Raw genomic sequence first — 67,267 nt, 5'->3', positions numbered from 1 at the left:
GGCTGGGCCCATGAGCCATGGCTGCTGAGCCTGCACGTCCGGAGCCTGTGCTCCACAACGGGAGAGGCCACAACAGTGACAGGCCCACACACCACAAAAAAAAAAAAGAATATCTATGAACTGTCAAAGAATTCAGAATAATCCTCCTAAGGAAGTTTAGTTAACTACAAGAAAACACAGACAGCTAAGTGAAATTAGGAAAACAATGCTTGAACAAGACAAGAAGTTTGACAAGGAAGTAGCAATATCAAAGAAACAGGAACACTAGATTTTAAAAATACAATAACTGAACTGAAGAATTCAATAGAAAGTTTCAAAGGTAGATTCGACCATGCAGAAGAAAGAATCAGCAAACTGGAGGACAGGACTTTAGAAATTACCCAGTGAAAGGAACAAAAAGGAAAAGAATAAAAAGAGTGAAGAAAGCCTATGGAAATTATGGGACACAATAAAGTAAACAATGTTCATGTATGGGAATCCCAGAAGAAGAAAAGAGAGAGAGAAAGGGAAAAAAAAAGTATATTTAAAGCAATAGTGGATGAAACCTTCCCAAACCTAGGATGAGAAATGGACATCCATATCCATGAAGTCCAAACAAGCCCAAATAGGTTGAACTCAAATAGGGCTACTCTGAGACACATTGCAATTAAATCATCAAAAGTCAAAAACAAAGAAAGAATTTTAAGACCAGCAAGAGAAAAGAGAGAAGTTACATACAAGGGAACCCTGGGATAATTGGATATTCACATGTAAAAGAATGAAATTGGACCAATATCTTATACCACTCACAAAACTAACTTGAATTGGATTAAAGACTCAAATGTAAGACCTGAAACTATGCAACTGCCAGAAGAAAACATAGGAATAAAGCTCATTACATGGGTTTGGTAATGACTTTTTGGATATGACACTGAAAACACAAACGACAAAATAAAAAATAAACAAATGGAACTACATCAAACTAAAAAGCTTCTGCACAGCAAACAAAAGCAAAAACAAATCAACAAAGTGATTGAAAAGACAACCTATAGAATGCGAAAAACATATTTGTAAACCATATATCTGATAAGGGTTACTATCAAAAATAAATTAAAAATTCATACAAATCAATAGCAAAAAAAAAATTACCCAATTAAAAAAATGAGCAAAGGACCCGAATAGACATTCCTCCAAAGAAGACACACGAAAAGCCAACAGGTACATGAAAAGATGCTCAATACCACTAGTCATTAGGGAAATGCACATTAAAACCACATTGAGATATTACCTCACACCTGTTAGAACAGTCATCCTCAAAAGTGTCAAGAGATAACAAATGTTCGTGTGGATGTGGAGAAAAGGGAAGCCTTGTGCTGTTGGTGGGATTGTAGATTGGTAAAGCCAGTATGGAAAACAGTATGGAGGATCCTCAAAAATTAAGACTAGAACTACATATATCTAGCAACTCCACTTCTGGGAATATATCCAAAGAAAATGAAAACACTAACTCAAAAAGATATCTGCACCCCCATGTTCATAGCAGCATTATTTATAATAGCCAAGACATGGAAACAATCTAAGTGCCCATTGATGGACAAATGGGTAAAGAGGTTGTTTTATATATTTATAGATATATACGTATTATATGTATATACACACACACACACACTGAAATATTATTCATCTGTAAGAAAACAAAGAAATGCTACCATTTGAGACAACAGAAATGGACCTTGAAGGCTTTATGCTAAGTTAAATAAGTCAGAGAAAGAAAGGCAAACACTATATGATCTCACTTATATGTGGAACCTAAAGAAAAAGAAAACAATCAGAAAAAGAGATCAGACCTGTGGTTACAGGAGACAGAGGGTCAGGGGAGGGGAAATTGGAGGAAGACGGTCAAAGGTACAAGCTTCCAATTGTAAGATAAATACATACTATGGACATAATGTACAACATGATGACTATAGCTAACACTGATGTGTGATATATAGAAACATCGTTAAGAATAAATTCTAAGCATTCTCTTCACAGGAAAGTATTATTTGATCTCATTTATATAAATTTGTGTGTTTGTGTGAGAGAGAAGGACAGAATACAAAAATGCAAAAAGAAAAGTTGTAAAGTACGAAGCTGCTTAGGTTTATATCTCAACTATAACAGATAACAATTTGTTTAATTTTAATAGGTACAAAAATAAATATTAAGCATAAAACAAGCAAAACGAAAAACTGAGCCCAGCGTAGATGTCCTTAAAGCATTTGCAAAGGAGGGCTTTATTAGGTCCGCGAACACCTGCAATTACAGGCAAAATTCTATGTGTGTGTGTTGTGTATGTACTTGGGGAGTGGACGCATAGCCTTTATTGAATTATTAAAGGGGATGTTAAGACCCAAAAGTTTAAAAAGCACTGGAAAGCCTGACCACAAAACCATTTTAAACTACTCTGATTATGTTTTTATAGTTTTCCTTCACTCGTTAACACTTCAAAGAACAGCATGTGAATGTGGAAAGAATCTCTGCCATTTAGGTAAGATCTCTGAGTCTCAGTGTAAAATTAGCATATAGTAGAAGGATGAAATTATACACCATAGATGAAAGTACCTAGCAGAGCGCTTTAAGACTAGTACTTATTTACGCAAGACATCTTCCCCTGCTTACTTGTTTTCCGTAGAATGAAAGCATACTGAAAGCTGGTACAATGTCTTCTTTAAAGTTTTCTTTTGTAATGCTTACTATGCTTTTTGATACGGATGAGCCAATATCCACTTAAGGGCATGTAAGCTCACAATAACTTTTGTTGAATATAACTGTTTGAATGTACTTTCACTATATTATTATATAGGGATTTTAAACTAAAATGTACCTGCACACACTATTTAGAGCCTAACTTGGATATTAGAGTAGGTGGATATACACCCCTGGAAAATAATAGCTAATTTCTTCACTAAAATCAAATTGCTGAACGTCTACTTTGCATATACATAGCTGGGCACTGTATTATGAGTTTCAGGTGATAAAAAGTTGTTAGTCAAAGACTCTGCTCCCTAGGGTTATTTTACAACAGCAAATCATGTTCAAACTAAAGGATAGACCAAAATAGAAAGTGCCACAGGCATTTAGACAAGGGAGAAACACATCTGAAATGAGAAGGAAGGTGGGTATGGGGAAGGGTTCATGGAAGAGGCAGTGTATGCTGTGAGCAAGGTTTCAACGTGTAGCAGGGTGAGTGAAAGGAACAAATGAAGACATATAGTCGTGATATCATGAGGCACAAACTAGAAATAAACAGCACTTGTTCTAGGCTGGTCATGAGGTAATTTAAGGGGATTAGTGAGAAACTAGATAAAGAGATATCTCTTTATGTATTACTTATTAATAATACTTTTGAACACAAGTATTTAATTTTTTAAAAAAGAACAGTATAGGGATAGGAGACTAGGAGGTACAAACTATTATTATAAAATGAGCTATAAGGATATACTGCATAGCACAGAAAATATAGCCAATATTTTATAACTATAAATGGAGTATAACCTTTAAGAATTGTGAGTCACTATATTTTACACCTGTAACTTATATAATATTACACATCAACTATACTTCAATTAAAAATGCTATTTTAGTGAATAAAACACTAAGCAGTAAAATTTTTAAAAAAGAACTTAGAAGAGAACTTAAAAATAAAGGCATAAAGAGCAGGTTGAAACAGCGCAGAAATCTGGCAATTAAGAGGCCATTGATAACTTTCAAAATAGCACTTTTTCTACCCATTCTCAGTGGAGGCAAAGCCTTATGAATCCTACTATTTCTTTTTCTGTTTTTCAAAATCTCAGGATAAGTCTATTTCAATTGTAGCTAATGGCAGTAATGCAGCACCAGAAAATGCCTTTTGTAAAGAGAGGGCAACTTTGTGAATCCTAAGTGGGTACTCAAGTCTTAAATTACTGATAACACTGACCACCCACCAGACTACATGTTTTTTTTTTTACGTGATTGGAAAGCAGATTGATTTCAATTCTATCTTGTCATATCTACAAAAAAGTTCCTACAGTTCATTTAGCAACTAATAGAATACATCCTTCTATTTGGTATTACTCCTCCTTAACACGGGGCAATTAATTTTTCCTTTCTCTGGGAAACGTTTTTAACAAAGGAAATAGAGTCATAAATTAGTTTCGGTTAGGAAATCATACAACTATTTCTACCTAGGGCTTTGAATTTAGAAACTTTCCTCAGAAATTGTTTAAATATAACGAAGTCCAAATTCAGAAATACCTTAAATTTAATTATCTTAGTTGCACTAAAATAACAAATTCTATTTTCTATCTTGTTTTCTTTCTTCCCCAGAAGGCTTCTCCAACCCTAATCCATAACTTAATGCATTCATCTCACCTATACAATCACTGGCAGGTATGATGCCGGCTTTGGCGGCTCCAGTCCCCTAATCCTGACCCATTTCTTGCCAAAGAACTCAGTTTCTTCAGAAACCAAGTAACAGACATTTCAATTTCTAACCATCATTAGCATATTTTCATGTACTAATACTCAACATAAAAACACCTTTCAAAATTACAGAAATTTTTACTGTACTTAAGATCAATTGCACTAACCTGTATTTCATAAACCTTGGGCTACTTTCTAAAAAATGAATTATTATTTTAATATGTTTTTCACTTATTATTCAGAATAATTATTCATATAATTAAATATTTTACAATTAGGTAAGAAAGGTGGAAAATAGTTTTGCTATTCTTGTTCTTTGTTCTCTCTTCTAGTTGGTGTGCCTGAGACAAAATTTAGAATATTGAAAATTTAATATTTCAAACCCAAACCACATTTAAAGATAATAATAACAACCAGCCAAAACAATATCGGTCCAGAGGTTTGCATGGTCCGGGGAACAGTTCTCTGAGGGGGCCATTTGGAGTGGGATTTGCCCACCCCCCTCCACTCCTTCTGCCTCATATACTGAAGATAGAGACAAAGAAACCAACTCAACTCTTTCCAAAGTGTATCTATAAATAGAGAATTTGTAATCAGAAAAACAATAATGATATATAATAGAAGTAACATGATTTTTCAGAACCAGTATCTTGTTCTAAAGCAATATTTAAAAAAAGAAGGTAAGAAGGTTAGCTATAAACCCTGGACCTCTTTTTCATTGGTCTCCTATTTTAATTTGTTAAAATAAAACCCATGGCCTTTTGAGTCAAACTGTCTCTTTAATTTCAGATTTAAAGATAACAAATCTCTTTTTAAATGAAATATTGGCACACAGACACCACACAGTCTGGCTTATTGCAACTGTTCTCTGTTGGTGAAGTGGCACATTTGTAATCCCCACCATAGCAATCTTCACCATTTCACAGACTATCATTCAATTGTACATCCCTAGGTGAGCAACAAGAATGGGCACTTGAGCTCAGCAGCAAAGCGTTTGTGGGGAAATCCTAGGTCAGAACCCCCAAAAGGGGAGACTAACTTGAGGATGCCCAAATAACCTGAAGTTTACTTTGCCCACCTCCCCTGGCTTTCTGACTGCCTGTGGGAAAAGCCTCTCTGGAATCTCTTTTGAGGTTATTGGGGGAATCCTAGGACAAACACACTGCTTGCTTTTGCAGGAGGACTTGCCCCATACCCTACCCAGCTAGGTGTCTCACAACCTAGCTGGACTAAAAAAGCTTCAAGAAAAACGGGACAGACTGACATTTGCATTTCTACTTCCACCTATTCTTATGCACGTGGAGCAAAATATGTAGGTATAGCCCTCTTTCTCACACCCCAACAGATTCTGCTGTCCTCGAAACCCATCTGGTAGCTGCAGTGACTACAATGAAGGGAGTTATCGGAAACCATGTTGGTACTGGGTTTAAAGGATTTTTCATGCCATGTATTTTGGGGAAGGACACAGATAATAGTCCAAACATGGTATAAGGCAATGTCCTTTCTGGGTCCTTGAAAAATCAGTCACGGAACAGAGGTGGTGGACAGGAGCTGACAAGAGCTGGCTTGTTAATGAGCACAGCATCCCCGGGGTGGGGGGGTGGGGGAATCAATGAAATGATTGACAAGAGAAGATGGTAAATGAAGGGAGAAGTGGGGACAAGTGCTGCTCAACCCAAGCTGAACTCCAGGAGGTAAGTTTCTCCTCTAATTTGAGATTCTTTCTAAAGGTTCAGTATTGAAGTGGGTGTTTGACGTTGAAATGTGCAGACCCATTCTAATAACTGGAAAGGGAGAAGACTGAGGAAGGCAAAAGGAGAGGGAAGATTTCCGATTACTTCTCTAGGCTGCTGACAAGAACCTGCTGCTCGCAAACCAGAAATTAACCAAGCGAAGGTTGAAGGTAGCAACGTAAAAGTGAAACTCAAATTATTTTCCATTCTGAATCCTCTTCAATATCGAAGCGAGTGTGGCACAGCAATGGTTGATTATCTTAAGATTACAGAGGCTGACCGCCTTCTTTGTTTGCCCAGTAACACCGCTCCTCCAATCATCTCAAGCACTTGGCTGATTAATATTTCAATTCCAGTTGCTGCTCCTTTTCCCATTGCAGAAGGTGGCAGGGATATTCCCCTTCTTCCCTCTGTATTACAAACCCCATTACTAACCAAGCAGAAAGCACCGCGCAGTGTGGCCGAGGCTAATAATAGCCGGGCTGCTTACCTTCTCCGGAGGGATCGAATCAGCGCATGTCCCCGCGCCGGCTGCCCCGGGGCCGCAGTGCCGCCGCGCCGGGTCTGTGCTTGGTCAGTTCGGCCGGCCCCCACCCCACCTGCCAGCTGCAGCAGCTGCTCCCGCCGCTCCCGCCGCCGAGCTCCGGCCGCAGGAAGTCATCCCCCGCGCCGGGCCGGATCGCCACATTCCGCGCCAGCCGCGGGGGGAGAGGGGCCTCTCCCTGCTGCGGGGACCGGCTCCTGGAAACTGCACTCAAAGATCGCTACCCTTCCCGGTTGTAGGGTTATTTTCTAGGAATGCTTTTACAGAAGAAGCGTCGCCGGCTGGTGGACCGAGAGAGAAGAGCCAGAGTGACTTTCTCTGCAGAGCGCCTTACCTCTGAGCGCTCCCCTGTCACTCCCGCGGCATGGACAGCTCCATTCCGCTGTGTGGGTTTTCCACCCTCTTCATCTTCCTTATCTGTATTGTTCATTTCGCTGAATTTGAGAGTGGGATTAGCTTTGAAGATATCATTCAGACACTCCGAAAATATTTTAAATTGGCGACTAGTTTTTCTAAGCCCCTGTAGCAAGCTCCACTTTCCCTCAACACACACACACACACACACACACACACACACAGTTACTCGCACGTACACACCCAGCCAAACCACTCACAATTAGGAAAGCTGGGACCTCTCGCCCTCTTGCCTACGTAATGGAACAGGAAACTCCCAAAGGAGTGGGGAAGTAGGACCGGCTAGCGAAAGCACTCGAGGAAAGAGAGAGGGGTCGCCCCAAGATTTTGTTGCTGTTCAGTAGTGTCCTTAGTGGACAGATGTTCCCCCTCTAACCCCCTGGCCCCGCCCCAAGTGGAATGGCTGGTCTGGTGACCGCTGTAACATTTGGAAACAAAGAAGCTGAAGCCACATTAACAGGTGGCTGCATCTCTTTCTTTCCCGAAGGATTTATCAGAATTGGCTTTAGGAATAATATTAGCATATACGTATATAATAAACCCTTTCCTTCTCTCTTTAAATTGGCACCAGCTATTAACAGGTTTCTCTCTCTCTCTCATTTTCCTCCCTCCCTCCTTCCCTCCCTCCCTCTCCTAAGCTGACCAGATCATCAGTTTGCGGACTTAAGGGGGAAAAAAGGCCAAGGATGTGCTCTCTTTACAGCTGAACCAGGGCTTATTTTCCCGGTGTTCAGCCATTCCCAAGTAGAGAGGCTTTTTGACACTAGGGTTCTCTGTGAGTGAACTTCTCACATTCAGCTTGCTTTTGGAATTGCCCATCACTAGGTCCAGGCCAGTTTTATCCTTGGATTTGTCCAGCAACCTAAACAGTGTAATTGCACAAGGCCAAGGCAGTACTTTTAATCTAGGAAGAGTTCCCAACTCTCTGTTTAGCAGTTCCAAAATTAGGAGGTAGTGTAGCAAACAGTTTCAACAAGGCTCAGTAAGAATTCTTGACCCTAGAATGCGGGCTTTTTAAAAGCTGGAACAACCTAATTCATCTCTCTGAGTTTCACTTTCATAAAATTAGACCTCACCAAAGAGCAGGGGATTCTTAATATGTATCAAAGTGTATGTGGAATCTGGATGGGAATATTACATCTTTAATTTCACTAACCTCTAGCTGCAATTTAGTATTTAGCATGTCCTTTAAATCTAAATGCAGACAACAAACCACAATAATATTAGGAGTACCTGTGACTATATCCCCAGCAGATACCACAGACAATTTCCTAAGGCAGTTTTTATAGTTATCTCAAAGTATCACTAGTCTGATGTTACAATCAAATCATCATTACCTTTTTTGTTTTATCTAATAGACTATATCTATTTTAGAATGGTTTTAGATATACAGAAAAATTAAGGGGATAATACAGAGTTCTTATATATCTCATTCCCAATTTCCTCGATTATTGACACCGTACGCTAGTGTGGTACCTTTTTTACAATTAACGAGCCAATATTAATACAATAATATTAACCAGAGTCTGTACTTTATTCAGATTTCCTTGGCTTTTGCCTAGTGTCCTTAATTCCATTTCAGGCTTCCATCCAGGACACCACATTACATTTAGTTATCAAGCCCCCTTAGGCTCCTCTGGGCTGTGGTAGTTTCTCAGGCTTTTCTTGTTTTTGATAACCTTGACAGTTTCTTTTTTAAATGTATTTATTTAATTTATTTATTTTTGGCTGTGTTGGGTGTTCGTTGCTGCACGTGGGCTTTCTCTAGTTGCGGAAAACGGGGGCTACTCTTGGTTGCAGTGCGCAGGCCTCTCATTTCAGTGGCCTCTCTCGTTGTGGAGCACGGGCTGTAGGCGCGTGGGCCTCCGTAGTTGCAGCACATGGGCTCAGTAGTTGTGGTTCACGGTCTCTAGAGCGCAGGCTCAGTACTTGTGGTGCACGGGTTTAGTTGCTCCCTGGCATGTGGGATCTGCCCAGGCCAGGGCTCGAACCTGTGTCCCCTGCATTGGCAGGCGGACTCTCAACCACTGTGCCACCAGGGAAGCCCCAACCTTGACGGTTTTGAGGAGCAGTGATCAAGTGTTTTGTAGCATACCTCACTAATGTAAACTGTCCAATGCTTTTCTCATGGTAAGACTGGGATTATGGTTTATTGGGAGGACAACCAGATAAAGTGCCTTTTTTATAACATCTTATCAAGGGTACATGCTATCAACGTGATTTGCCTGTTGATGTTGACCTTGATAACCTGGCTGAGGCCGTGTCTCAGATTTCTCCACTGTAAAGTTACTCCTCTACCCCTTCCACACTACACTTGTTGGAAGGAAGTCACTATGTGAAGCACAAACCCAAAGAGTGGAGAGTTATGATCCACCTCCTTGAGGACAGAGTATGTACATAAAGTATTTGGAATTCTTCCACACAGATTTGTCTATTTTCCCCTAAACATTAATTTATTCAATTATTGATATTTATTTATATCAGTATAGACTCATGGATATCTACTTTATCCTTTGGGTTATAATCCAATACTACTTTATTTTGTTGTTTGAATTGTTCCAGCTTTGGCCATTGGGAGCGTTTGCTTTTGGCGCCTGTGCTCCTTTGACATACTCCCTTTGGGGTGTGTGAGTTTGTGTGTGTCTGTGTATCTGTGTTTAGCATGCATGTTTGTGTGTGTGTTTAACACTTCCTGACTTTCTGGTACCACAAGATGCTCCAGGCTCATTTTGTGTATTTCCTGCCCCAGTCCTAGAATCAGTCATTTCTCTGAGGAGCCCTGATTCCTTTTATTGGAGAGTAGTAATAGAAACCAAGATCTGGGCTCTAGATGTGCTGTTGCTAATGGGCTATTATTTGATTAGGCTCTCTTGACTGAGAGAACAAAGAAATATATATGTATACTAACCCATGTATATACACATATCAGTAAATATTTCTATATATAACTATCTATATCTATATTGAGCTGAGTGTATACTGATGTCTGCAACTATAATGCATTAACGCTGAGATTAGTTTAGCCTTCTCCTCTTGTTTATCTGTAAATTCATACTTCAATATTGAGAAATGTGGCTACCACCATCCACCATCTATTTATTTAATTGTTCAATTTCAGTACACATGTATCAGAGTTGTGAACCCATCTCCCCAACATCACTATTTTTAAGTATAGTAGTTAATAGAGTCTCTGTTGTATCTCGTTATTTAATGAGTTTAAATACCCATTCGTTTCTATATCACAAATTTGGTTTTTAAAATATTCTAATGACTGCACTTAAAACATAGTAACTAGTTTCTTTTGAGATTCTATGTATTATATTTTATGAATTTAAAAGTGTTGTTTTAAGACTCTTTAAATGGGCTACTCCATATTGTCAAAGGGATCCACAGTAAAAAGAAGGTTAGGACCCCAACCTCACAAAGATTATTGTCAGTTTATAATGAGATGATGTGAAATTGTCTGGTGCAAATGTTGGGAGCTCATGCTTGATAAGTGTTAGCTTTGTCCACTTGGGCAGGCTTCTTTCTCCTTTAAAGTTCTAAATACCTTGGAAGAGAGAACATGCTAAACCTTATGGTTAATAATTTATAATGTAGTGGAAGGATTTGCTAGGTATCAGGGTTGGAGGTAAAGGTCCATATAAGGTTGACGGAGGATGAGTGATTCCACTGCAGAAGTTTGTACTTGATATAAATTAATATAAGTGCAAGCAATGTATTTTAAGTTCATTCTAGAGGAGTAGTTCAGAATAGCTTCACAGAGGAGAAGACCTGAGCTATCTTGGGAGATGTTTAAACAGATGAGGAGTGGAGCCGGAGTTGGGAAGGCAAAGGCAGTGTAGCCTTAGAATGCAAATGTTCACAGACATGATCTTGTGGCTTATTCACCATCCTTACCAACCTAATAAGGACACCTGCTGGTAGCTGCATCATCATCATCATCACCATCAACATCATCACCATCATGTTAATAAAGAATGGATATATTTGCCAGGTAGTCAAACAAGCTCTTTGCACGTAGCACCTAGATGTTTTCTACGATCCACCTTATGAGTTCAATCATTGTAATTATTCTCATTTTTCACATACAAAAATGAAGACTTAGAGAGATTAAGTAATTTGTTCAAATCTTGGTGTGTGCCCTCTCAACTCCATGCTCTTTACCTCTGTGCTTAACAGGCTAGGATGATTTGCCCATATTAAGGGCTCAAATATTGGTTGACAAGTATAATAATCTCATAAAAGGAAAAGTGAAGTAATCTACTTTGATGTTTATGATGCAGTTTGGTGAATGCACTTAAGTGCCAATAGATGAATAATAAAAGTTAGAAACACACAAAAATAGAGAAGAAAAATTCATATGTGTATGTCTGCTGGGAACAAAAAATCCTCCTGAATGTCTAACTTCTTAGTAAATATCAGGATATCACATACACATCATTAGGCAGCATCAATGGAGGATCCTCTGTACCCTGCAAGAGGGCACTGTTATAGATGCACAGAAAGAAAATTCATATTTCCTGTACATTTTAAATAAGGACATACTATGATCACTCTTTAAGAATGAAGTAATTTGACTTTTCAAATTTTCCTTATCAATTGGTGTATATGAATCATGTTGGTGTATATGAATTATTGGTTGATTGGACACTTTATGTTTTAATTCTTTACAGAAAACAGTAAACAAATCCTTTTAGGCTTAAAATATCACATTCAGCAAATGAGTTATTATACTGAAGAAAGTGATGAATTCAGTAAAGTGTCTGGAATCTAAAATAAGAAGTAATTGAAGGAACTGGGAATAGATGACATGAAGCAAGACCAGGAGAGAAGTAGGTGGTCGCTCTAAACGATTTTAGGAGTTGTCCTATGAAAAAGGGTTTAGACTGTCCCACACTGAAGATTTTAGACCAAGTAGACAGGTTTAGGTTGATAAAAGGATGAATATTTTGACAAGTAGGACCTTTCAACTATAAAATGGACCGACTGCATTTTAAACTCAAGAACTCCCTGTTACTGAAGTGCTTTAACAGAGGTTGAAGTTAAGCAGTTGGAAAAGTAAGAGCCTTTACAGTGAGAAAATTCTATGATTCTATGGTTTTCAACTCATAAATTTGTGTAGTTCATCCATTTTACTCATTGTATACACTTAAGTATATTGTTCCTTGAAATGACCATTCAAAGTTGTTTCCTGTGCCACACACTATGAATGTTAGGGTTGGTCCTGTGTAAATCTTACCCCCATTGAATTAGTATTAACCCTAAACAAGCAGCTTTCTTACATAAGGAAACAAAAAAAGAGGTTCAGAAATGTCCAAACTAAGTTTTTATGAAACTGTGTTATCAAATCTAATTTATCAAAAAACTTCAAACAGGGGCTTCCCTGGTGGCGCAGTGGTTGAGAGTCCACCTGCTGATGCAGGGGACATGGGTTCGTGCCCCAGTCCGGGAAGATCCCACATGCCGTGGAGCGGCTGGGCCCGTGAGCCACGGCCGCTGAGCCTGTGCCTCCAGAGCCTGTGCTCCACAACGGGAGAGGCCACAATGGTGAGAGGCCCGCGTACCGCAAAAAAATAAAAATAAAAGGAAGATGCAGACCTGTATGCTTCAGGATTTTCTCACCAAAGCCCCACACAATTTCTTTACTATTCCAGCCAAGTATGGCCTAGCCCTACCCTCATCCCTGTTTTTCTTGGTTTAGTAATAAAGAAAGAGATGGGAATAAAGAAGAGATATCAGGTAGAAAGATATAAAATAGTGGGGAAAATAATATAAGTGAAGTCAAGTACCACCATCATTTACTAGAAGTGAACTTTCAGCACCAGCATTAATATTTTTTCCTGTTATATCTGCAAATGATAATAACTAATATGTACATAACAATTTTCAATTTAAACAAATCTCATTTTTATAACTAACTACTTCGCAACAAGTAACATGCTAAGGCAACATCAATAGATGAAAAACGGTAGTCCCTGGCCCCAAGGAATGTTGCCCAGGAGAACACAGATATATGTAAACAACACAATCACAATACAGTGTAGCGAGTGCAACAATCAGGCATGCAGAAGTGCAAGGGTAGCAAAAAGAAGCATGTGATCACAACACTAAAAAGAAGACTGCACAAAAGACATAATATGTAAACTGAGGTTTGAAAAATGAAGTGGGTTTCCCAGGTGCCCCATAGGGAGAAAGGAATTCTTGGAGGAGGGAAAAGCATAAATGAAGACAGTGAATTGTTCATATAATCCAGAAGTGAAGTAGGCAATGGCAGGAGAAATGATTAGACACAGGCGTCATGAATACTTGCATGTCTGCATTTTAGCAAGTCCATTCTAAAGGAAACTTTGAGGATCAACTCGGGGGTGGGGGACTGCGGAGGGGACAGAACTAGTCATTGCTGCCAGAAACACGGGAACCACTTTCTACCAACCCACCAAAATAACGACTTCAAAGGCAACATGTTATCACAGAAAAGGTTTGTTTGTTTGTTTGTTTGTTTTTAGTTCATTAGGTCTCACTTAAAATTCTGATTCCACAATGCACTTGCTTTGGGATCTTGAACAACACTCATAACCTCTGCAAGTTTCAGTGTAGTAAGTTTATGTGATTACCTTCATCTGTAATATCCCTGTGTTGCAATCTTAATGGAAACTCAAGTTCAGGTCAAAGACAAGTTTCTCTGTGACCTCTCCTGTGAATTGATTCAAAAGCCGTCTTGCACGTCCTCGTTTGGCTTCTCTTATGGAATCTCATAAAAACTTCTATGACCTCTTTCGGGTTTTTTTTTTGTTGTTGTTGTCTGTTTGTTTGTTTTTTAATTTAAGTATAGTTGATTTACAATGTTGTGTTACTTTCAGGTGTACAGCACAGTGATTCCTTTTTCACATTCTTTTCCCTTATAAGTTATTACAAAATATTGAGTAGAGTTCCCTGTGCCAATAAGGAGATCCTTGTTGTATCTATTCTATGCCTTATTTGAATGACCGTAGCACTCGTTGTCTGTATCATTTTTATGTCTCTGGTTGCTTTGTGACTGAAAATGAAAAATGTCTATTTGTTCATTTCCTTCCTTAAAAATGTGTTCATTTATGTATTTCATATTTATTGACTACATCTTAGACACCGTGTTAACTGCTGGTTCTAGATGTTAGTAAAATATAGACCTTCCTGCTCAAAAGGTCACAGTATTTGTGGGAAAACGAAAAAATGAACAACCTATATCTCAAAGAGCTTTGTACTTCCCAAAGAGAACACACCTAGTAGGTACAATAAATACATGTATCATACATAAATGTATAAATAGTTAATGGGATTAAAAACTAGAGATAACTGCTTTTCGATTCTGAGGAAATGATGATTATATTTCACCAGGAGCTCAATACCACTCTGAGAATGAGGGCTTAACCCCCGTCCTGACTCACTGCATTGCTTTTCTGTATAAAAATACACAAGTCTGTATATGCGCTCTAGAAAAAGGCTTATCTGGCATGAATTTCAGAGAGCAAGAGGAAAACTTCAAGAAGTTCAGAGAAGCATCCAGAAGCTCAGATGATTGGCACTAATACAACTTGCTTGACAGGAAAATTGAGCTGTAAATCTCACAAAATTAGATGATCTTTGAAGAATTTCAAAACCTCCTGCTATTAATTGGAAATCCTAGAAGAACCGCTTCTTTTAAAGCATACTGATAATATGGTTTACAGCTTAATATTCAGAAGGCTATGTTTTGGCTAAGTGAGCTTCAGGAAAGAAGGAAACTTGTGGTTCAGTTCCATCTACTCTGCAACCTCTGGTCAAGACATCTACTTCTTTGCTCAGCCATCTTATCATCTGTAAAATGGAGGCAACTCTAAGAAAACATAGTTACAGAGATGTGGCACAGTTTCATGTGTCATTGTCTTCATTTGTTTCAGAAAACCAGTAACATCTAAGCTACTACTGCAAAGAGTGCAATGTTACTTGGGGTCATCTAGTGCAGCTCTGTCAAAGTAAAGAAAAGGAAAGGGGCCTAGAATAACTATAATTTTCCCAAGAGGACACTTTTATTTTATGGTAACTCTGGGACAAGAACCCTGATCTCTTTGATGCCATTCCATTGTTCTTTCGTTGGGTTCTGAACAACCCAGAGAAAGAAAGAGAAATGAAACTCCTATGTGCTGTGTCACTGGTACAGGACGTGGCAAGATTGGAATTGGAGCACTACATATTAACAGGTATTTGGGGAATTCTTCAAACTAATTAAGATATATACCAGGTCCATAAAAAACAGTATGTTTTCTGAAGATGATTCTGTGGCATGAACAGAACTGGTAACTGAAGGTGTCTGTGTGCTGCAGTTCCAAACAGCATGGATGAATGCTTGTTTTCTGGCACCTTGAAGACTCCATCCCAACATACACATTAAAATAAAATTAACATTTCAACTGGGTCATATTTAATTATGCATGCTCTTGTAAGTCAGCAAAATATTCCATATATCATTTAAGTTGTCACTCACTTTCTTTTTTTTTTTTTTGCAGTACACGGGCCTCTCACTATTGTGGCCTCTCCAGTTGCGGAGCAGAGGCTCTGGACGCGCAGGCTCAGCGGCCATGGCTCACGGGCCCAGACACTCCGTGGCATGTGGGATCTTCCCGGTCCGGGGCACGAATCTGTGTCCCCTGCATCGGCAGGCAGACTCTCAACCACTGCGCCACCAGGGAAGCCCCATATCTGATTTTCGTATTAGGACTCTTCTAATTTTTTATATATATTGGAAAATAACTGATGTCTTTCTAAGGTGTATATCTTTGATTATGTTTTCTATTTTCATAAAGCTTCTTGTATTCTCTACTCAAAACAGGAGTAAATAATGGCTGCATATAACTAATCATAATCAGCCATTTTGTCCAGATTTTTAGATGTGTTGGTATAAAGCTACCATAGTATTCTTTTGTAATTAAAAAAAAAATTCTCTCTGTTTTATAGCTAGTCCCATCTCTATCATATTTGCCAAATATGGCTTATTTTATTGGTGTTTGTAAAGAGCAAGCTTTTGGTTTTCTTTGTCACGTTTACTGCTTTTCTTCTCTATTTTTGACTTTTCTCTTGATTAATTTTGTCCTTCCACTCTTTGGCATTTACCTTGTTCTTTTTCTATGTCTACTGTCCATTTCCTGTAGCTTCAAGAGCCATTTTCCAAAACTCAACGAGCTCTGCCGGCTGTGTCATGGCCACTTCATCATATGCCATTAAAACTTAATCTCATACACTGGGTGAAGACTCGGCAGTCTTATTTTGCTTTCAGAATTGTTCTATAGTCTTGGATCCTTCTTCTTCTCCTAAATTAGCACTATCATCAGGGAAAATTCTAGTGGGCCTAGAATTCTAGGCTTCCTTTCCTGCAGTTTCATAATCAAAGAAAAAAACATTTCCACCCTTTTTTTGATGTTGATCGAAAATTTAGCAACACTTCTTTGCACTGTATTCAAATCCCCAAATATAAGCAAGCCTTCATGCACACAGGCTCACTGAAATGTCATAACTTTAAACTATGTATGACCTTGAACAATGACCTTTCCAGATACTCCACACTCTTTCTAGGTGTTCAGACTTTTTCATTCCTACAACATCTTTTACATATGGTCGATTTGTGTCATAAGTTCTTCCTCACTCCCACTTCTGAGTATATATCCGAAGGAAATATCATCATAATTTGAAGAGATATCTGTACTCCCATGTTTATTGTAGCATTATGCACAAGAGCCAAGGTATGGAAACCACCTAAGTGTCCATAGTAGATTAATGGAGAAAGGAAATATGGTATATATATAGAATAGAATATTATTCAACCTTAAAAAAGAAGAAAATCCTATCATTTAAGTCAACATGGATAAAACTGGAGGCCACTATGCTAAGTGAAATAAGACAAAGACAAATAGTGCATGATGTCACTTATATGTGGACTCTAAAAAAATAATGAAATAAATCAACTCTTCCCTCCCTGGACATTTTCCTCAGCAGAATCTAGCAGCCTCTACTATGAGTCTTATCTCTTTTCTTTTTATTGTTTATACCAGATCACAACCCCAGGGAACCTATGTATTTACTGATGTATATCTACATTACAGTTTACCATTGTTCTTTTCCTTTGTAATTCATTCCTTCCACTTCTGGCCTCAGAACCTCATTTTTACTTTGGAGAAGTCCTTGTGATTCAGGTAGGCTGTGTGTCTCCTTCCTAGGCTGTGTGACTTGGGGCTGGCTAGACACAGTGTTTCACATATACTCTATATGTCTTAAGTACTTATTTCTCTGTTTTCCATCATTTTCCCTCCAAATTTTTGTGTAGTTTTTTTTTTTTTTTTTTTTTTTTTTTTTTTTTTTTTTTTTTTTTTGCTGTACGCGGGCCTCTCACTGCTGTGGCCTCTCCCGTTGCGGAGCACAGGCTCCGGGCACACAGGTTCCGCGGCCATGGCTCGCGGGCCCAGCCGCTCCGCGGCATGTGGGATCTTCCGGGATCGGGGCACGAACCCGTGTCCCCTGCATCGGCAGGCGGACTCTCAACCACTGCGCCACCAGGGAAGCCCTGTAGTTATTTTTTAATTGACATTTGTATTCGTTTCTTTTGTTTGACTAAGGTACTGTTCAACCAATCTTCTGAGTGCTTAATTTCAACTTTTTTAATTCTAGAAGTTTCTTTTGGTTGCATTTCACAGATAATTTTTGCTTAAATTGTACATGTTGCCCTTCTTTTAATACATTAATCATAATTTTAAATAATAGTTTCATTGAGATATAATTTACTTTCCATATTATTTAAAGTGTACAATTTAATGTGTTATGCATCTACCACCACAATCAATTTTAGAACTTTCATCCACCCACCAAAAGAAAAAGAATCTATTATAGGTCACTCACTCCCCCATTTCTCCAAACCCTAGGCAGCCACTAATATACTTTGTCTCTACAGATTTGTCTAGACTGGACATTGCATACAAATGGAATCATACAATTACTTAGCATGTTTTCAAGGTTCATCCATGTTGTAGCATGCATCAGTACTTGATGTCTTTTTATGGCTGAATAATATTCCATGGTGTGGATATTACTATGTTTCATTTATCCATTCACAGTAAATGGCCATTTGGTTATTTCCACTTTGGGGCTCTTATGAATAATGCTGCTGTGGTTGGATTTACGTGCAAGTTATGTATGCAGGTCTAGATTTGTTTTTTTTTTTAACAGACTATTTCGGAGCAGTTTCTGGTTTACAGAAAAGTTAAGCAGAAAGGACAGAGTTCTCGTACCTCCTTAGCTCTCTACCCAGTTTCCCCTATTATTAACATCTTACATTAGCGTAAGATGTTTGTTATAGTTAATGAACCCATATTGATACATTATTACTAACTAATGTCCATGGTTTACATTAGACTTCACTCTTTGTTTTGTACATTATATGATTTTTGATAAATGTGCAATAACCTGTATCCACCATTACAGAACCATACACAGGAAGTCTCTTTGCCTTTAAAATTCCGCGCTTCACCCATCCTTTTCTCCCTCCCCGCAACCTCTGGCAACCATTGATCTTTTGACTGTCTCCACACTTTGGCCTTTTCCTAAATTTCATATAGCTGCAATCATATAATATGCATGTAGCCTTTGCAGATTGGCTTTTTTTTTCACTTAGCAATATGCATTTAAGCTTCTTCCATGTCTTTTCATGGCTTCATAGCATTTTCTCTTTATTGCTCAATGCTATTCCTTTGTACCGATATACCATAGTTTGTTTATCCATTCACCTATTGAAAAACATCTTGGTTGATGTCAAGTTTTGGCAATTATGAAAGAAACTGTTATAAACATCCATGTGCAGGTTTTTATGCGGACATAACTTTTCAGTTCCTATGGGTAAATACCAAAGAGCATGATTACTAGATCACTGTATGGTAAAAGTATGTTTAGTTTTGTAAGAAACTGCCAAGTACCCTGCTAGCAGCAAATGAGAATTTCAGTTGTTCTGCATCATCAACAACTTTGGTATTTCATTATTTGGATTTTAGCTATTTGAATAGGTGTGTAGTGGTATCTCGTTATTCTAATTTAAAATTCCCTGATGACATGGAATGTGTAGCATCTTTTCATATGCTTATTTGCCATGTGTCTATTTTCTTTGTTTAATCATAGTTGTTTTCTTTTGTTTTTTACCCAATGCCTACTCACTCTTGTCCTCCTGTATCTATTTATATTGTCTTTTTTCTTTCTTTCTTTCTTTCTTTTTTGAGCTTTTGATCATTTAGTCTTTTTCCTGGTATGTCCAATTATTTTTTCTATTAAAATTGGGCTTAACTTATTTTAGGAAACTATAAAGATACCTCCACATTCTGGATGTTGTTATTGTTCTCTTGAAAAGATTTCCTTTTGCCCATGGCAGACAGTTACTATAGGGACTGGAAACCTTAGTCCATTCTCAGTTTGAGCTCATTAAAAGCCTTTTTTTTCCGTCTGTGTGAAGGGTGCTCTATTTCTGTCTTGTCCTTCCTCTATGGGTGTTGCCCTTTGGGATTAACCGTGTGAAAGTTTGGATTCTCCCTATTCCCAACTACCCTTGTATTTGTTAGGCTTTAAATGTAATGGTTCCCGCAGCCCTGTGAGACTAAGGATACGCGTAGCTTGTCATTCCATTAGTTGTTGCCTTTAGCTTGAGCTCTTGCCATTTGGCTTCTGTGGTTACAGTCTTTTGAACTCCTTGGCTTTTCAGCTCCTAGGCTGTAACATTTGAATCAGCAAATGCCCCAAGGAGAAAAGCTGCACCAAATGTCAGGCTTGCATCTGTGTTTCCCTTCTCTCCAGAACTTGGCCCACGTCTTGGTGTCTCTCTAACATTTGGATGCTGGTGAACAGATGTTTTCTTACTGTATCCAGGTTTTCTAAAATTTCTTTAGACCTCACCTGATCTTATGTTATTATTGAAGTATCATCTCAATTAGCCCTAGGAAGAAAGTTTACAATTTTATGTTTTTTTAAATTTTCTATATTACCTCAGTTTCTGTAGAGACCTTTTACCTGATAGTTCAGTCTAGTTCCTGTGTTACCAGTAAGATGGAGATAGGTGGAGGCTAAGAATATTGGGGGGAAAATCACTGATGAATGATATGGCTCGTTCTTTTGTTTTTCCTCTCCTTATTTACTCTGGCAGCCTACATTTGCCCTTCTTGATTTGACCCAGTTGCCCAGATAAGCAACCCACTCTGGCAAAGACATGACTTTACTCTCATAAATGTCTGCATGTTAGGATAAGTTAGATGATGAACACCATGCCAAAGTTTTTTCTGTGACCAGTCAGAATGGCCATCATCAAAAAATCTACAAACAGGGCCTCCCTGGTGGCGCAGTGGTTGAGAGTCCGCCTGCCGATGCAGGGGATACGGGTTCGTGCCCCGGTCTGGGAGGATCCCATATGCCGCGGAGCGGCTGGGCCCGTGAGCCATGGCCGCTGGGCCTGCACATCCGGAGCCTGTGCTCCGCAACGGGAGAGGCCACAACAGTGAGAGGCCCGCATACCAAAAAAAAAAAAATCTACAAACAATAAATGCTGGAGAGGGTGTGGAGAAAAGGGAACCCTCTTGCACTGTTGGTGGGAATGTACATTGATACAGCCACTATTGAGTACAGTATGGAGGTTCCCTAAAAAAGTAAAAATAGAACTACCGTACGACCCAGCAATCCCACTACTGGGCATATACCCTAATAAAACCATAATTCGAAAAGAGACATGTACCACCATGTTCATTGTGGCAGTATTTACAATCGCCAGGACATGGAAACAACCTAAGTGTCCATCGACAGATGAATGATAAAGAAGATGTGGCACATATATACAGTAGAATATTACTCAGCCATAAAAAGAAATGAAATTGAGTTATTTGCAGTGAGGTGGATGGACCTAGAGACTGTCATACAGAGTGAAGTAAGTCAGAAAGAGAAAAACAAATACCATATGCTAACACAGATATATGGAATCTGAAAAAAAAATTCTTCTGAAGAACCTAGGGGCAGGACAGGAATAAAGACGCAGACGTAGATAATGGACTTGAGGACACGGGGAGGGGGAAGGGTAAGGTGGGATGAAGTGACAGAGTGGCTTGGACATATATACACTCCCAAATGTAAAACACAAACTAGTGGGAGGCAGCCACGTAGCACAGGGAGATCAGCTCGGTGCTTTGTGACCACCTAGAGGGGTGGGGTAGGGAGGGTGGGAGGGAGACACAAGAGGGAGGAGATATGGGGATATATGTATATGTATAGCTGATTCACTTTGTTATAAAGCAGAAACTAACACAGCATTGTAAAGCAATTCTACTCCAATAAAGATGTTAAAAAAACAAAAAGTTAGAGAGTAAAAAAATTCAAAAGAATTGGCCACACTCCTCCAATAGATTCTCTAACATTTAGCAGAACAGAATTCACACTGAATCTGGTTTATGAGTAAAAGACAAGTCAACTTTAAAGTGGATCAGAGATGACAACATTTCTTTTCCATGTGGCTGCCTTGGAGCCATATTTCTGCTGACCACTCAAAACCTTCCTCTTGAGTATTCTGTGATATATTAGAACCAGGAATAAGGGGTGTTAGTGCTGGAAGGGTCAGACAGTGGTCTGTGATTTAATTCACATATCCTTTCTGCACCAGACTCTTTAAGATCATTGAGTTATCCTAAGAATTTTGAAGCTGTAGAATTCACGACAGTACATTACAATATGCCAATATTACTATTCTCCTGCTCTGACATTCTCCACTGATGGACAGATGAAGGAGAAGGAAGGGCAGTCAGCAGTAACTGAGAGTAAATGAAACTGGAATATTATAATTCAGTATCATTTGAGTGACTGAATTGGCTGGCAGAGTGTTCTCCAGTTAAGGGTGAGGGAAGATTAATTCTGCACATGACACCACTACTGTATTTATACAAGTCTACTGGGACAGTTGTTTGCCTTGATTTGTTTTCTTCATTCATTTCAGTCAGACAACTGTGTTGACTGATTTTCCTTTTTGATGTATGAAATGACTGTTTGACTGAATTTACCATTTACTTTACACTAGTGCACTGGAAAAATGATACATTCGTCAAATTGGATTGGCAGGTATGAAAATGTTTACCCCAGAACTAGACAGAAATATAATATTGCCTTCTACAGAAATGTAAGTCATATGCCCTGGATTTTGGGGAAATGTTCCAACTTTAACTATTTTGCCAAATTTCAAAAATGTAGGGTAACTGATCCCATAGTAAAAATAAGAAGATCTGTGAAGTCCAGATAAAAATAGTTTGGTGTGACTCTGACAATCATATAACACAAAAGAAAAAAGAATTATGAGATAAATTTTAGTGATTTTCATACTTATTAAGAGGTGTTTCTATGTTAAACTTTTGAGTCTTATTCTAGAAGTTCTGTAGGAACAAACACTTCAAATATATTCATAGAAAACCCACTTTATTTATAATTCCATTCTTCCAATATTTATAGTTACTATGACAGGCCATTTCTCCACATCCCATCCCATGATTCTCTGCTCCTATTGAACATTTGGAAATTGGTGGCATGAGCAGGAAAGTGAAGCAGTTTTTGAGAGTACTGAATAATGCTGATTTTATAAAGACTGCTTTCTTCCATTGTTGACAAACTTATTATGGTACCGATGGTTGGATACTACTCTTAGAGATGAAAAAGGTCTTAAGGAATCTTCCATATTCCATTCACCAATCTGTGTTCTTGTTCAAAGCAAAATTAATTCCTTTCAAAATTAACATATTAGCTTAATAATAATTTTTCATCTTAAAATAATCTATCTGGGAGAATGGGAATTTTTGGTGGGAAAAAGTGACAGAAGATGGGACGAAAAGAGAGTTCATAGAAAGACAAAACAGCATTTTTTAAATGGTGGTACGAACTTCTGTTTCCAACTATATCAGTTTACCTTAGGAAAACATACTAGAAAGGCCAGATAAATCATAAGCAACATTGGACTGTGAGCGTTAGAAAGCTACTGAGGTAGCCATGACCTAGAAAAGTAAAATAGAGAAAGAAACTCACTGAAGTGAGAACAATATTCTGCACATGCTTTTCTAGCCCAGTCATTTAGAAACTACTGATGAAGAGCAAAAGGCTGAGAAACCAAATGTGGCTCCTAAGAGGTAGAAAAGCCAGTAGATCTTAGGACAATGTCATAGGACTAAGGAAACCAGAATTGGAATTGAGAAATAACAAGGAAGCTAGAACTTTAAGGACCAAAATCACAGAGAGAGTAAAGATTCAGAGAGCGGAGCTGGATTCAGCAACAGTGTTCCCTTGCAGTGTTCCCTTTCCATGTATAATAGGTAGACAAGGCAAGATGCTAAGAAGTCAAACAAAAGCTAACTGAAGTCAAAGCAAAGACTTAGTTGGTTCATAATGCTGAAGAGACAAAATTGGGGTTCAGAACCTATGAAAGATTTGTGGCCCAATGGTAAACTAATGATATGAATTAGGACATTGAAATCTCTACATGTGTGTGTGTGTGTGTCTGTGTTTGTGTGTGTGTGTGTGTGTGTGTGTTAGGAAGGTTGAGGCAACATCTACATTGAACCTTATAAAGAAGGAAAATGAGTATGAAGTTGGTCCAGTGACTGAGGTGATCTTCCCCTCTGCTCCCTACCTAAGAATAGGAAATTCTCTCCTCAAGAAAATACAGTTGACCCTTGAACAATGTAGGGGTTAGAGACACTGACTCCCTGTGCAGTCAAAAATCCACATATAACTTTATGGTCGGCCCTTCTTATCTGTGGTTCTGAATCTGAGGATTCAACCAACCACACATCATGTAGTACTGTATTACTTATTGAAAAAAAATCCATGTATAAGTGCATCTGTGCAGTTCAAACCCAGGTTGTTCAAAGGGCAACTGTAATGTCATTCAGATTCTATACAACTTGTCATATCCCAAGTCTGGTATTCGCTGAAGAGCCACCAAGACTACCAAGAAAAGGAGAATTAGAATAAAAAACAAAACAGAATCAGAATCATAGATGACCTAAACATTAAAGTTCATACATATTTTGGTAAATATTATCAAGTTCAAGAAAATAGATGACAAGGTGGAGAACTTAACTTGACGACAAGAAACTATAAACTGATTGAAGTTGAACTGATAGAATTAAAAACTATACGAAATTTAAAACTCGGTACTGGATTGGACACAGGTAAAGAGAGGTAAGTGAACTGGAAGATAGAGTAGTAACAATATTAAGACTAAGGCATGGGAAACGAAAAGAATAAAAAGTAGACAAAAGCACATTTGAGACACATGGGCCACAGTAAATATTTTTTATCATATGTGTAAACTGGAGTCCAAGGAAAAAAGGAGAGATTGGGATGAAAACAATATTTCAGAAATATTAACAGCTGAGAGTTCTCTAAAACTAAAAAGAATATATGGAGCCATAAATTCAATAAGCATTAAAAAATGCAACAAGAACAAATCCAAAGAAAACCACACCTGAGATCACCAGAGTACAATTCATGAATAGCAAAGAAAAACATGACATCTTAAAAGCTGCCCCACGAAAAAGAGAGAGATTACTTTCAAAGGAACAATAGGATTAAGACTACAGCTTTCTTCTCAATGAAACTGACTGGATACTAGAAAATAATGGAATAACATTTTTAAGTGCTAAAGAAAAGAACTGCCCGTTGGGAATTCTAGAGGCAGAGAAAATGTTGTTTGGAAGGAAAGATGAAATAAGGAAATTTGCAGACAAACAAAATTTAGAAAATATGTTCTCATCAGAACTGACTGAATTAAATTATACAGGGAGACCCGCAGGCTGAAGGAAGATTATCATAGATGAAAATAAGGACTTTATAAAGAATTATGTATAACAGAAGGAATAAATAAGTGGATAAACCTAAATAAAATCTAACAGCACAAAAAAGTAATAATAAAATATATCAAAAATTAAAATGCATTAAAACAAATGGAAGAGAAAAAGTAGTAAAAGATATTTAAGATCTCAGCATTGCTTGAGAAGCAGTAAAAGAGCTAATAAGTCATGGTACATGTGTAACTGCTACTTATGTAAAAATAACAAGCTAACACAAGGGAAAATGGAATTTGAAGAAATCTAAAAGGAAGAAAGAAGAGCAAAAGGAACATAACAAGGTGGGACAGAGAGTAAACGAGGAGTAAACGGTCTACAAGAAAATACCTTAACTGTAAATACTCAAATTAAAGGACAAGGATTATTAAAACAAAAAACGTAATTCTATGCCACCTACAAGAGACAAGAGTCAGATTGAAAATTAAAGGATTCAAAAATTATGTCCTAACAACAATAAGTAAAATTGAAGAAGATTTTTTAATGTTAACATAAATTTGAAAGCAAAAAGTATCACTGGCGATAAGGCAGGATAATAAAACCCACTGTTACTTTACAAGCAATATATTATAAATCTAAACTTCAATGCAATAGATGAAGGGAAATTCCAAAAAAACTAAGTAGAAATAGAAAAATCTAAATTACCTAGATCAGTAACATAGAACCACAACAACAAATCAGCAGATTAGAGAAGATCTGAATACCAACATTAAAAACTTTGGCCTAAATTTACATAAAACACTGCAACAACAATGATGGAATATATATATTATGCAGAAAATTTTAGGTGCACATGGCACGTTTATATAATTGACTATATTCCGGTTATAAAACAAGACTCCGAATAAGGAAGAAATTTAAAAATATATAACCAATATTTTACCAAATAATTGGATATTAAAAACATACTTCTGATCATTATGTAAGTCAAAGATAAAGTCACAATGGGAATTAGAATTTTATTAATTGAATGATAATGAAAATATGCCATAACCAAACCTGTGGGTTGCAAATAAAGCTGTGGCCACAGAGAAGTTTATGTATTCAAATTATATTTTCCAAATGTAAAAGGGAAAGGAATAAAGCAACTAGAAGATAACCTATCACCCTGAGGTAGGCAGCTCCTGAACTGTACCTGGTGGGGAAGGCAGGGCAGAACTTCAGGAGGCCAGCTGAGAGCACGGTGAACGCCACGTCAGGAGCAGTCTCCAAGAAAGAGCATTTAATGTACAAAGGGATGACTGAAATATATTTAAGAGCTAGCACCCTGACTCCTCTTAAGGATGACTTAACTTTGCTGGGGAAAAAATAAGAAGTGCTCGATGTAGAAGGTGAATAGCTTTATAATTCCCAGGAGAATCTTGGTACCAGGACCACATAATGAAGAACTTGGAGTCCCCGTGGCTAATCCAGCAGAGAGAAAAGGAGAAACAGAGATGCGAGAGAAAATAAAGGGAACTCTTGGTGCAATTTGGTGCTGCTGCAGGCCCAAGTCCAGGTATGTGCTCTCTAGCTCCCCATCTTAAATAAAAGCCACCATGTTCCTCAGTCTTTCAGGTACTTAGAATTTCTCTTTAGAACCTGAAAATGGGGTCAGGTTTCCTGTCTGCATTGCTACAGTCCAAAATAGAGGCAGGATGTTTGAAATAGTTCTCCATCTGGCAGAGGAGGCCTTGAAGCTGTGAGCCACTCACTGCAAACCAGCAGGGCATGAAGGATTCTTGAGCAGATCTGAAGCTACTGGGAGAATTTTCAGGAGTTAACTCCCTTAGTATATACTGTACCTCCAATTCTCCCTCTCTGTCCAGTCTTCCTCCACTCCCATGGGGACCCAAAGGGGCTAAATGAGCACTCTTTGACTTGTACTTGGTGGTCCCAGAACTTGACTTGGGCTTGGAGACTTCCATGAAAAGTCTGCCTTCCACCTACTGGCTTGGGTTTCTTGGTCTCTCTGCTCCAGGCTAATCCCTTCAACCTGCTTTTTCCATTTCTGCCAATAAGCCCCCTCTCCAGACCTTCCTAATTCTCTTCTGGGGTGGGAGGAGACTTACTGAAGGCAATGTTTATTTCTAGAAGGAGAGGTGACCACATGACCTCACAGTGGTCGTCCCCTTGATTACTCAGTTTCTGTCTAGATTAGTCGTGGGTGTCTGTGCACCCCAGCCTCACCCCCAGGAGGCTGTAGATCACTGTCCTTATCTCAGCCCTGAGCCTCTCTCTATCCTCCTTCCCTCTCTCTCCTTACCCTTCTTTACCCACAGACTCGCACGCTTTCTGGACCTCTGAGGACGACAAGCACTTCACAGAACCTCTGCTACAGAACCAAACATACTGAAATGAATCTTTACAAAGCTATTGAAACAACAGAAAAAGAATACATGAGGATTGTTTCTCCTGAAGGTTCAATTACCTAGGGGGCCTTTAGCAAACTTTGATTGATAAATCTCACCTTTCCTTCCTTGGCAATAGTTGATCACACTGTGAGGAAAACAAGTTAGAGAAAGGAAAAATAATATTTGGATTTCAAGGAAATAATAAAGATGCAGGGGCTATCTTTGACTTTTGCAAGCTGAGAAGAGGTTTACATTTTGATTATTTGATGGCAGGAATCCCTTTTAAAACAGGGCCAGTCTGCATGATGCATTTAAAAATCAACCTTTTCAAATAGAGCCATAACCCCCACAAGATTTCCTGATTTCTCTGGGGTCAGATAAACCATCACATTTCACAGTGGTGCCCTGTATATGAAAGTGATAATCATAATCTGGAAGCACGGCAGTGGCTAAAAATATGGGGCTGGAAGGCATTCGTTGAAATGATTTTTTGCTTTTAATTCATTGCATAAAATGCTAATGTCCAAATTCAGGCAGGTAGATCTTACTAACCATCAAGAGCTTCAACCCTGCTAACAGCTAAGTGTGCACTTTTAAACCCTACTTTGACTGCTCCAGAAACTCACTGGGTTTCTTTAATGCCTCTGTTACTATTTCCTTTGTGTCATTTTGCTTTTCTTTAAAAACATAGCTGTGTGACCTTGGGGAAGTTATATTATTTCCTTGAGACTTGGTTGCCTTCTCTGTGAATATCTGGGTATAATTTTAGTATTGCTCAATAGAATTTTTGGTGATAATGAAAATATTCTATATCTGTACTATGCAAAGCAGTATTCAATAGTTACATGGAGCTAATAAACATCTTTGAAATATGGCAAATGCAACTGAGGAACTGAATTTTTAACCTTATTTTAAAATTTGTTTCCATATAAATAATGCCACGTGGCTAGCATCTGTTGACAGTACAGATCTACATAATATTTTAAGAACACTCTCCACTCAAAAACTCTACCATTCATTAAGTCAACCTAAATAATTTTGCCCTCTGACAAACAGAAAATAATTTATGCTTCCCTTGAAATTATCTGTCAAGACCTTTATCAGTTAGGGGACATTATATTCTTAAAATTGACTTTGCTTTATGAAACTTTAATAATGTTGGAGTTCTCTGCCCTTGGTACCACCTTTGTGATGATGGGAAATACTGTGGATGATCAAGGACTATTTCAAGAGATCATGGAGAGAAACCGTCTGGATTCAATTTCATTATGAGGATGTCAAAATGTTAAACTACTTAAAATAAAACCCATACTGTTTTTATGCTAAGTTATATTCTACATGTAGCTGGAAAAATGTTAAAAATATTTTTAAAGAACTACACATCTAGGCTTCCCTCGTGGTGCAGTGGTTGAGAGTCTGCCTGCCGATGCAGGGGACACTTTTTCGTGCCCCGGTCCAGGAAGATCCCACATGCCGTGGAGTGGCTGGGCCCATGAGCCATGGCCCTGGGCCTGCGTGTCCGAGCCTGTGCTCTGCAACGGGAGAGGCCACAACAGTGAGAGGCCTGCATACCACACACACACACAAAAAATTAGAAGTATCTGAAATAAGCCTAAATTCAGAGTTAATCAGATCGGCCTGCTTTCTCAGGGGGACTGGAATTCACTGCTCTTTCCCCTCAACTCCATGATGTCAGTGGCACTTTCCACAGATGAGGTGGCCTTCTCTGCCTACTGCAGAAGCTCAGTTCCCCCAGGCCCACTCCCTGTTTGAATCCCACCCTCGAGGCCAGGTGCCACCCTTCCCAGAACATTCGTGGTCTCATTTCAGTTTTTGACCTGCTCAGATTGAGTCCCTGTAGACTCTTTCTCAGCTTGAAACCTGATCTTCAACCCCTTTCCCTGACCTCGATGGTTACCTTCCTACTTTAGGTCTCAGGTGCTTTAGCTATAAAATGATATAGTTGCCCTTAATTCTAAAGTCTTCTTTCTAAAGCTCTACAATGTGGTGGCTCCTTGAAAATGTTTCTCTTTGCTGGTTTTAATTTTGTAGAGAATTAAAACCACAGCTACTCTAAAAGACAGTATGTTACATTAGATAAGGAAAGTGTGTTTTTGTAGTTAGATTAACAGGGATGGAAGATGACTTAGTATGTTTTAAGATACTCATGATCCATTCTCGTGAGAGTCAGGGGAAGAAGGGGAAGGGAGTTAATAAAATACCAAACCATTGTGACAAATTAAGTTAACAAAGATGTAGCTGATTAGTTACTACTTGAATAAGCCACACATATCCAATTCAAGTTTCCCTTTATTTTTCTAAGGAGGGATCCCAGTGAACTGAGTCCCATGTTCAGGAACTCCACATTCAATGGCTTAGTCTTTAAAAACTGTTATGTTGCTGGAAGAAGAAATATTTCCCATCAAGTCCTAATTGATGTTTAGCTATTACGCACATTTGAAATAAATTTATTACTTTGCCTGATCTCAGTGTAATGCATTCCAAAGGGCCAAAGAGCACACGGAAATTTATGGAGTCTCCATCTTCTACACTGAAGTGTGCAATAAATTACAAAATATTGGGCCGTGAAATTCACAAGCCATAGAAACCACACCATTAGCAATGTATACAGTAGTAAACAACAGGTAATGATAATCATATAAAACAAAATAGACTGTGTGTGTTGGCACTGCTGCCAATAAAGCAATCATTAAATGCATTCATATGCATCTACGCTAGGTAAGCTCTTTGAGGGCAATTGCTATGAATTCTACATACCTGTCAGGATATTATATAGAGCCCAGTTTCTATGGCCTTTATTCAGAGAGGCTGAGAAACGGTTACTGTGGGTAAATTCAGACCTTTTATCAATATAGGATTTGGTCAACATGCATTCTGAACAGCAAAATTTCACACTGCTTTCAATTTTCCTACAGTAATTGCCACCTCAACAAATGCAGGATTAAGTATAATGGATTATAAGAAGTTAGAAAGGAAAGATGGAAGAAAAGAAGGAAGGTAGAAAAAAGGTGGGTATGGAGTACATCAACATTTACGTAAAGAGTGGACCTAAAACTAACCTGAGGTTACCCTAAACTATTAGCGTATGATATAGAAGCGTAAGTGAAAAAATAAAAAAAAAACAGCAAGGAAATCTCAAAGATTCTTTGTTTTTTCACTTTACTGCATATACACGTCCATCTTAAACAATCTATATGCTTATATCCAATAAGAGCATTGTTTTGCAAGGCTATTTGGGTTCTATCAGCATGTAAAGGTCGGACAACTCAACTTTAGCAGAGTTAGCCTTCAGGTGAATAATTGCTTCTTTCAGGTTGTGAGCATTTCAATTTTCCAGAAATGTTCCCCAAAAAATGAAAACTAAAAGAGTCCTAGGACAGCGTCCTTTAGAAGTTTTATAGTATCAAGGTTTTTGGAGGAAGAGTATCCTTGTCGATTATCAACACAATGATTCCAAGCAGGTCAATTTATGCTGAGAATATTATATAACAGAACCCACTTCACCTCCATTATACTGACAATGATCTTCCTTACTTCAACCTTGTGTTTCTTAGTAAAGTTGAAAATACTGAGCCAAGAACAGACAGTGACAATGCCAGAGACTCAGATGTACCTATAAGGTGCCTTCAGACAACATCAGCCACCCAGACTAAAGTCCTGGTTTAAAACATCCCAACATGAATGAATCTCAAAAACCATATGCTGAGCAAGTGAAGCCAGATCAAAAGGGCACCTACTGTATTATTCAACTTACATGAAATTCTAAACTGGGCAAAATTCATCTCTAAAGATAAAAATCAGATCTGTGGTTTCCTTGGGGTGGGAGATGGGGATACTTTTGCAAAAGCCTAGGAGTAAACTTTCTAGGGTTTTAGAATTGTTATCGATCTTAATGGGGGTGGTTGTTATACAAATGTGTACATTAATTAAAAGTCATTGAACCGTTGACTAAAAATGTCTGCATTTTATTGTGTGTAAATGATACCTTAATAAAGTTGATTACAAAATGAACCAAAAACAAAACAAAGAAGAAGAAAAACCTCTCAAGACCTCAAAGGAAATACACTGTTTTCTTTCAGGGTACCAGATTGGAAATGAGGCACTGGTCTGTTCTACCCTCAGATTATCTCGAGGATTATCTAGTCTATTTTAAAGCACTAGAGTCCCCTATCAGAAAAACTCACCCCATGTTTAATTACTTTGATTTCTTCTCTGCCTCTTCTCCCACACGGTGAAGTCATTTACGGAAGAAAAACCAGCTTTTTCCAATTTTGCATCATCACATATTCTTTCCAAAGCTACTATTTATGAAACAAAATTTGGCTACACTTTGTAAAAATCTAGTTTTTTGAGCCTTACAAATCTTAACAGTTAACCTATTGCCTCCTTTGGAATTTGGAAAAAAAATTAGTTTGAAAATGAATAGCTGAGATTTGACATTTTTGTGTTTTGTGATTTTCTCTTCCCCTAAGAGAGAAGTGAGTAGGAATGAGAAACACATACATAAAGAAAAAACAAGTTATCTTGCTGCCTTTGCATGGTTATAATTTATAGGAGGCCCTTTTCAACAATAATCTATTATCAGAATCAATAAAAATAATCTCCATGAAGGCCAGGCCAGGATATTTGTCTCTTTTTCAGCAGATTGCAATACAAACCACATTCATGGATATGCTTCTTCATGATCTTTGTAATACTGTAACAGCTGACCATTTCCTCATGCCTCTTCACCTTAACTTAAACCTGGTTTTCATTAATGACCTCACATTTCCTTCTCTATCACTTGGTTGTCGGCCTCTTTTCCAACTCCAACTCCAACTCGCATTTCACTCTGGAACCAAAGGAAGACTCACACCTTCCTGCTTTTTAGTGGTACCTCAAGGTCATTACCATATTGTGATCACCCTGAAGAACAGCCAGACAATTGTTATTGCAGAGCCATCTGACAGTTTGTAGCTCTAAAAATTAACTAAGGACCGCATTTGTCAAAAATACCCTAGTTTAAGATTTTGGTAATATAGCAACAGTAATTCCGAAGTCACTTATGACGATCAGTGTGGGAAGCACCCTCCTTCGGGAAGATCCTTTGCCATGCAATACACTTACCCTGTCAGGTAATAAGGAAGCACGGCCGTGGAAATTAAACTTTTGTGGAAAGAAATACTTGGCTTGAAGTTCATACATTTTTCTTGACTTAGATTCCCCATTAATTACATTATCCACAGAGAGGTAATTATCAGAATTATGTAAGCAATTAAGGAGATGCTACTCCACATTCTTTCAGCTTGTTGACCTTTCTCACTTTATTTCATGTGGCTATCTGAAACATCAGTGATTTACATGTCTTTTTTTTAACAGATTTCTGTGTGTGTGTGTGTGTGTCCCCATGATGAAAACATCATTAAAATAAAATATCATGAATAGACTCTTAAGAAGCAGAGTCTACTTAAGGTCCTGGAAAATGTGAAAGCACTAATATTCATGGACAACTCTACACTCTGAACGCTACTCTAAATTTTATTGATCTCTATTTTGTCTAGGAGTTTTTCAAATTTTCTACCATGATCATTTGTTAGTTTTATAATTACATAATAAAGGCATTACATCATACAATCTTTTGTTATCCATTGCAGTTTTAAAACTATTAATTTCCTTGTCCTCAGCAGATATGTCATAGATTATTAGTACACAAGCAAAGACTTTCAACGTAACAGTACTCTATAGTGAGAAGAACTATACTGAGCTATCTCTATCCTAAGACAATGCACTAGGAAAGCACTAGGAATTCTTAAGCACTAGGAATACAGAGACAATCAAGGGGCAAGTTCCTTGCCTTCGAGTATACATAATCATTATAGCAAATGCTTAAATAGCACTTAGTATATAACTCACCACAGCAGTCTTATTATACTCCTTTTAAATAGGTGAGCAGAGGAAGCCACAGGGAAGTCATAGGGTAAAGCCAGAATTTGAACCTAGGTAGACTAGTACACTGTCCACGGCTTTAACTACTATGATAATATATATATATATATATATATGCCATATATATATATATATATATATATATATATATATATATATATAACTCCAAGTATTCCAAAGTTACAGAACACTTATCTACCATAACTCAAAAAGGAGCACACAAACTTGAATAGAAAATAAACATGTAAAAGGTCATAAATAAACCACAATATAACCTGCTCCACATAATATACTGACTGCAGTGTCCTGAGCCTCTCCCATCCTTAGGTAGCCAGAAATTACAACAAAATAATACTTTTCACTTTTGGAAGCCACACTATCTCTCATACCAACCAACCAATTACTTCCTTAGAGAGAATAGGAAATTAACCTGAATATCATAAAATATATCTATCTATATATATATAAATACTGATGTAGAATCTTTGTTTAAAGACAATAACTTCGATAACAGAGGGAACTTTACCACTGCAGGCTTCAGATAACCTCTATATTTCTCAAAGTTCATGCTAAATCATAAAATGCCATATTGTGTCTGAAGCTATTTTATCCATAGTCCATTTTCTTAAATGGACTAGCAAAGCAGTAAATACTGAGGAACATTTTGGCTCCCAAATCCTAAAGCCATTCTGATTATGCCTGGGTCATCATGGGGACATCATCGGAACTACCAGAGGACTGGCAGAAATACCAGTGTCCTGGCCAGCTTATAAATTAGAAATTATACAGAATCCAAGTTTATTTTTTTGTTAAGTAATTCCTATGAGGTTTTTGGGATGTCAATGTAAAGTCCTTTCATGTGTAATGTTTATCCATAAAATAGGGAACAATGCCAATCCCCGTCATAAATACTTTCACAATCTGACACAGAAAATCCACTGTAGGGCATAGGACCTGCAAATAGGATATGAATCACACACATCCATCCACTCATTCAGACAATCCACAAATATTCATTTTTAAGTCTACTATATGCCAATAATGTACCGGGCTCTAAGATGCTAAACCATGCTAAATGCTGAAACAGACATACTCAGTTCTGGCCCTCCTGGAACTTATGACCTACAGAAGTGCCTTCATTGTAAATGGTCAGGACTCAGCCGATGCTATTATCATCAGCAGGTGACCAAATGATAGAGCTTGCTTTCTAAACAAGCTCCACACTCTTTGCTTTCAACATTTTTGCTTTCCTTCAAGCCACATAATCCAGTGGTCAGTTTCTCCCAGTTAGTGAGGTTTGGGGAAAATGTACCCAGTGAACAATTCCTTGTGGCCTCACTCTTTCCTCACACTCTCCTCTGTGCTCTTGAGCTAAAGAGACCTGGATTCAAGTCACTTGCTCTAACCTTATTATTTTAAAATAGGGCTGCTCCTGCTTTGAGGATTTCCACGGGATCAACACAGTAGCAAAGCAGCACTGAATCAGAAGCAGGTACATTTCAAAATGACAGCTCTAAAAATATCCACTCTCCTTTTGTTCTCCTCCTATCCCTTTGCTCTGAACACCTCTGCTCTGAGGCTTTGCCTTTACCCTTCTCTGATTACTGCTCCAAAAGGGTTTCCAAGAACCGGGAGTATTTATGGTTTCACTTGCTCCCAAGTCCTTGGTGGAAAAGGATGCTTGCTTTCTGATTCTTACTAATTCCACACTCACATTGTTAACACAAAAATCATCACTTAAAAAAAATTTCCTCAGCTTCATATTTCATCTGGGCCAACACTGAAAGAATATTTTCAAAGAAACAATATCCTCTCTCCTTTGCTCTTCTGAGTTTCACGTTTTTACCTCCAGTCTCATTTTCAACCCTTATTATGGGATGCATCACCAAAATAGAAGAAAGTTCTTTCTGCTTTCCCTGTACCAGCCAATCATTCTACTTTGTTCTGTGTCTAACGAACAGAATGCAAAATCAACACAAAGCCTGATTATGCGACCTCTTCCAAGGGAAAGGTCTGAGAGTTGTCTGTTTACTAATGAAGCTCAGTGTGTATTAAGGGTTGACTGAAGCAATCATCAGGAATTTTCATCCCTTAAATTAGTGTTTTCCACCAGAGGCACATCGTTCATTTCAGATAATATAACTTTTAAGTTCAGGATACAACTGGACAAAAGAAAAGAAAAAAAAGTAACCAACACAACATTTGCAGTAATAACACAGTAACAGCTATCATCCTTCCCTGAGGAATTCAGCCTACTTTATGGACACAATTTAGTACAAACTCATAAGAAAGCTAACAAAGCCCAAAACCACTTCACAAGAGTGTAGAGAGGTAAAGGTCAAAACTTATTACTGCCAGGCCCAGCAGACAATGGCACCTACCGGAAAGAGCACAGGACGGGAAAACCTGGAAGCCTGTGTTCCAGTTTCGGTTATTCCTGTAAGCATTGGTATGATCTGAGTGAACTCAGCCTGCCCTGCTTTTTCCGTTTAGAAAAACCTACATCATCCTCTCATTAGAATGAAATGCCGCATCTGAAAAGTTGCAGATCTCTTTAGGAAAGAAACAAAACTCATGTTTCTAACCAAAATGGAATAATTCAGTCAATGGAGACATAATAAAAATCTGCCATAAAGCAACTGTTAACTTGAAATCTATCTTTTGTGGTGTATTTATATGGGTAAGGAGTGTAAGGATATCATAAGTAGAGTTACCAATTCTTCCAGAAATCAAGGTCATTGAGTTCAGATTTCAACTTTGACCTTGACCCAGGCTTACAGAGATGTAACATGTGCCAATACCTCATATCCACCATACATGGGAGAAACAAGGTATGCAGACAGATCTTCTTCTAAGTATCCCATATGTAGTGGTTTTAATACAGGGTCTCAGATTCGTTGCCATTCTTCACATCCAGATGTGGGCATTTCCCCTTGAATTTGGGCAGGCTTTCCGTGGCCTCAAACAATAGAGCAGGGGTCAGTAAATTATGGCTGGTGGGCCAAATCTAGGCCTCTACCGGCTTTTATAAATGAAGCTTGATTGGAACACAGCTATGTTCCTTAGTATATGTATTGTTTGTGTCTGTTTTCACATCACAGCAGCGGAGCTAAGTAGTTTCAAAAGAGACTGTATGGCGTGTAAAGCCTAAAATATTGACCGTCTGACACTTTATGGAAAAAGGTCTCCAACGCCTGCAATAGTATAAAGTGATGCTATGTAACATCTAAGACTAGGTCATAAAAGGTCATGCAGCTTTTGCATGATTCTCCTGGAATGCTTCAACCCTGAACACTCATTCTTGGGATACTCTATCTTGAATCCTAACTACCACGTTATGAGAAGTCCAAGCCACATGGGCAGACATCTATAGGCACTCCAGGCAACAGTCCTTGTTGGGCCCAGTCTTCAAGTCATCCCATCTCAAGGGCCAGACATGTAAATTAAAATTATCTAGATGATTGCAGCCCCAGCCATTTGAATCCTCATGAGCTGAGGTTTCAGACATCAGTCACAGAGTAGAGACAAGCCATCTCCTCTGTGTACTGTTTGAATTGCTGACCCACAGAATCTGGGCACATATTACAATTTTTGTTTATTTCACCACTAAGTTTGGACTTCTTTATTATGTAGCAATAGATAACTACAGCACTGTGTCTGTACACAGGAGATCTACATTTCACAGAGCACATACTTTTATTTATTTATTTATTTTTTTGCTTTAAAACAAATTTAATCAGTTATACATATACATATGTTCCCATATCCCCTCCCTTTTGCGTCTCCCTCCCTCCCTCCCTATCCCACCCCTCCAGGCGGTCACAAAGCACCGAGCTGATCTCCCTGGAGCACATACTTTTAGATGTGAATGTTGACTGCTCAATTTCTAAGAAGAACGTATACACAAATATAGGTACAAAATATTTATGTATATGTAAATATTAGACCTATATAAACTAATCTATATTATCCATAAAATGAGGGGCCCTTGATAATGGCTAACATTTCTTTTCAGTATTTATTGTATTCCAAGAACTGATAAATTCTTGCATTGTATGAATTTTCTCTTTTAACCCTCATAGCAACTCGCTGAGAGAAGTAATGTTATCTCTATATTATAGATGAGAAAACTGAGGCAGAAACAGATAACATGCTCAAGAGTACTCAACAAGTAAATTTTAGAGTCAAGATTTGAACCCAAGTTCTCAAGGTTTAGATCCCTTACTCTTAGTCACCAAGCTATATACTGAGTAAGGAGATGAAAGCTGAAGCCATTACCTCATGCTCAAGAAGTTAGACAGAAACTTAGTAGGCATGGTTGAAAGAAAACAGGACTTGGAGTCGTAAGTCCAGAGCCTGAGTTATGAAATGAATTCTCCTCTCATCTAGATATGTTTGTTTTTAGAAAATGAAAAAGATCACTGCATATTTTGATGGTTAATTTCTGTACTTAATGATTACAAAAGAATGGAATTTTACCAGGGAGCTATTTTGCAATGACCTAACTTATTGATTCAAAATCAAACCTTTATTATAAATTCTTGATTCAAAAGCAAATCTTTATTAAGTCTCCGTTGCATCAGAAGTCTTTCCCATTCTTCATTTCTTTTAAAACCCTTTCCTGTCTACTCTTGGCCAAAGCTTGAAGCCTAATTTAACATTTGGAAATAAAATAATGAAATAGTCATAACACAGCAATTCCAATGCCTACTGAAATGGAAGCTCTAAATAATTTTTCAGATAATTTAGGAAATTAAAAATATTTACATCATAGATGCAAAGAGAGAAGTTACTTGTGTAATAAAATAAATGGTGAGACAAAAAGTTTCTGGTCAAGTAGATTTGTTTAAATATGAACACTAATTTGAGCTCTATCCCGGTGCTAAAACCCAGTGACAGGTTGCATACAGTTTATAAAGGGATAGTTCAGTGCATTGGGTCAAATTCATGCCATAAAATGTGGTATTATTAGTAGTACTAGAAGACAGAGTGTGACTGTCTTCTTTGGGACATAGATAAAGACCCCAAGTTAGACAATATCAAGGACAAGTTATGTAGAAGAAGATATTATCTCAGTCCTTGGAACATGTCATCCAGGATTGAACAAGAGGTAGATTTATTATGAAGTACATGAAGCCAGAGACAGTAAGCAATGAGTGGTAGTTGGTTAAAATAGACAGGTTTTAGAAGTAGAGGCAAGGATGTAGAAAACAAACTTAGGGTTACCAGGGTATTGTGGTGGGGAGGCTAAATTGGGAGATTGGGGCTGAAATATACACATTGCTATACATAAAATAGATAACTAATAAGAACCTGTTCTTCTTATTAGCACAGGGAACTCCACTCAATACTCTGTAATGGGCTATTTGGAAATCACTCTAAAAAAATAAAAGTGGATATATGTATATGTATAACGGATTCACTTTGCTGTACACGTGAAATTAACACAACACTGTAAATCAACTATATTCCAATAAAATATTTTTTAAAAAATAGGTTTTAAGAACCATAGTCAGGGAGCAGTGTGGATTGGAAAGACCTGGCAAGAAATATTTCTGCATCCTCAGACAATGCTCCCCAAGCTGGCTATTGCAAGGGTGAGCATTTAAGAGATCTTTGACCTAAGGAGGACAGGAGATTAACAATCAACCCCAATGTGCATGAATTATTCTCCTCTGTGTTATCAGAAATCAGATGGCATCCTAGAGCAAGGGTCAGCAGATCTTTTCTGTAAAGGGTCAGATAGTAAATATTTTGGATTTTGTGTACCATACCTCTCCGTTGCAACTGCCTATCTGCTGCTGTAGCACAGAAACAGCCATGCACCATATGTTAATGAATGGGTGTGGCTGTGTTCAAGCAAAATGTTATGTACAAAACCAGGAGTCAAGCGAGATCTGATCAGTGGGCCAGAGTTTGCGGACCCCAGTTCTGGGTCAGTGTTCACAGCTGAATGAGTCATGAGGCCTTAAGTTCCAGTTCTCATTGTACTACTTTCTACCTGGGTGAACTTGGGTTCATCCTTTTATTTATATGGGCCACTATATTAGTCAAGCTTCTCCAGAAAAACAGAACCAACAGCATGTGTATACAATGTGCCCATATATATTGATAGATCTAGATCTAGATATCAATATTGATACCTAGATCTATATCCATATCTATATAAAGATAGAGAAAGAGAGAGAGAGATTTTAAACAATTGGTTCACACAATAATAGAGGCTTGGTCAATTCAAAATCTGCAGGTTAGGCTGTCTAGAGACTCTAGGAAGAGTTGCAGTTCAATTTCTGTAAGTCTTCTGGCAGAATTCCTTTTTGCGACAGGGAGGTCAGTCTTTGTTTTATTAAGAGCTTCAACTGATTGGATGAGGCGCACCCATACTATGGAGGATAATCTGCTGTACTCAAAGTCCAACACCAATTTAAATATGAATTTCATCCAAAAACACCATGACAGAGACTACCCTGGTGGCACAGTGCTTAAGAATCTGCCTGCAAATGCAGGGGACACAGGTTTGAGCCCTGGTCTGGGAAGATCGCATGTGCCATGGAGCAAATAAGCCCGTGCACCACAGCTACTGAGCCCGTGCGCCTAGAGCCCATGCTCTGCAACAAGAGAAGCCACCGCAATGAGAAGCCTGCACACCACAACAAAGAGTAGCCCTCGCTTGCTGCAAGTAGAAAAAGCCCACGTCTGACAACGAAGACCCAACGCAGCCAAAAATATCAATAAATAAATAAATAAATAAATAAATAAATAAATAAAAATTGTAAAAAACACGAAAACACCATCACAGAAATATCCAGAATAATATCTGACCAAATAACCGGGCATGGTGGCCCAGACAAATTGACATAGAAAATTAACCACCTAAGACATAGTTTTGTGATCTTTTACTGAGAAATTTGACTTATCTGAACTATTTTGATAACTAGAAGATACCTTCTAGAGGTAACACCCTCAGGTTTTTACATGGTAGGCAGCAGAGGGAAAGAGCCCATTTGTCCAGTCAGATGACACCCAAAGGATAAAATTCTGTCTTCTCTTTCCAACCCACAAGGATGAATGCCAAAAATACATCACTTATATCTGCTTTAGCTAACATAGGATAGGCCTGGAACAGACCTATGCTCCCAGTAAGCCTCATGAAATGCTATTTCATTAAGGGGAGACTTTACTTGCTAAGATTAGAAGCAAAAGAGAGTGGTGGATGAAACACTGCCCAAGGATATAAGTTCATGCAAGGAAGCAGGAGAGAGAATGGGTATCCGAAGATGTGCACTCTAAGCCAACACTAATTCCACAGCATCAGGTTATAATTCAGGGAGCACAACTGCTGGGGTGTTTTTCCCCCTCTTTTTTTCCCCCAAAGAGGGACAAATCAAGCATACTGACAATGGAAGAGCATTAGTTACCACAGATAAATTCCTTTTTAGAGGTGATCTCGCAAATAATTTGGCTCAGTGTAGACTATGATTTGGTTCCAAAAACCATAAGCTAGAGCATTTCATTCCAGGTCCCTCCTCAAATATCCATGATAGGTAGAAATTTGGCATCAGTAGTTCTTGAAATCTCCCCAGGTGATTATAATATGCAACCAGGGCTGAGAATCTGGAGATGTAGAGAGAATTTAAATTCAACTTTAGTTAAACAGTAAAACAAGCTCTGACTCTACTGGCTGGAGCTAGAAAAGGGATATGCATTTACTGGGATGAGAAGATAAAGAAAACCAGGGAGTAAACCAAATGCTTTACACCTGTGCTTAGCTAATTGTTACTCAGATAATTCAGACAATCTTACAGCACCTGAACCCTGAAATTCCTTAGTTCTGTTTAAAAAAAAGTAAATCTTCAAGTAACTGAACTCTGAGAATCATGTAAATCATAAAGAAAAAGAAGAAATCTTATTTTTTGAATTAGTTGATTTCATATATACTGTTTCACATTCATGATGTTAACTAGTTAGCTTTCTTTCCATTTTATGTTTGAGGAAAGTAAGGCTTTAAAAATCTCAGTAATTTTCTCAAGGTCACTTGTTGAGGGTGTGGTAGGGAGCATAATGGCTCCTAAAAATGCCCTCACCCTAATCCCTAGAACCTATTAATATGTTACCTTACATGGTGAAGAGAACTTTGCAGATATGACTGAAGTTATAGACCTTGAGATAGAAAGATTATCCTGGATTACCTCATGGGACAAATCTAATTGCATGAGTCCTTAAAAGTAGAAAACAATTCCCAACTGTAGAAAGAGAAAGAGAGACATGTCCTAATAGAAGCAGAATCAGAGAGATTCAACATTTTGGGTTTTGTAGGTGGAGAAAGGGGACTCTGAGTCAAGGACTACAAGTGACCGCTGGAAGCGGATAAAGTCCAGGGAACAGAAACACCCCTAAGAGCCTCCAGAAAAGAATGTAGCTCTGCCAACACTTTTTTTTTTCTTTTTTAACCATCTATATTGGAGTATAACTGATTTACAATGGTGTGTTAGTTTCTGCTTCATAACAAAGTGAATCAGCTATACATATACATATATCCCCATATCTCCTCCCTCTTGCATCTCCCTACCACCCTCCATTCCCGATCGCAACCCTGTATGTGGACACAAAGCACAGAGCTGATCTCCCTGTGCTTTGCGGCTGCTTCCCACTAGCTATCTATTTTACATTTGGTAGTGTATATATGTCCATGCCACTCTCTCACTTCATCCCAGATTACCCTTCCCCCTCCCTGTGTCCACAAGTCCACTCTCTATGGCTGCATCTTTATTCCTGCCCTGCCCCCTAGGTTCTTCATAACCATTTTTTCTTTTTTTTCAGATTCCATATATCTGTGTTAGCATACGGTATTTGTTTTTCTCTTTCTGACTTACTTCACTCTGTATGACAGTCTCTAGGTCAATCCACCTCACTACAAATAACTCAATTTCATTTCTTTTTATGGCTAAGTAATATTCCATTGTATATATGTGCCACATCTTTATCCATTCATCTGTCGATCCTGCCAACACTTTTACTTTACTCAATTGAGACCAATGTCAGACTTGTAAGGTAATCAATTGACATTGTTTTGAGTCACTATATTTGTGGTAATTTGTATGAAAGCAATAAAAAACTATTACAGGGGTCCTATAGGAGCCAGGCTATATATTTATACTTAAGTATTTCTGAAATGAATTTAACCTTGTGATTGACAGCAGCAGCAGCTTCCAAGGGATCCCACCACACACCTGAGGCAAACGCAGCCTAATACAAAGCAGTGACAGCAGCAGGTCACTGCCCCACACTTGGGGTAGAGGGGGACTCGATCTACTGTAGCAGCAGCATAGCCTGAATGGGAACCCATCCTCCTGTGGCACTAGTCCCATCAACATTAGTCTAATCTGCTAGCACCTGCTGCACCAACAGACCCAACATATACAAACCCTCCAACTCAGCAGCATTAAGTGAGCCAGACTCAGTGTTTCCTGAAACTCATATCCAATGGCACTGGAAAGCCCAGATATCACCTAATGTTATGAAAACATAAAAAAAAAACAATAACAGAAGACTGGGAACTTCAGAAAGAAAAGGGGAACAATGGAATGGGTGAAAACAAATGGGGTATATATAAGAGACTATCATTAGCCTCATGAGTTTCTTAAATACTATCCGATGGTCAAAGCAAATATTATGACACCATCTGATGTGGTTCTCAATGTAGAGAAAGGAAATACTACAGAAAATCATACTTTAAAACTGGGGAATATTAAGAGACTAAATGGAAGTAAAATTTTGGAACTTCACTTGAAGTAATAAAACACTGATTCCAGTAGGCTATGGTAAGTTACATATGTATACTGTGATGCCAAAAGCAACCACTAAGAAAACTATACAAACAGTATACACAAATGATTATAAATAAATTAAATTAAAATGGACTTATTAAAAAATGTTTAAGTAACCCAAAATAAGAGAAACACAGGATTGAGAAACTAAGGTAAAAGACAAAACAAAAAATAAAATGGTAGACCTAATCTTTAACATAGCAATAATTACATTAACTGTAAATGATCTAAATAACCAAGTCAAAGACAGAGATTGGAAGAGTAGATTAAAAATTCACAAGCATGATCCAACTATATACTGTCTATAAGAAGTTTACTTTAAACATCATGATATAGGGAGTTCAAAGTAAAAGGAAGATAATGATATATCATGTGAACGTTAATCAGAAAAAGTAGGAATGGCTATATTAATATCAGATAAAGTAGACTTCAGAGCAAAGGAAATTATTAGGGGCAAACAGGGTCATTACATAAAGATAACAGGAATAATCCACCTAGATGACCTATTGATACTAAATGTGTGTGCACCAAACAACAGAACTTCAAAATACATGAAGCAAACACTGAAAAAGTAGTAAAAGGAGAAAATTTTAAATCCACAATTATTATTTGAGACTTCAGCACAGCAATTTATAGAACTACCAGAGAGAAAAATCAGCAAGAATATGGAAGAAATGAAAACATCATCAATCAATAGGATATAACTGACATTTAAAGAACACACTCAGTAACAGCAGAATACATATTCAAGTGTCCATGGAATATTCACTCATATACTATATACTGGGCAATAAAAAGAACCTTAGCAGATTTAAATCGTAATGTGCCTAAGTGTTGGATGCTAAGACTCAGAGGTTTTCTTATTTCTTTCATTTATATATTCATAAAAAATTAGCAGATTTAAAAGAATTAAAACCATAGAGTATGTTCTCTAGCCATAATGGAATCAGACTAGAAATCAATAACAGAAAGACAACAGGAAAATCTTCAATCATGTGAAAACTAAACATCACAATTCCAAATAACTCATGGGTAAAAAAGACAGCAGCAAGGAAATATTTTTTAATGCATAGAATAAAAGAAAATGGAGATATAACAGATCAAAGTTTGCAGAATGAAGTGAAAGCAATGCTGAAAGGGAAGTTTATAGCACTAAATTGGGAAAGAAAGTATTTCAAAGCAATAATCTAATTTTCTATATTACAACAGTAAAAAAGGAAGAGGAAAAAACACTAAACAAGCAGAAAGAAGGAAATAATAAAGATGAAATAGAAATCCATGAAACTGAAAACAGGAAAATAGGGGGGAAAAATCAATGAAACAAAAGTCTGGTTCTTGGAAATAAACAATCTAATCAATAAAGATCTAGCAAGACTGATAAAGATAAAAAGATGGATGGCACAAATCACAGATATCAGAAATGCAACCAGGGATACCATGACATATCCTGCAGGTTAATGAGGGACTACTTCTTATGAACAAGTCTACATTATAAATTCAAAAATGTAGATGAAATGGGCCAATGCTTCTACACTCAAAACTACCAAAACTCAGCCAAGATGAAATAGATAATCTCAATTTTCCTGTAACCATTAGAAACACTGATTTTTCATTTAAAAACTCCCAAAAGGAATATTCAGGCTTAGATGTTTCACTTTTACCCAAGACATAAAGAATTAACACCAATTTTACATGATTTGATAAGAAATAGAAGTAGAAGGAGCAGTTCCTAATTAAATTTATGAAGCCAGTATTACCTTGATACCAAAACCGGACAGGGATAGTATAGAAAGAAGAAAACTACAGACCAATATTTTTTATGAAATTGGCTGTAAAAATCCTCTGCCAAATATTAGCAAATTAAATCCAGAAATATATAAAAAGAATAATATACCATGACCAAGTGGCATTTATTCTAGTTATGCGAAGTTGGTTAAATATTTGAAAATCAAACAATGTTATCCACCATATCCAATAGATTAAAGGGAAAAGTCATGTGATCCTATCCAATAAGGCAGAGAAAGCACTTGACAAAATCCAATCCCATTCATGATTGTAAAAAAAGAAGAAAAAAGAACTCCAAGCAAACTAGGAATAGAAAAGGAACATACTGAAACTCATAAAGATGATCTACAAACAACCTATACCGAGATTATATTTAACTGTGAAAGACTGAATGCTTTCTCTGTAAGATCAGAAACAAGGCACGGATATCTGCTCTCACCACTTTTATTAAATATATTACTGGAGGTTCTAGTAAGAAAATAAGCAAAAATAAATAAATACATAAATTTAAATGTTAAAGTTTTAAAAAGTTCATTTAAAAGATAAAAGGACTAGTCCTACTATGTTGAATAGGAAGGAATATATCCTACTGAATGTTGAAGAGTAATATATCCTATTATATTGCCTAAGGAAAGGTAAAACTGTCTGTGTCTGAAGAGGAGATGATAATCTAAATGGAGAAAATACCAAGGAATCCACAAAAAGCTTGAGAAATAATATTAGTTTGTAAATGTTTTAGAGTACAAGATCAACACAGTTTTATCACATTATATATTAATAACAAATGTGTAGAAGCTTAAATTAAAATATGTGATGCCATTTACAACTGACCTAAATAAATACTTAAATACAAGCCCAATAAGACATTTATAGGACCTCTATACTGAAAATTACAAAATGCTGATGAAGAAAAATTTTAAAGTCCCAAACAAATAGGGAGACATACCTTGTTCATGGATTAGAAAACACAACATAATAAAGATGTCAATTCTCCCCAAGTTAAGAGGCTTAACACAATTACTCTTAAAATGCCCTCAAGGTTTTTGCGGATATAGACAAGCTTTTTCTAAGATTTGTATGGTAAGAAGAGGCTGAAGAATAGCTAAAACAATTTGTAAAGGAAGATTAAAATGGGAGGAATTAATCCACCCAATTTCAAGACTTCGCAGTAATTTTGGAGGGCAGATACATAGATCAATGGAATGGAATAGAGAACCCAGAAATAGACTGACATAAATACATTTAACCTGTTTTGCAGCAGTGCAAAAGCTATCAAGGAAGAGTAGACATTTCAAAACATGGTACTGAAACAGTTGGACATCCCTCGACAAAAACAAACAAAAAATGAACCTTAACCTAAACCTCCACACCTTACACAAAAATTAAATCAAACTGGATCATAATCTTAAATGTAAAAGCAGGACATTTTTAGAAAAAGAAATAGGAGAAAATCTTTGGCATCTAGAACTAGGTGAATAATTCTTAGACTTGACACCGAAAGTATGATCAATAAAAGCAAAAACTGATAAATTGGATCTCATCAAAATGAGTTAAAAATGCTTCATAGAAGATCCTTTTAAGTGGATGAAAACTCAAATTACACAGTGGGAAAACATATTTGAAAATCCCACATGAGACAGATGACTTGTATCTATAATATACAAAGAACTCTCCAAACAACTTAAAAAAATCCAACTAGAAAATAGGCAGAAGACAGGAACAGACATTTCATGGAAGAGAATATACACATGGCAAAGAAGCACATGAAAAGATGCTCAACATCATTAGCATTAGGGAAATGCAAATTAAGACCATAATGAGATATCAGAGAATAACTAAAATTATAGTGACAACATCAAATGCTGGTGAGTACGTAGAAAAGTTATATCACGTCACTGGTGGGAAAATAAAATGGTTTAGCCACTCTGAGAAACAGCTTGACAGTCTCTTTTAATCCTAAAAGTAGATTCACCCTACAACGCAGTAATTGTACTCTTGAGCATTTATCCAAAAGAAACAAAAACTTAATTAAGTTCCCACAGAAACTTACACATAAATGTTGAGAGCAGTTTTATTTATAATAGCCCAAAACTGGCAACTACCCAAATGTCTTTCAATGGATGAATGTTGAAACAAATTGTGATAAAATCTTATGATAGAATACTATGGAGCAACGAAAAGGAACAAATTATTAATATATGCAAAAATTAAAATGAACTTCAAGGGAATGATGCTGAAGAAAAAATTTTTAAAAGCCAATCTCCGAAGATTAAGTAATTCATGATTATGTTTACATATTATTCTTAAAATAACAAAACTGTGGAGATGGAGAACAGATTAGAAGTTGCCAAGGGTTAGAGATGGGGGTAGAAGGTACAGTGGGGAAACTTTGTGAGGTTTTTGTGGTCCCAGTACAAATAATACAGCACTCTTGGTTTTAATCCCTAAAGATGTTTAAAAACAATTCCTAATAAGAATTGTCCAGATATTTAGCAATGGCAGCAGATTACAGGTATAGCTCCCCAACATGACAACTTCAAAAGAGATTGTACTAATTCAATGCATATGTTAATTTTTAAAAGGCCAGTCACAGTACTTAAATGGTATATATCTTAACGATATTATTCTAAGTATCTAGCTATACCAGATGGACTAGCAGGATTTTCTGTACATTCAATCTTATTTAAGACAGTAAATCTTATAATAAGACAGTTAAAAAAAGAAAAAGAAAAAAAAACAAACCTCAACTACAGTTGGATATTCTCATAGGAAGATGAGGTGAAAATATGTAGCAGTGGTTCAAAAGCTTAAGCAGTGGCACCTAAATTTGGCTGCATATTAGAATCATCTGAAGCACTTTTTAAAAACCCTCACACTGACTGTTGGTCATCCTAGACCAATAAAATAACTTTAAATTTCCTCAGACGATGCCAGTGTCTACCCAGAACTGAGAACCAGCGGACTAAGCAGAAGGGGATGTTTCTACAAAGATTTCTTAACAATAAGTCCTTTCACCCAATCAGATTTACCTTCCCACAAAGGGGTAAAGAAGGCTAGATGTTGTCCATACTTGCTTAGCTTTAATTAGCACTTGTGACTTGCCCAAATCCTAGATCATGTTTCCCCTAAATTTCATGTTATTCCCTAAGTTTTTCAAATCCAGGGCTAAGGGGTTTGCCAGGATGAGATTTTAAGTATTCACACAGGGGAAGTCCCTGGCAAACCAGGAAAGCGGTCACTCTACAATGAATTGTAAAGCATCCTAAATAACCCTGCCACTGCTCCCAGATACTAGTCTGTGCCAACCAGTGGAGAAAAGGCATTCTCCATTACTACCACGGCAAATGCTGCTGTACTTGCCTTGGCTACTCCCTATCTTTTCCAGGCGTCACTCCCCTTAACCTGCTGGTGGACGCTTTGGCCAGCTGACAATGCAGATATTTTCAAACTTTAAGGTGAATAAAAATCATATGGAGGGCCTGTTATAACAGAGATCACTGAGCCCCTCTAGAGTTGCTGATTCCATAGGGCTGGGATAGGGCCCTAAAACTTGAATATCTGACACATTATCAGGGGACGCTGGTAAAGCTGGTCAGGTTGTTACCGAATGCAGGTTCATGTGTCTGAAGCACAGTGAGGCCAAACAAACCTAAAGGTTGGAGTCTGGAGAAGAGAAAGGTTTATTGCAGGATCAAGCAAGGAGAGGGGTGGTCCGTGTTCCAAAACCCCTGAAATCTCCAAAGGATTTCAGCAAAGCATTTTTAAAGGCCAGGTGAGGGAGGGACATCCCAGGGCATGTGATCAGCTCGTGCACAATCCTCTGACTGGCTGATGTTGAGGCCACAAGGCAGGTAACATTATCCATCCTTAGGTGCCAGAAGGTCTGGGGGCTACATGCTCATGATCATCAAAGAGTTCATTTCTTCCATTGGGTGGTGGTTTTTAGCATCTGAAAACTCAAGAAATATGCCTGAGATACTATTATCTGAGTACTTCAGAGAGAAACTACAATAGAGGATATGGGGGATGGGTCTGTCCTAGGAAGGCCCCATAGGGTACTGCTTGGTTACAAGGTGACCATACTTTGAGAACCACTGCTCTAGTGGCTTGGAATGTTAAGAAAGTAATGGAAGAATCCCTTCCCAGATCTAGATTCTAGTATCACCAGCTATTTTGGTGGGAGGAAGGGTAAGTTTTGTCCTTGCTTGGACTTCTTGTTCATTTATATCAAAGCCTATTTGAGGCAGTGTGTTCGGCAGTCCTGCAGATCTGTCTTTTGCTTCAACAGTGTTTGGAATGAACAGACCCAGGGACGCTCCTTGCTCCAGCCCCCGACCACCCTCCAACCTTTCTTCCTTTCGCAACCTTTGGAATCAGACACTCAGCTATCCTCAGCCTCCAGGACAGGCCAACACCAGTTTTTGAGCTTAGCTCCTTATCACTGATCAACCACGAGTACCCAGGTTCATCAGAATTATTCCACCGAGGTGGAAGCCGCCGCCCACCGCCTGTTCAACATGCATCTGTGGACACTTACCTCTCTCTGAGCATCTATTTCGACAGCAACAATGGGACTCTGGACAGTATGGGCCACATTTTTTGCCAACTGGCTGAGGAGAAGTGTGAGGGCGCCCAGCGCCTCTTGAAAATGCAAAACCAGTGCTGCGGCCACGCCCTCTTCCAGGATGCACGGAAGATTTCTCAGGATGAGTGGGGTAAAACCCAGGATGCTGTGGAAGCCGCCATTCTTAGGGAGAAGAATCTGAACCAGGCACTATCGGATCTGCACGCCCTGGGTCCTGCCCGTGCAGACTCCGAGCTCTGTGACTTCTTGGAGAGCCGCTTCCTGGAGGAGCAGGTGAAACTCATCCAGAAGATGGGCGACCACCTGACCAACCTCCGCAGGCTGGCTGGTCCGCAGGCTGTGCTGGGCGAGTATCTCTTTGAAAGGCTCACCCTCGAGCCAAACAGGAGTCTCTGAAGTCCAGCCGCGTCTGAGGAGACCCTCTGGCGTCAGAGCTTCTGCCTGAAGCCCCGCTCTGCAGCCACTAGGCAGCTTTGTAACCGCCCTGGAGCCCTCTCCCAAGCCTTGGACCAAATGGAAACAGTAACGCTTTTTGCAGAAGGAAAAAAAAGCCTATTTGAAATACAAACAGAATAAAGCGAAAAAAAGAAATATATACATATATTCACGTTCTTTTAACATATGAATTGCCCCACTTTATCTGTGTGAAATAAGTTTGTTCCCATTATTGGGCTGGTTCTCAAGCTTTGCTGCTCGTTTGAATTACCTAAAGAGCTTGGAAGAAAAACATTGGTGTCTGGGTCCCAGCCCCAGAGATTTTGATTCAGTAGGTCTAGGGAGGAGCCTGGGCACGGGGAGGTCTCAGAGTTCCCCAGGTGATTCTAATGTGCAGCAACTTTGTGAACCACCTCTTGGCTTCAATGCAGCTAGTCATCAGATATTAAATCTAAGACACATGGACTACTAGTGCGTGAGCTCTGTTGCTAGGTGTATTCCATTTTCTTCCTCCAGGGAAAATGATTGATAGTTGTGTTACTTCTCTGAAATGGATGGAAATTTCCAATTAGCGTGAACAGGGGAGGGTGAATGGGTGAATGCAATAAGGTGTATCATTTACGTATTGCCCTATGTGTATGGCTAGAAGCTTTTGCAACTGAGGTCTGCCCTACTTTTCATGCTAATGGTAATGCTTGTCCTCCTAATGCAGCTGTAAACTTTATAAGCCCATGGGTAGACAGCATCACAAAATATTTACCCCTCCCCACTGGCCCACTCTCAAGCTTCACTCCCCTTCCCCAATACACAAATGTGCATCAATGCGCTTGAGACCAATATCAACATACTGACCTTCAATTCTTCTACTTTGCAGCTTCCCTCTTATCAGGAGATGTCAGCATTTAGTGCAAGGACAAATGCTTGCCTCTTGAGGAGTAATGTAGACAAAGCCTCCAAGAGACAAATAGGCCTCAGGGAGGGGGAAAAAGTCTTTCAAAAAGGTTGATGCCCAGAGGAGGCATTTTCAGTCATCTCAGCTTAGAGGTCAAATATCCAAAATTAAAAAGGTTAAAAAAAAGAAGAAGAAAGCAAGGAAGAAAAGAAGGAAACAATTTTCTTATCTCATAGTAATAAGGCAGTTTTCCTTAAAAAAAAGACTTAAGCCTTAAATTCTCTTTCCTAATCAAAAGGTGCTTTTCCATCTTTAGACTATTCCTCTTATATCCTGTATTATTCATGATGTTTAATTCTTGAAATAGCACATGGCTGAAAACAGAAGCTAACCTCTTGTTCACTATGAATTAAATCTTCTTTTCCTAGGACCCATCTACAATGTACAATTTGGAGTTGGCCAACATAATTATTTTCTCTGAAATACGTTATAGCATTTTGCCTTTTCAATATATACTTATACAATACATTGTTAACACAACATATTTAATATAGTCAATATAGTAAATACAACTGTAACACACATGATATGATGCCACTTTGGTGATTTTCTTCATCCATGTAATTCTGAAATTTGACAGTATAGTTTTCATTTTCTAATGAGCTGAGTATTACCTTTGCAAGGATAGAAAAATAAAATAAATTCATAATATTCTTGTGTGGTTTGCCCCTGGGGTGGATTACCCTAATGGGGGGATATTTGAGCCTTTCCCCAAGTCATTAAAAATCCTCCAGCGAGCAGCCCCTTGTCCTCTCCAGGGAGTGGGGGGAAAGGATCTTTAATCATAATAATCCTGGGGGGAGAAATCTCGGAAATAAGACATCTGCTTCTGTGCCTTGTTGTTTTGCAGAATAGCAATGATTGCCTTAGCAGCTTCTATTGTCATATGTATACAATAAGTAAATGAACAGAAAATTGAATGAACGCATAAAAGAAGGATAAACCCACCCAGCTTAACAAACCCACTCTCTCACCTGCTGTGCCCCGAAACATGAAAGAAAGAATCACGGGATCATAAGGATTAATAAAATAACAGTCTCTGTTAACAATATTGACAGGAGGTATAAGGATAATTTGTCTGATGTGGGACCAACAGCTTAACTAACTGCTTAAATCTTTTTAAGGGCAATTCATTCATTTATTGTTTAAAGATTGCAAGACAACATCTGAATTTTTGTAGCACAATTTAAATGTTTTACAGAGTAAAACAGAGTATAAGCAGAGTATAATAGCAAAAACAATTAGTTTCCAGTAATATCTATATCTCTATTCAGAATTAAGTCTTCCACAGACATGTAACCTGGAAACAAAAGCCTGTTACAATAAGCAAAGCTTCAGTGGAGTGGCTACTTTTCGGGCCAGGGAAAGGTTCATCCCTATAGGAGGATGATGTGCTATGTAAAATGGCTGCAAGGTCACAGCCTTGAGGGCGTTGGAAGTCTAGTATCCTATTCCACATTAAGTAGTTCGGGGAACTTCAAACGTCCGTTCATCTGCAACCAAGCTGGCAACCTTTAACTGATATTTCAAGCAGGTAAGAAATAAATGAAAAGAAATCCCTACATTGATGTTCCTTGATTTACACTGTTAAATGGTTCATTCACATGTAATTCTGGCTAAGAATTACATTTGAGACTCCTTGCTCAGATTTTGGTTAACAGTACAAATCTTTCAGAAATTCATGTTTTCATTAATCAATAATTTGTCAGCTAGGATACCGTTCAGGCATCAGCTGCAACTTCAAAATAGGTGCACTGCCTCAGCGCTTTGGAAAGACATAATCTAAAACACTAATAGCAGACAAAATATCTGTTACTAGACAGCATGTGTGCAGGACAGCAAGACAAAAACATATTCATATGTGCCACGGACCAGCCTCAGAAAGAGGATTTCACCGCCCAGGGTCAGAAGGGACGGGGTAAGGAACTGAAGTAGCACCGACGAATGGGGTCAGAAGGACCAAGACAACTGATGGTTGCAAGGCAAGTTTTATTATGCTACAGTTGCAGATTATATAGACTAGAAAAGGGAAGGTTGCCAGACGGTGGTTTACATTATCTAATGACTGTCTCGGCTCAAGGTTAACTTCCCTGGCAGAAAACCCATAAACCCAGAATCATCCAAAATAACCTGCACGTGCAGGGTGGAGACAGATTTGCTTGTCTCATTTTACATTCTTTTTGATTTCTGGGCCCTGGTGATTTATCTCCCATGGAATGGAACAAGGAGGGGAACAAGTAGGGACAGTCCCTTCGAGCAGCGGCGGCATGCCTGGCATGTCTGTAGCCTGCTCTCAAGGCTGACTGCTTCCCACAGGTCCCCCTTTTTTATTTTTTAAGTTTTGCTGCAAAATAATTCCATGAACCTTAGTGCCGAGAGTAGTATACTGTTGCATCAGGATACGAAACAGACATGAGAAGATTATTATCAATAATAGGCAAATTATGGCCAGGGTAATAAATCCTGACAACCCTCTAGTAATCCACGACTAAGGGTTTAACCACTTTAAATGATCCAGTAAAGTTTGAATTACATCTTCTGGTGAAATATCATCAAGATGTGCATTTTGTATATCCTGAATTTCAGCATTTAATTTCTTAAGATCAAGACTAATATTATCTGACCAAACACTCAGCAGATGCATTTTTACTTCTTCCCATTCCCAAACACAGTCATTGTACTTGTAAGGAATAACACAAATCCACGTATACTTTGCATGACAAGCTAAACACATCCTCAATTTTAATGCTGCCATCTGATCTCCAATCCTCAAAATTGCGTTTTTAAATTCATCTAACGTGTTATTAATCTGTAAATCTATGTGACTTTGTAAAGATTAAGCAAGACTGGTATTTTGAGATAATTGATTAGCAAAGTGAGCATGATTAATACTCTGTGAAAGAGCAAGACAGGCAGTAGCCGCGGTAGCAGACAGAGCAGCCAAGGCAAGTAAACTTACTATTAGCCACCCAATAAAGCGTCTCCTTCTCTGCAAGGCTTTGGAGAGTTCCACCCATGCCTGTACTCCAGTATCTTCATACCAAGGTTCTCTCAGATGTACAGGCACCATAACATATATGGGTTGCCTTAGTATAAGCACAGATTGTGTTCCTGCAGAAGGGAACATACAACTGCTAAAAATACAATGAACACAGCTAATATTATATCCTCCTTTGGAAGAATTACCAATGTTAATAGAACCAATTAAAAGTGTATATGGAGGAGCAACACAAGTTATAACAGGTGTATTGGAATAAGTTAGAGCTAGTTTCCATATATCCCAGTTCTTTTGAAATGTGATAAACCTATCTATGATGGGAATAGAAGAGATAAGAATTGACCCCTTGGTATGATCTGTAGTACACCATATTTGGTTATTATTCCAAGATGCATTGCAACATTCAAAATTGGATCCAGCAAAGTTAATGGTCATAAAAGGAGGAAATTGAGTTTTTGATTTTCTGTTAAGAATAGTAACTTTATGTCCAACTATAAGTATCCCTTGTCCTTCAAGTAAATGCTTCATACAGAAATAATTTCCTGAATCTTCACCTGGAACCTTGGCTATAGTAATAGCGGAATCCCAAAGTGGTGAGGCATATGAGATTCGACCTCTAATATTAATAGCTTGCCCATTTTTATACCAAATGATGGTATCCTTAAGATCCTCTCGTCGGCTGGTAGCCGGGCCTGTAAGAGTAATGTTGGTTCCTGTAAAATGAAGGTTCATGAAAGCAAAACAGTGTAATAAATGAGTGATAACATGTTTAGTAGCTTCTCGGGTCTGTGCTGTAGCACAGAGGAAACCAGAATAAGTATCAATAGTGACATGAACAAATTGTAATTTCCCAAAAGACGGGATATGAGTAACATCCATTTGCCATAAATGACTAGGTAATAATCCACGAGGATTAACACCATAATGTGGAACAGGAAGGTGAGGTAAGCACTGTGGGCATTGCTTAACAATTTGTCGGGCGGCTTCATGAGTAAGGGAAAATTCTTTGTGTAACGTAGCCTCCGACTGATGGTGTAAAGCATGCGATTGCTGTGCTGCTTGTGAAGCAGTTTGATCATAACTTACCATAATATGAGGGTGTCCAGGACATGGACCATGAGTATCAACAGTATGAAGATAATGAATTCAATACCTTAGCCATTCTTGACAGCATGATTGACGGAAAGGAGGAGGACGGTAAACTGGGATATGTCCTGCTTTAGGGAAAAGAGATTGAGGAGGAAGAGGAACTTTACCTTTATTGTTGGGAGGAAAACGCACAGGATAAAGATCACGTGTAGATCGAGTTAAAACATCTGCAGTCGCATTAAGTTTAGACAATGGACCAGGCAAGTTAGAATGAGCACGGATATGCAGAGCTGCAACACGACCAACGTGGGAACCAATAAGCTGTTGAAGCAAACGAAAAGAGGATGATAATTCAGGGTCATTAGTATGTCCTCTGGTCGCAGTCTCCAGAAGAAATAATAAGCTGATAAGATATTTACTATCAGAAAACAAATTAAAAGATATAGAAGGCAAATGTTTAAAAGCCATAATGACAGCATACAGTTCAACACGTTGAGCTGAAGTCAAGGAAGTTTGTTTAATGAGTTTGGTTCCGTCGTCAATGATTACAGTAGCCACTCCTGAAGAAGAACCGTCTGTAAAAACCAAAGGTACATGAGGAATAGGCTGTTGCCTAATTATAGAAGGAAAGATATAACAGTTAAGTTTGTCGAATTGGATCAATTTATCAGCAGGGTAATGGCATTCCAAGGTACCTGAAAATCCTGCAAGAGCAAGACCCCATTCATTACTATGTTGAAAAAGCCAATTTTGTTGACCAACTGAATAAGGGATAATAATTTGAGAAGGTTCTATACCCAGAAGTTGTAAGCATCTAGTTCTACCTTGCATTATTAGTTTACTACTAAGTTCAAAATAAGGGTTAATAACCTTAGAGGATGTAGTTTTCATATGAATCCATTCAATAATTCCAACAGTTTGCCATAAGATGGCAGTAGGTACAAGAGGTGTTGGACAAGCAATTAAAGAAATTGGCAGGTGAGTATGCATTCGAGTTAACTGTGCAGAGCTGATAGCTCTATTAACTATTTGTAAAGCTTGAAGTGCTTCTGGAGTCATAGAGCGTGAAGTAGAAGGATCTGAGTCACCTTTAAGAATATCAAACAAAGGCTCTAATTGAGCAGTAGTAAGTTTTAAGGAAGGCCTTGGCCAATTAATATCTCCAAGTAATTTTTGAAAATCCTTTAATGTTTTTAAATTATCAACTCGAATTTGCAGTTTTTGAGGCCTAATGGTAGTGTTATCAATATATTTTCCCAAATAGAAAAATGGAGATTGTCTTTGAATTTTTTCTGAGGCAATGACCAAGCCAAATGATTGTAAGGATTGTTGTAAAAATTGAAAAGCAGTCTCTAATAAAGAAATATTATCTGTGGCTAAAAGTATATCATCCATATAATGTATGAGATATAACGTTGGAAACCTTTTTCTCACAGGAGTTAAGGCCTGAGCCACATAGTTTTGGCATAATGTAGGACTATTTGCCATGCCCTGAGGCAATACTTTCCATTGAAATCTCCTCATGGGTTCCTTAAAATTTAAGGGAGGCAAGCTAAAAGCAAAATGTTTTCTATCTTCAGGAAACAAAGGAATAGTGAAAAAAACAATCTTTTAAATCTATAACTAAAAGATGATAATTGTGTGGTATGGCTGTTGGAGAGGGTAGGTCTGCTTGAAGAGCTCCCATTATTAGCATAGTTTTATTAACAGCTCTTAGATCCTGTAATAACCTATATTTTCCAGATTTTTTCTTGGTAATAAAAATAGGAGTATTCCAAGGACTATTGGAAATTTCTAAATGCCCTAATTGTTCCAGTACTAATTGTTCTGCAGCTTCTAATTTCTCCTTTGTGAGGGGCCATTGGTCCACCCATACAGGGTCATCACTCAGCCAAGTAATTGGATCAGCAGTGAGTGGAGGAGAATCCAAGGCCCCTAAGAAAAACACAAACCTTGTCTATCATTTTTTATTTTCACATCAATAGGATAGACAGTTCCTTGTTGATTTGTCCCCAGTCCTTTTGTGGGAAGAAATCCTTGATCCAACATCATATTAAAGACTTGAGAATTTGGACTATAAAGTAATACTCCCATTTCTTTTACTATATCTCGGCCCCAGAGGTTTAAAGGCAGCCTAGGCAAAACATAAGGCTGGAAGTATCCTGAATGGCCCTCACTATCTTGCCATAATAATAACTGACTACTTTGCATAGGAGAAGAACTCTGTCCTATTCCTTGAAGTTCTGTAATAGTAGGACTAACGGGCCAATGTTTATGCCAGTGAATCTGTGTCATAACAGAGACATCAGCTCCAGTGTCTATCAAACCTGAAAAAACCTTTCCATTAATGGTTCATTTCCTTTCTGGACGTTCTTTCCCTATCTTCTGAATCCAGTAGGCAGCATTAGATGATCCAAAAGCCTTTGTGTCTCTCTTTTGATGTTGTAAAATTTGTCCATGAGGTACAAAGGGCAAAAGTAGCAATTGTGCAATTTTATCCCCAGGAGAAATCATTATTATATTTTTAATAGTTTGTGCCATGATTTTTATTTCTCCTTCGTAGTCACAATCTATGACTCCTGGCATAATAGTTAAACCCTTCATGGTGATGCTACTTCTTCCCAATAATAGTCCCATCAAACCCTTGGGTAAAGGTCCATAGATGCCCGTAGAGAAGGCCTGAGGACCCATTTCAGGAGTTAATACATATCACGCAGAGGTACTGTGGTCCAGTCCTGCGCTTCCTGCTGTTTCTCTGGAGAGCAAATATATGGAATGTTTTTGTTTTTGGTTAATGTCTGATTGATAGTTTGAGGAGGATACACAGACATTGCCCCTATTATTTTTGGGGGCCGGGGAAGGCCCCGGGAGGAGTTTCCCGACAGTGGTGTTCCATCCTTGTGGGCCACTGAGCGACAATCTCGTGCCCAACGTTTTCCCCTATTGCATTTAGGGCATAAACCAGGGATTTTCTGACCATCTGGAGGGTTTTGAGTAGGGAAGGAAGGACCAGGGTTACAGGGAAAAGATCTACATTCTCCAGCAAAATGACCTGCCTTTCCGCATTTAAAACTAGTCTTTGTTCTCTTTGGATTGTTTTTAAACCCCACTTTAGTTAATGCTGCAGCCATAGCAGCACCCTGTATATAAGCAGGCCCAATGTCTGCACAAAGGCGAATATAATCCTTCAATGTTCCCCGTTTTCTCCAAGGTCGAATCGCAGCCTGACCTGCATTATTAGCATTTTCAAAAGCAAGTTGCTTAACTACAATTGTACCAGTGAGTCCATCCACAATGAGCCTCCCCACCGGCTGTAACAATCTATCTACAAAATTAGCATATGGTTCATCAGGTCCCTGTCTAATTTTTGAAAGATCCTCAGTTTTGTGTGTAGAAGATAATTTCCTCCAGGCTTGTAATGCCAAATGATTTATTTGAGGATAAGCAACAAAGGGATAAGTTAATCGATCTTGTAAAGAAATATATGGTCCTTCCCCAATCAGCAGATGATAATCAACTGGAATATCATGGGTAGCATTCTTTTCTGCTTGTTCAGCAGCCCGTTCATAAAAATCAAACTTCCATATTAAATAATCTCCACCATTTAAACAAGCTCGTGCAATAGACTGCCAATCAGCAGGGGGAAGAGCTTCTCCTGTAATAGTGTCAACCATAGCAGTAGTAAAAGGAGCAGTGGGCCCATATTGAGCACAAGCAGATTTTAAGTCTTTCAAAACTTTAAAAGGAAGAGCCTGATGCTCCCTAATAGCCTGTTGAGGATTATTAGGATCAGGTCTTTCCGTGACAGGACAACAGAAAATAGGATCTTCTCCTCGTTTTATTGCTGCTTGTACAGCACGTTGCAAGGGACTGAGCATTTTTACAGATGGAGAATTTTGAGGAAGACAGTCCTTACTAATTTGCAGCTTTTGCACTGACTTATCTATTATAGCCATTAGAAAATCATCCTCAGGATATTTCTCTCTTTTATGTTTAAAAGCCTCATCTGTTAAGTCAAAATGTTCCTCTTCATCTGAAATATTTAAATTAATTAGCTCTTTCGGTTTAGGAAGTGGCCACACAGTAGCTGATAATACAGGCTTTTCTTCTGTCAGAGGCTTATGTTTTTCTGACTTTACATTCAAATCAACACTATCATGAGAAGAACCTAAACATATTTTTATCAGATTCCACAAACTAAATGTAACAACGGCAGTATGAGTAGGCCCTCGAGACTCATAATAATTTTTTAAATCTTCTCCAACTTTCTGCCAGATTTCTATGTCACAGAGCCGCCATCAGGAAACCAGGGAGATACATCATGGATATGCTGCAAAAATTCAGTCAACTGTGAGGTAGAAACTTTATTACCCCGAGCTTGAAGCATCAAAAGTAAAACCGGAGCAAATAATTCACGCTCCTTTGAGCCCTTTTGCCCCATCTTATTTTACTTCTGACTGTTGCCTTATGCCTCTATTAGTTTCACTTTTACTCGTGTCCACACATATTTTGCATAAGGGTTCTCTTACCTGCACTTTCTTTTTCTTTTCATTGGCTTCACGCTTCAGGTCCCTGTTCAGGTGCCACTTGCCACGGACCAGCCTCAGAAAGAGGATTTCACCACCCAGGGTCAGAAGGGACGGGGTAAGGAACTGAAGTAGCACCGACGAATGGGGTCAGAAGGACCAAGACAACTGATGGTTGCAAGGCAAGTTTTATTATGCTACAGTTGCAGATTATATAGACTAGAAAAGGGAAGGTTGCCAGACGGTGGTTTACATTATCTAATGACTGTCTCGGCTCAAGGTTAACTTCCCTGGCAGAAAACCCATAAACCCAGAATCATCCAAAATAACCTGCACGTGCAGGGTGGAGACAGATTTGCTTGTCTCATTTTACATTCTTTCTGATTTCTGGGCCCTGGTGATTTATCTCCCGTGGAATGGAACAAGGAGGGGAACAAGTAGGGACAGTCCCTTCGAGCAGCAGCGGCATGCCTGGCATGTCCGTAGCCTGCTCTCAAGGCTGACTGCTTCCCACACATATGTTGGCTTGTTTAAGCCTCAAGCCCTCGATCCTTTGTTGAAATACAATAATTTCATTCCTATGGTTTTCAATACCAAAAACTCAACCTCCAGGAGGGCTAAAGTCTAATTTGTACTCCAAACCAAGTAGCAGTGCAGTTCGCTACTACTGAGGCTGAATCCATAAAGACTTCAAGACCACGACCAGAAGACAAGTTATTATATATAATACCCTAGAAGGCCTGAAACATAATTATCATATACATAGCTGGTCCTTCAGAGCTTTTTACCTATAACATGTTTTTTGATGAAAGTTATTTAATGTACTGGAGATAACTGTGACTTACTGATCAAATATTTGAATACTTATACTTACCTGGGATTTCATTTCTGCTGAAAGAAAAAGGAAGAACAGGACTCACCTAAAAAAACAAACTTTAGAAATGAAAGTAAAAATCTTATCACACACTCTCACTTTTGGAAGCAGCATAGAGGGGCAGTCAACGGTAAAACACTGGTGAAATAGGTCAAAACTCTAGGCCAAAAATCCATTATTATTATCGTCAGTGACAGTACCACAACTGTGCCCTTCATAATTAATAAGCACTCCTAAGAATCTTCATTTGGCACCAGATGATGTGTTGAAGAGAAACACTCTGGGAGGTTGTGAATCACACTTGGTATTTTGTTAGCCAAGTTACAGGAGAATTTTTAAAGTGGGGGGAAGGGAAGAAGGAAACGGACCAGAAAAAGAATTGAAGCCATCATCTACAAACCAACAAAGCACTGAGACTTCCAAACGTTATGTCAGACACTAAAGTGACTGATATAGGCTCAAGTGGTTTACAAAACCTATAAAAAGACTACACCAGCAAAGTCCCCATTTATCGGTAGAGTTCAGAAACTAAAACAAGGAATATTTTAGCGTAAAACCTTATCTCAAGAGAATCATATACACTTCACATGAATAAAAATACCTGAAACCAAACATTTTTAAAAGCTCCAATACCCAAAATATAAAGAAAAAAATTAATTCAGAAGACTCAATCAATCCGTGATAATCACAAAACGGCTGGGCAATCTCTATCTCCCTTCCACACTAACCATCCATCCCCTGGGAGACCAAGGGAGATCAGACCTTCCAGACTTACCTTCCAGACCCTCCAGACACCTGGCTGCTGCAAAATTCGATGGAGACTCCTTGTGGAACAGCCGTTTCGCATCTCTTGGGTCTCTCCCTATCGTGATCATGCAGGAAGCAAGTCTGGCTGTGCTATTTCTTATCATTGTCTGTCACCCATCTGCACCATGATATTGAAAAAGTAGTTCCCTTTCCCCCAGAAGGTTGAGGCTCAGCTACAGGGGTAATTCTCCTGGGCACACAGTCATTATTTAGGCCGACTCAGTGACTTCAACCGGCTTAATCATGTGATCAGGTTTGTTGCCAGCTGCATAATGCTACCACATCTGTAGGTAGAGCCGCTCTAGTTCCACTGTGTATTGTTTGGTGTTGAACAGAGGGCTAGATGTTCTCTGCTTCCAGACTTTGCCACGAATTTTCTTCAGGTATTCGAGATCAGTTCCCAGTTTCACAGCTATCTCTTCATATTCTTGCCTATTTTTAGCAATCAGCTCAAGACAGCCTAAACAAGTGAGCTGGGAACCTGCAACTCGGGAAGCAAGAGTCTCTCCTGGCATAGTCACCATGGGGGTCCCTGCCCAAAGGACATCCATCCCTGTGGTGTGGCCATTACAGAGTGGAGTGTCCAAGCAGACATCAGCCAGCTGGCCTCTCCGAACATGTTCCTCTTTAGAAGCAACAGGTGAAAAAATGACACGGTTCGGGGGAAGGCCCACATTTTGTGTGTACTGTTGAATATTAGCTTCTCCTGCTGCTGGAAAACGCAACAGCCACAGTACACTATTGGGAACACGCTTCAGAATATTTGCCCACATCTGCAAAGTAGATGGGTCAATTTTGTATAACTGATTAAAGTTACAGTACACAATGGCATCTTCCGGTAACCCGTACTGAGAACGTGTGGTTACAATAATGGTACGGGGAACCTCCTCTCCAGTGGCAGCCTTATTGTTGATCAGGGTGGTTGCCAGGCCATTGCTAATACTGAATCCATTCATTGTAATCTGAATTTGTCCTCTGTTAATCATTTCAATAACTGCTTCTGCAACAGTATTCATAGGAATGACAGGCATATTAAGAGCTGTATTACTGCTGTCTGCGTTGTCTTCTCCATCAGGACATTTCATCTTGACTATTTGCACATCTGATAGACTATCAAGAAATGCTTGGAGGTCGATGCCATTCAGCACAATCCGATTGTCATAAAGGTGCCCATTGGACTTAAAATCGATGACGGCTTTTTTCTTCAGGTGAGGGAACATATTAGCATGATCACCAATAAAGAATGTATGGGGCATATAAGCCAGTTTCTCGGAATACTGCTCAGCAACTTCAGCAGGTGACGTTTCCTGATCAGTGATGATATAATCCATGAAAAGCACGCCACTAGTCCCAGGGTACTCCAGCCACATTGCCTGAATAGGAGCTGGCCTGAGAGCAAAGAGTTCATTTCGAGCACCCCTGGTATAACCATTCATATTTACAAGGATGTGTATACCAACTTGATGGATGCGATCAGCTGCTTTCCCATTGCATGGAATCTGAGAAAGATCAGTGAAATGATTGGCTTCTGCCATCACCTTCGCTCGGAAGTTTGTGCCATCATGTGGGCTCAGGGCATAACAGAATATCTCAAATTTATCAGAATTGTGCATGCCTGGAATAGACTGCATAAGGTGAGAAGTAGGATGGTTCCCAAAGTCAGAACTCACGTATCCTACACGCAGTCGACCATCACTGAGCTTCAAGTCTTTTGGATGTTCATACGGTGGTTTATGAAGGACACTTATATTAGCCAAGCAGAGGTTCCCATGCCTCTCAGCAATAGCCTTCCTGAAGCCATGAGGAAGAGGATAGAGCATACTATGATGAGGCTGCACAGAAGGCAACCTATTCTTCTCCAACTGGTCAGCCACAATGTTGACCAACTTCTTCATTCGCTCATCATAGTCTGTCCAATCACAGACAACCTGCAGGCAATGAGCCAAATTACAATAAGCGTCAGGAAAATCAGGTTGAAGCTTCAGAACAGTGCGATAAGAAGCAATTGCTTCTGGAATATTCCCTGAATCCTGGTGAATGGAAGCCAGATTGCTGTGGGCATCCGCAAATGCAGGGTTGATCTGAACGGCACGAGTATAACACTGCAAGTCTCCCTGAACATCCTGCATCTCCCATAGAGTGTTTCCCATATTACAGTACGCATCAGCAAAGGTAGGACTGATTCGAATAGCCTCCTTATAATGCATCAGAGCTTCGTGCAGTTTTCCCTGATGCTTCAATACACTTGCTAAATTTGAATGGGCATCAGCAAAGTCTGGGCAGAGTTCTAATGCTTGACGATACAAGCGAACTGCCTCTTCACTGTTTCCCTGTTCTCCTTTGATATTGGCTAGGTTATTCAGAGAGTCTGCATGGGTGGGACACAGCCGGAGAGCTGTATGATAACAATCTTCTGCTTCAGCAACACTGCCCTTCTCTTTGAGAGCGTTGGCTAGGTTGCAGTAAGCATCAGGGAAATGTGGTTGCAATTCAATAGCTCGCCTGTAGGTGTCTATTGTCAGATCCATCAGGCCTTGCTCATAGTATACACAAGCCAGGTTGCCATGTACCACTGCATGATTTGGACTCAAGATTAGGGCACGAAGGTAAGCTGCCACAGCTCTGTCAAAAATCCGTGCCTCATTGAAGACATTTCCTAAATTGATATAAGCATCCAGAAAATTGGGGTCAAGGGTAACAGCCTTTTCAAAGTGATGAATTGCAAGCCAAATCTCCCCTTGTGCATTGAAAACACAGCCAAGATTACTCCAAGCTACTGCAAAGTTCGGTTGCATCTCAATTGCCTTCAAATAACATGCCTTGGCTTCTTCTAAGCCACCCAGGGCTTTGAGCAGGTTCCCCAGGTCACTGCGAACACAGTACAAAGAAGGATTGTACTGAAGAGCAGAGACATAAGCTTGTACTGCCCCTTCCATGTCGCCTGCTGCTACCAAAGCGGCTGCCAGGTTAATATAACCATCGATGAAATCTGGTTTGAGACGCAATGCATGCTGGTAATGCTCAGTTGCTTCCTGCAACTGCCCTCTTTCCTTGTACACATTCCCCAAATTCGAATAGGCTTCTGCCAGAAGAGGGTTCTGTTTAATTGCCAGAGTACTAAAGTGGGCAGATCTGTCCAGCCTTCAACACTGGAAGTGTATAGATGAAAGTAATAAAAGTACACCAGTATTGCCTGGCTCTTGTCTCCAGAGCTGCATGCAGTGTCTCTCAGATGTCTCAAAATCTCCTGCCTGATATTCTCGATGTGCCAGCTCATCTAACCCTTGGAAGGAAAGCATACGTTTCGTTGGTTCTGTGCTGTCGGCCACGTTGCCCACGGAAGACGCCATCTGGAGCTTCTGGAGAGAGTGAAAAAAGGGGGTAATGGAGTCCCGCTGCCGCCACTACTGGCAAGAATGTTTCTAGTGGTAGCAAACACGAGCCCAGCAGCCATACCACTGCTTTGGCATGCGTAAGCGGCCGCAACAGTTACAGGCACCGAACCTTAGGAACTATGGTTGGCCATCTACCTCTCATGCTCTTGAAATCTTAATTCTTAACCCTGCCCTCTTCCACCATTTTTCTCCTAATCAGGGAATAAAAATTACCTATCCATTTGCCTTAGAAGAAATCAAAAGTCAGTAGGCCAAACACTTTTTAAAATATTGTTTTCTGTCCAGTTGGAAATGAAATACATGATTGACTTTTCTTCATCATTCATATAGTCAACGTGGGAAACATTAGGGCCATGAATTTCAATACTGTAAGATGAGAAAATTTTAAATTGGCCTTCCCAAACCACTAATAAGTAACCGATGTTGTATAGAATGCTAAAATCTTAGAGACTGAGTTTGATATTTTAAAAGTTCTGCAAACATTAGCTAATTTCTCCTCATCAAATTTCTCATGCCTCAAACCTGAGTATTACTTTTAAAAGATAAATTTATTTATTTTTATTTATTTATTTTTATTTTGGCTGCGTTGGGTCTTCAGTGCTGTGTGCAGGCTTCCTCTAGTTGCGGCGAGCGGGGGCTACTCTTTGTTGTGGTGCCCGGGCTTCTCATCACAGTAGCTTCTATTGTTGTTCCACAACTCTATGGGTTCCTTTTGAACTTCTATGGGTCCTACAAAGAACCCTAGAAATTAGTTCATGTCATTATAGGTTTTTGCAAAATTGTCAAAAGTGTGATATTTTAATTTCCATCAGGTAAGTCCAGCGTCTACTTCTTTGTCAATTTTCCTTCTATCATATTCTGCTATGTTGGATCATATTGGATTGGTCACAGCCTGTTTTGAAATCTGGATAAGGAGATGTTTTAAGTGAGGCTATTATGTGATTTTCAGACACCACCATATGTAATTGACTATATAATATCCCATTACAGGAATAACTTCCAGTACTCTTACTGACTACTCTACTGACATAACTAGCACAAGACACAGAAGCGTAAGGACAAAAACCACCTTACAATATAGCCATGTCTTGCACTTCACAGCTCTCAAAGCACGTGCGTTTGAAGAAGAAAAAAAGAACTGAAAAGTATAAAACCAGAAGTTATTCTGTGGAAAATTATTTCAATCATCAGGCATGTGAAAGATAAGTCAAAGATTCAGTTTTCTTCAATGCTTAGTCAAAACGGAAATTTCCTTCTGTCAAGAATATACTCCAGGGCTTCCCTGGTGGTGCAGTGGTTGAGAGTCTGCCTGCTGATGCAGGGGGCACGGGTTCGTGCCCCAGTCTGGGAAGATCCCAAATGCCACGTAGCAGCTAGGCCCGTGAGCCATGGCCACTGAGCCTGCATGTCCGGAGCCTGTGCCCCACAACGGGGAGAGGCCACAACAGTGAGAGGCCAGCATACCGCAAAAAAAAAAAACAAACCCAATATACTCCAGGGGCTTCCCTGATGGCACAGTGGTTAGGAAGCCACCTGCCAATGCAGGGGATACGGGTTCCAGCCCTGGTCCGGGAAGATCCCACATGGTGCAGAGCAACTAAGACCGTGTGCCACGACTATAGAGCCTTTGCTCTAGAGCCCGTGAGCCACAACTACTGAGCCTGCGAGCCACAACTACTGAAGCTTGTGTGCCTAGAGCCTGTGCTTTGCAACAAGAGAAGCCACCGCAATAAGAAGCCTGCATACCGCAACAAAGAGTATCCCCCGGTCGCTGCAACTAGAGAAAGCCTGCACACAGCAACGAAGACACAACACACTCAAAAATAAATAAATAAATAAATAAATAAATAAATAAAAGAATATACCCCACCAATAATGTGTGTAATGGAATGGTGTGAGTGAGTATTTTATCAGAATTCCTGTAATGCACAAACCTATAGCAGTACTGAAATCAGTAATGCATTTATAATAGTAAATATTTATGAGGAAGTAATCCATAAAGGTTTTCTCAAAGTTAACAATGAACATTAATGCGACATTATCAATAATAAATTGTGACGCTGAAATAAACTTTTCTAAACTATTAATAACTAAAAGCAAACTCTAATCAACCATGTGAAAAGAAATCTATGTCTATAAACTACAAAGTTTATTTCTTAAAATTTTATTTCTAAAACACATAAACTGTCATATGAGGAGGCAGTTAAAGAATATATAGCTACAAGAGTGGGGAAAAAGTTTTATAGAGACACATCTGGCAGTAGTTAATTTTCAAATGTCATTTTTCTAGATTTTGTGACACCTATAGTATTGATATTTGAAAGCATTTAAAAAATTGTATTTTGAAGATTTGCTACTTCCAGGTAGAGTAAAATATTTGAAGCAAAACAACATTTCCACTGAGAAAAATTTAAAAAGCCAAATAAAATAGTCAGCATTCAATCAAAAAGTTCTAGACATACCAAGAGATAGAATCATATGAGTAAAATTCTAAGAAAAGAACAGATAATACACAAATATTTATATAAGATATTGTGTATATTTATCAGGAAAAGTCTTTATCAAGAAAAGACTTTAAAATCATCAGAATTAATATTACATTTTATTTATTTGTATATTTTATTTATATATAGATATTTATATATTTATATAAAGAACTTAAAGATAAAGCCCTAGTTAAGGCAGTGACAAAA

General features: G+C 38.6%; 1 pseudogene across 1 annotated transcript; it reads left to right on the top strand.

Annotated features, from left to right (window-relative positions):
- The first annotated feature begins 6,674 nt into the window (after positions 1-6,674).
- On the top strand, positions 6,675-50,354 carry LOC309801628 (ferritin light chain-like; annotated as a pseudogene). The gene is made up of 2 exons: positions 6,675-6,937; positions 49,370-50,354. The product of its transcript is annotated as a ferritin light chain-like (transcript).
- The last annotated feature ends 16,913 nt before the right edge of the window (positions 50,355-67,267 follow it).

The sequence above is a fragment of the Mesoplodon mirus genome, assembly GCF_964341445.2.
Source record: "Mesoplodon mirus genome assembly, contig: SUPER_3_unloc_10, whole genome shotgun sequence".
NCBI classification, from domain to species: domain Eukaryota; kingdom Metazoa; phylum Chordata; class Mammalia; order Artiodactyla; family Ziphiidae; genus Mesoplodon; species Mesoplodon mirus.
This window is presented reverse-complemented; position numbering and strand designations above follow the sequence as displayed.